Here is a 72,089-nt window from a genome sequence, read left to right as displayed (position 1 = left end):
TATTGATAGCTTCAAGAGTTTATTCATGTATATATTTCATGTTCTTCGATCATTATCTTTCATGGTCATTTTCACACTAATAAATGTTCAATTATATATTAATAGATGTTCATTTCCATGTTGAATTACGTAAATATGTTCATTTGTGTAATGATAGTTGTTCATTTCCATGTTAAATAAATATGTTCATTTTGTTCATTTTCATATCAATAGATGGTCATTTCCACACTAATATACGCTCAATTCATTTATATATTATTATATATGTTCATTATATTGATAAATGTTCATTTCTATATCAATCATGTCAATTGTACGTTATACGTACTCATTTATGTTCATATTCATATGAAATATGGTTCATTCTAATACTTATTCCTGCTCAAATCTAATACAGTAACTTATATGTTTTTGTCTGTTAATTAAACAAAGAATTGTGGATATAGTGAGTTAAACCACACAATAGCATGGAAAAAAGGAAGGCGGCAGAATTAAGAAAATCAAGAAGGCGTGGAGTCGCTAAGCAATACGAAACAATAACATGTGCTTGAATTCTCTTAATTTGAATCGAGAAGCAAGTTTATTTTGTTTGATTATACGTGTAGAATTGCATTATATATTTTAATATCTAATCTTTGAATTTATGGTGATATACAATATTATTTTGATTTTATTAATAACGAAATATACCTTTTTTTTCCTTGACTGGAGTACTAATATAAATCACGTCCTTCAAAAGCAAACAATTAGATAGTATATATATAATGTTCATATTAGAAAAACAAGATGTTCATAAACAAAAAAAAAATACGTAGTAAAAAAAAGAATCATAACAACATGAATTAGGTGGTTTGCAATAACAATTGTCAATTTTGAACCTTCACTATGTAAGATAAATAAACTAAGTTATCCTCCGTATGTCCTAATTTATACAATAGTAGATAATATTGTTTATTGATAATTATTATCAACATAATAAATGTTCATTTACAAAATTATTAATTAATAAATAAAGGAATATCACCATAGCATAAAAATGAATATCTTCATCAACTGATATGTTGGATTCGATAGTGATTTTACCGGAAGATTTTCCAAAAAGTAATATATGTATATTATCAGTTATTACACATCTTACATTTGTACCCATAGAATATGTAAAATGATTATTAACATATATCAAACCCTCACTTTTTACATAAAATACATGTTATATGCTTATTAATTTTCAAATAAAATATTTTTTATTATATAGAAATGTTCATTTTTACATTTGATAAATGCCTATTTTCATTCTTATTCATGACCATTTCATTTTTAATGACCATTTCATTTTTAACAAGTAAATACACTAATTTTAAAATGAACGTAAACATATACTTAAAAGTTCATTTTGATACTAAATCACCCGTTACATCATGAAGAAGTTAGTTTTTATAAATTTCATTCTATAATGTAATATTGAATATTTACACATTCAAAAAAAAAAAAAAAAAAAAAAAAAAAAAAAAAAAAAGAAACATATATAATATTCATTTAAAATTAATGAAACAAAAAATATATAGAAAAAACCTATAAAACATAAAATTTTAATAATATAACTTTTATAAGCAAAAATGAACATTAATGAATACAAAATGAACATTTATTTTTTTTTAAAAAAAAAAACTGAAATATTTTAAAGCTGAATAAGTTAAAAGGATCGGAACTTTGCCTTTTTTTTTTTTTGAAAAGGGATCGGAACCTCTACATAGCTCTTCAATTTGAATAATATTAAATGCACAATACTTCCGGTCAACCATTACTTCAAATTTATCCAATACTTTCACCATATACCAAAGCAATCATCAATCAACAAATTAATATATACAAGCTCGGAAGCGCATGCAATGCGTGCATGATTTTCAAGGTGGAAAATTCATATAATTTACATTTTGTTGGAGTCTAAATCAGTAATTTTCAACATACCAATTGTATTATGCATAAAAAAAAGTAGAAATGTTAAGATTAAGTCGAAAACCGCCTTGGATCATCCTGCCTAATTAAAAGTCACAAATACCAATGAGCAAATTGATGTCATTAATGATCATATAATTTTCACCTGTATCTCATACATTAAGAGATAAGAACACATATTGCATTAGTAATAGATATATAGAAAAACAATAGTTAAAAGTAAGTATATTTAATTATATACATTAAACATTACAACTTTTTTTTTGAAAGGATCGGACCAAAGTATATATATATATATATTACTCCATATTGAAATTATGTACTCATAATCAAATTAAGAAAAAACACTAATAATTAAGCATACCCCATATCAAAGAATGATTGAAAACATACACCACCCATAATCAAATGCAACAAATTTGTCGAAGTTAAGACTTGGTAAAAAACTTATTGCTTGTAATTATTCAATTAAATAAGAGGAAAAAAAAATCATAACCAAACACACCAAAAGAGAGTGGAAAAAAATACAATAAACGTACAACATAAATTCCATATCGATGGAAACTTGAATAAAAATAATCATCAGTAAGCATTTCATTTAATAAGAAATTGAATTGATTTTAGATTTGCATTGTTATTTTTCGGATATATAGAGACAATAAATGTAAAGTTACCTAATATGTATTTGATACTTGATAGAGGAGAAATTGGGTAAGAAATTGAGTTACCCAAATTTGATGAGATTGCGACGGTTTTGATCTTGTATGAGAAAGAATTAAGGTAAAATAAAAGGATATTTTTATCAAACTTCTTGGTAGTTATGCTTATGCAGTGTAATTTGTTTTTGGTAGGTTTTTTTTTCTGTTTTTTTTTTTAAATTTTTTTTAAATCTCACATTAAGATATTCTTGGCAGTTTTTTTCTTTTTTCTATTTTTTTAAAAGATTATAGTTTTGTAGTAAATAAGTATTTTTTTAAAGGGTATTTTTGAAAAGGGAAAATTTCCAACCAAAGAAGGGTGTTCCCTTTAAAGAGTAACATAGATAATAGCAAAAATACAAAATCAAATATTGGGATAAAAAAAGGAATATATATTGTGTTCTCTGTAAAAATTTTAAATTCTCTCAGTTCTCAATACAAAACTAGTTTTATACGAAGTAGTTAAATAATTGATTGAAGTTGCTTTAATAATCTTTGTTGCAGATTATTCTTGCACACTTATAATTGTTGTTGGTAATTAGTATACTGCTATCAATATTGACGAATGAAGCTTGCAGCGGAAGCATTTATGAAATGATCAGTTAGCAATGGCGAGCAAAGAGGAGAGAGGAGAAAGAGAAGGATGATCGAATACAAGGGAGATAATTTGGAGAGGTTAGATTGTTTAATACGACGACGTATATAAGGGGGTGTAGGGAGCAGTACCTAAGTTAAGGTATAGGGTAAAATTTGTAACCGTAGGATGCTTATAATGTGTAGGCGGAACGCACAAGTAATCGACAAAGTGTCAACAAAATTATTAAATTATTCTCCTCCATATTTTATTTTATTTTTTTTTTTTATTTTTTTTTTTATTTTTTTTTTTTTGAAATTTTGCAATGAATCACAATTTGAAGATTTTTACGAATTTAATGATTGCTTTAACAATACTGGTATCAAATTTTAAGAGGTAACACTTAATTATGTACATTAAAGATAACAAAATATGCATTTACGAGTAAGATCCCTACCTTATAAAAAGTGGAAAAAAAAACTCTTATGAACAGTGTTAGGACATATATATCCCTTAAAATGTTAATTTACCAATATACCCATGGCCATTAATGTTAATTAGTATCTGTTAGTCTCTATATGATTTCCCTCGGTGTGAATGCTTTTCGGCTTTTCCTCTTTTCTCCTCCTAAGCGTCCCTTCCTCTCCTTCCTCCTTTGTTAAATAAACTATTAGTTTTCCATTAAATCACCTACCGGCCTTTCTCTCCTCCATTGAAGCAGTCTCTGAGTTGAGGTAATTAAATGATTGAATATCAATTTGACAATTTGGGTATATTGTTAATTTTTTGACTAAATTATTGAATATCAATTTTACAATTTGGGTATATCATTAATTTAAATTGTCACATGATTTGATATATGTATGTATGTGTTTTTGTTTGAAGATTGATTGAGTGGCTTAACAATTTAAGAGGAAGAGGCATGGCTTCAATTTAGTCGTGGTTTGATTATTTATTCCATTAGTTTAAATTTTTATATGATTATCATGGTTATTTTAACAAATTAGAATACACAATTCATCTCAATTCTACGAAAGAGCTGATGGACATATAGAAATATTGCAAGAGAGTGTCAACATTCCCTTTTTATTGGCAAGCTTATTGTTTGTGGTTAGTGACTTAGTGCAATTCTCAATAGCCACGACCAGCGAGCAATCAAGATGGATTTACCATGGGCTCATGTTACTTGCTTGTAAGTCATTTTTTCCTGAACCTTGTGAATAGTCTATGGTTATTACGAGACACAATATATCAACGAGCTCCCCAATTAAGTCTTACACTACCTCCGTTAACATTTATTTGCAACTTTAGGGTATTTTTTTAGAGACATAAAATGTTCCAAAGTTGCAAGTAAATGTTAACGGAGGTAGTATAAATTATGACATGGCTCACTTTTTTTTTAACTTCATTCTTCAATTGAAATCATGAAACCTTATAATTTGTCGGTATATATGTTTTTAAGCTAATTAAACGTTGCACATTAAAAATTTAATTTATGACTTCATTTTTACTTCAATAAATAAATTAATGTTAAAATGCTCCTTCAAAAAAAAAAAAAATGTTAAGATACGTGCAGGGTAAAATATGGGTACAGTTGTATTCGGAAGCTTACTATTGTTCATATTTCATAGGAGGGTTAATGAATGTGGCGAATAATGCAAAACACATGATTTGGTGAATTTATTGTCTTGTTGAGTTCTTTGGGTTTGATTTGGATTAGTTAGATCTACATGGGTATTTTATGTGGGTTTAATTTTGCAATTGTAATTGATTTGGGGTTGATTGTTTTAATGGTTTGTGCTTATATTGTCTACAAATGACCTTTTTATTCGTTCATTTTTTTTTTTAACTTTCTATGCTCTACTTTGCTTGTTTTATAGAGGATTCCTTATTCTGATCTTGATGGTCTCAATGGGTTGTGGAAGAAGAAGGAATTTTCACTTAACTACTTGAGTATGCTCATTTAATTACCCTTTCTTTATGTAATTGAAAGTCTAAGTGATTATGATTTTGTTTAATTTGAGTTAAATTGTCACCAAATTTACATGCCTACTAATATAATGGTGGTGGACTGACGGTTGATTTTCTTGTTTTAAATTGTCTTAATGTTATAATGATTTTTGCTTCATGACAGGATACAATCATGGCCATAGTCTCTATAGTGCTAGAAAATACTTCGTAGAATACCAAATATCCAACTTGTAGCACTTTCTTCACTTTTCTGCATGTCAGTAGCTGAGTAGACAAACACGTTGTGTACCCTATGATGTCAACCTTTCTTGATTTATACTTCAATACTTGTATATTTTTTCATATGCTGAAGAGTAAAGATTGCTAGATATATTAATAATATTATTATTTACTCATATATAATGCAATTTCTACCATTAACCCTTTTTTCTATTTTTTTTTTTAATTTTTTAATTTTTTTAATTTTTTCTAAAGGATCACTACACTGATGTTTAATAGTTTAATGGTACTTAAGATTCCATATATATTTCATGTTCGTAACTATGTACAATGTACAGGACTACAAACTACTAAAATGATTTATACATGTAACTAAATCAAACACATTACACATACCTAAGGTGTAAAGACAATTCAATATAATTTTTAGACATTGCCTAGCCATACAGCGCGCATTGGCTCCCCTAATTAACATAAATATGAGAAGAACTTTTAGGAATAGACTCATAGAGGCAATTCAAACTTTCCAATCACAAAAATTTTATAAATAATACCTCTTTCATCCATTTTTAATTTATTTTTCCGTATTTTCAAATTTGTTTTTTGGTGTTTAGAGAGCCAGTGAGCCACAAAGGCGGCTGATGAGAATCGATTTCAGGATCATCTAGAACCGAAAGGGGAGTTTTAACCACTTGAAGTATCCCTCACTCTCTCTATTTTCAAGTTAATGAAAGCATAATTTCTACCACAATAGCTCTAGTTAATTACTTACAAATACTTGTTTGTTAAAAAAAAATAGTTACCAATTAATAGAATTAGAAATTAAAATTTTTAAATTATAAATTAAATAAATATAATAAGATCCAACATGACTTATTTTTTTTACATATATTTAAATAATAAAATATTAAAATATGATGAAAATTGTGTAAAAATTAAAACGTTATGACTAAAAAAAACAAGAAATTACAAAGTACTATAACAAAAAGGTGGTATAATCCTTTGTAAAAAAAAAAAAAAAAAGGTGGTACAAAAGCATTATTTTATTTTAAATAGTTAAATGTACACCATAAAAATAAGAATAAAAATAAAATGTTGGTTGCAACATTACATGAAATTTAGACAAGATTTGCAAATGTATAATCGACCAAAAAATTGCTTGTGGATGACATAGGAAGATGTACCGTAACAAGCTACAACAAGATCGACAAAAAGAATCCGAATTTGGAAGTGGGAACGACAACTTATTTTGTGAAATATATTTGCTGAGTGACCCACATGATTATTAGTCAAATAAAGGTGTAGCCAAATGAGGGTTATCATCTAAGCTCATCGGATAAGATCAATTAAGGAACTTTTTATTTTCTTTAGGGTTCTAGCTTTAATATGAATGTCAACAAGTTTGACCTGTATTGGCTTTATATTCACATTAGAAAAATCAATTTTATTTCTTAAATCATGAAAGGGAATTTTTATGGTACACGTGCATATTATGTACCCTTGTGACGTTATTTTCTAGTAAATCATTTAACTAAGGTGTAAGGATTCCTTCAAAATAGGATAAGGTAATAAGGTATACTCATTGAAGGTTCCTAAAAAAAAAAAAGTTATGCTCATTGAAGTATGCTTTTTAAATAGGCGTATATAATTAAATCTTCGAGATATCCCAAATACTTCTCTTATTCTTTTCCTCTACTCTTAAAATTAAAATACATAATCTTGTTCAAAAAAAAAAAAAATTAAAATACATAGTCCAATAATTTGGATATATAAGGTTGACTTGTAAAAACAACTGAATTAATAGGGCACTTGTTCTTAGTTCTTACTTATATGCTTCCTCCGTTACATTATAACAATATTCCAACAAAGATGAAATTACGCATCACAAAATACATTTTACATGTTAAATATCTATAACTTTATAAGAGTAGAAATTATAAAAAGTTAATATTATAAGGGGCCGTTTGATTGGGGTTAATCATCAAAGGGAATGGGAATCAACTGCCCTCATTCCCTTTGTTGTTGTTTGTTAGAACATTTTTCCCATTCCCTTTACCCTCTTCATTCCCCCAAATCCCTCTAAGTTCATTCCCCACCTCCCCCCTAGACTTTTCCATTCTCATTCCTTGGCCACCATCTCACCACCATACCACCACCCTTTTACTATACTCACCACCGGGAAATCAGCCACCGCACCGCCGCTCTATTCCCAACCGTTCGCCGAACCTCCTCCGATCGTTCGCTGCACCTCCTCCGACCGTTCGCCGCACCTCCACCGCCCTTACCCTCCCTCGTAAAACTTCCCCCAGCCTCCCGCAAAACCCTAAAAACTCCCCTCCCTCCCTGCAAAACCGTCAGCCGCCTCTCCCACCACCCCCGAATCCCTAGGCGCTAGGGTTTCGAGGGCGGGGGAGGGTTGGGCGATGGGTTTTGCGGGGAGTGAGACTATTTTTCAGGGTTTTTGTTGCCTAAGGGAGGTTTTTCGAGGGAGGGATGAGCCGCGTTGGGGCCAGCGAGTGGTGGGGGAGGGCTGGCGAAGGGCGGCGACTGGTTTGGTGGCTGAAAAAGGTGGAATTAATGAAATATGTGGTGGTTGTGGTGTGGTGGTGGGATTGTTTCCCTTTATTTTAAAAACAAACAACAAAGCAAAAATAAGGTATTTTATTTCATTCCATTCTTTTTGTTCATTCCATATTTCCATTCTGATTACCCCGTGCGAACCAAACGGCCCCTAAAAGTATTTAGCGAGAAGAATCTAACAAGACCCTACATGATTATATCTTTTTTAACATATAGATCAAATCATGGTCAAATAAGAGCAGTAATAAATATTATTACTCAGCTTTTATAGTAATATATAGTAACAATAACAGTGTCATGGGTGGGGTTTGTGGGTTTGCCAACTGGCAATGCACAAAAAGCAATTATGTTATGAATGATCTCAGTCCTAAATAAGGCCAACGTATATGATCCTTTGTCCTCATGCAATTTGATTTATTTAACCAAAACAAGAAAACAAATTCTACACGAGTGATCCATCTTTATCAGACGTGATTAATAACATCAATAATCATAATCATAAAAAGTTGGAAATATATTTAGATTTTAGCTCACCTTTTCTTCTCCTATTGCTATCATTTTAATGTGAATTGAACGCAAGAACCTTCTTCTTGTTGAAGGTTTTTCAAATATCCAGATCGTGTTCACTTTTCGATTTCGCTTATATTTCACTTGTTTTCTTATCACTTTCTTAAGGAGAATTGGTTTTGACAAACGAATCCTTGGATTTAATTTGGTAATCTTTTCAATTATTATGGTTTATTCAAAATGAAAAGAGTCAAAATGATAAGGATTGATCACAAATTAAAATTTATTGTATGCCACATGTTTAATTCTTTTAAAGCAATTACTCCATCTTTCTCCATTTTTTGTCCCATTGTAAATAATTAGGTCAAACTTTGAAAACTTTGACCATAAATATCCATTAATCTATAAGTAATAATATAGTCAAGTGTGGTCTTGTTGAATTCGTCTTATTGTAAAATTTATTAATATATACTTTACTTTTTATAATTTTTACGCGTATGAAATTAGAGTTATATACGTTATAGAGGTGATCAAAATTCGGGTCGGGCCGGGCTTAGCTTTACTAAAGAAACTCATGCTTAAACCCGTTAAAAAGTGTTGGGCTTAAACAGGCTTTTCAAGCAAATCAGGTCAGGCTTGCGGGTCGGGCCATAGTTGATCACTTCTAATACGTTATAAGACACTTTTAGCAGTGGCAGATCCAAAAAATATATATAACAGGGTCAAGATGCATTTTATAAATTTTAATAAGGTTAAGTGAGTAACTTTTATGGAAAAAAACTTAATTTTATAGGAATTTTTTTTTCCTTTATCCATATTCAAGTGCGGTCAAAGGAACCACTAAGTTGTATGTCCATCCGTCTCTATATCTTAAAAATCGTTAAAATTTAAATGAGACAAAAAAAAATAGGGACGAAGGGAGTACATGTGTAATAGAATATTCCATCTATTTTTTTCTCGCATCTCGACTCTTGGCTACACTCTCACTTCAAAGTAGCAGCATTGTAACCCTTAAAATCACTTGTCTTGCCTAGTTGCATCACTGAATACCATGACATGAATACTCTCTCCATCAATTTCTTAAAGTTTGTCTACATTTTTTTTTAAAGATTGCCTCATATTACACATGTATGGCCTCTTGGAGACCTCAAAATAATTTATTATCTGATAATTATAGAAAGAAAAATGCTATATATAACCCTAAATACTATGTATAAGAACCTAAAAGAGAAAAATATTAAAGGGTGTTTGGTTCATCAAATTGAAATGGATTGGTATGGAATTTCATACATACTAGAGAGGTAAGGATTATAAAACCCATACTATATATATCATTAATAGAATGGATTGTGACTCTTAGGGGGAGAGGTGGGTATGAGATTCCATGGGTATGAGGGAGAGTGAAAATCCCTTAGATATGAGATTCAATATATTACTAAAAAAAAACTCAACCAAACAAAAAACTAGATGAAATGAATTCTAATTCCATACCAAATGATTCAACCAAACGACTCTTTAGTGAAATCTCTTCATTAATTACACTAATTTGCATGTGATTTTATCATACATTTCAAATTAATACCAAATAAGGAAAAACATTTATTTTATTGCTTATTTGTTGCCATAAGGACTACATATAGTATTACCCTTATAGAAGAAGGGAAAAAAAATTATAGCCCGTCTTGGCGTCTTGTGTACTGTAAAGAAAAAAATAAATAAATAAATAAAGTAGCCCCTATAACGCTGACCGAGTAACTATTAGCTTGTAACATTGACTGAGTAAACCTATAACACTGACGAAGTAACCTTGTAACTACACTGACCGAGTAACCGCTATAGCACTAACAAAGTAACCCCCATCATGCCTAGTCACACTGTGTGGCCAGCCACATATAAGAATTTGTGCAAAAATAAATATTTTCAGCCTAAACAACGAAGAAAACTATAAGTCTATAACTCTCGAAGAGATCAGAAAATGAAGGAAAGGAGACATAAGATCTGTTCACTTCACCTTACTATTTTTGTTGAAATGAAATTATTTTTATTGAATTGAAATTATTTCTGTTGAATTTAAATTATATTTATTGAACTGAAATTAATTTTACTGACTAAAATTATTTTAAATGAAGTGAAATTATTTTTACTAATTTTTATTATATTTATTCTTTAAAGTCATTAATTTTTACTGAACTATACTATTTTTACTGAACTGAAATTAGTTTTGGGCCTTGAACTATTAGTTGATGTTATACTTATTCTAACAAATGCTCCTCAGTGACTTTTATGTGGATACGATTTCTCACAACTACTAATTTTATACATTTACCCTCATATCTTCACACTCCCAATAATACATTTATGTAGTCCCTCGGTTCCATAATTAGAAGTCTATTTATAATATTTATTACTCACATAATAAAGAAAATTAGGCTTCTAATTATGAAACGAAGGGAATTACTGTCTTATCTACTTCTAATACAACTATTTCTATTTATTAAAATAATTTTTTTGACGGGATTTATCATCAAAATTCTCCATATTAACATACCCCAAATGTAAATATTCTCATTCATCAAAATATTTACTTATTCTATCCCTAAAAAAAAAAAGTATTTGCTTATTCAAAAAAAAAAAAAAAATCTTATTTTACATACTTTCAAAGTAATGCCCGCTTAAAAACCAATGTAACCTTAGAAGAGTGACGGAGTTAATATTTACATAATTATAAACTTAGACCCTCTTCAACGGTGAGACTTAGGGCCTGTTCATATTTACTGAATTGAGCTGAACTGAACTGAACTGAACTGATTGGAACTGAACTGAACTGAACTGAACTGATTGGAACTGAACTGAACTGAACTGAACTGAATTGAGCTGAAATGAATATTTTATGTGAGAGAGAAATTAAGAGCTGAATTGAACTGAACTGAACTGAACTGATTGGAACTGAACTGAACTGATTGGAACTGAACTGAACTGAACTGAACTGATTGGAACTGAACTGAACTGAACTGAACTGAAATTAAGTAAATGTGAACAGGCCCTTAAGTGAGTCGTTTTAGGAGAGAGAGTATTTTTTTTTAGCAAAGGATATCAATAAGTTGGTATCTAAACTTAGCAACTCCGATCCAAAAGAAAGTTGCTAAGTTTAGATACTCAACTTTGAGTCTCATTTGACAAAAAGTGTAGGCCCTTATCAATAATATACAGTAATATGTTTTGTAATTTATTTAAATTAAATTTTTTTTTTCTAAAAAAACCTTAAAATATAATTTGGTAGGCCATAAATTGAAAGTGACATTAGTATATTTTAGAAAGTCTCATCATTGAGAAATTAGACTTCAAAAGAGTTGCTAAATTGAGAAGTAATTTGGGTATTACAATTGGAGGTAAAAAACAACTCATTTTATATTTCAATACTCAAAATTGAGTCTCACTATTAGAGATGGTATTATAATCAAGTCTTAGGAATGCATTTATCAAACACCATGCGCCGAAATATTTAATTTGGTGGGTGATTTGCCGTTTAAATAAATTGCTTAAGAAAAAGCTAACAAAAATGGATATATTTTTCTACCTTAAGTATGATTAATTAGTTCATTATCAATAGTGGGGCCATACAAAAGGTAAGAGAAGAAAGGCAAAATTTAGGAAGGTGGGATCCAACAAGACATGTTTAAGGGCTTGGCGCGTGCCACGTCAGGTCAAAGTCAAAGTTAAAGTGGGGTATCACCCTTCATACGTGGCATTCGATTATGAGATTTAAAATGTTTAATAACACCCTGTGTTTTATCACGTGCATGACACGTGAATGGCAGCAGTCAAACACGGCAATGGCACCTGGTTTTCACATATGTTAGTGTGATGTAAATATTACGCGCTTAAGAAAGGCGCGTTAAATGTGGGAATTGGGAATTACGGGTGTGAGATAACCTCATCCTTCACGTACGCTAATTTGTTACTCTCTCCGTTTTTTTTTTAATTTACATCACTTTTTTTTTTTGGATGTTTTTTTTATTTGCATCACTTTTATATATATATAATATATATATATATATATATATATAGTAATTTTATACCATTTTTTTTCATTTTTCTCTCTTACTTTAAATCCCACTCAAATAATTTATCATTTCTCTCTCTCATGGTCTCCAGTCTCCACTACTCTCTCTCACATTCTTTCACTTTCATGGTCCCCATATTACGTTTACCAAAATAAATTATTCATCCACTCACATTATTATATTATACCAAATTCACTCTCCTAAAACTCCATGCAAACACAAGTAATACAAATAAAAAAAAAAGAAGAGAGTATTTTGTAAATGGTTCATGAGTTGGATTGTTCAAAGTTGTAATTTGAGTAGGATTGGAGAATATTTGATGAAGTGGGGTTATAGTGTTATACTACAAAAAAAAAGTTTTAACAAGTGTAAAGAGTATGAAATTATGTCAATTTTTTTTTTAAATTTTTTATTTTGACAATATGATTGTTATTAAAAGTGTATATGATTGTACTTAGGGTCTGTTCTGATTTATCAAACCTAGCTAAATATGAACTGATTGGAGCTGAATTGAACTGAACTGAACCGAATTGAGCTGAAATAAATTGTATATGAGAGAAGGAAATTAGGAATTGAACATAACCGAATCGATTGGAGTCGAAGTGAACTGAAATGAAATTAAGCTGAATAGAACAAATCCTTATTTTATTTTATCAAATAATTTTAGGAAAATACTTCTTCTGTTCCTAATTAGATATCTCAACTGCTATTTGTCGCTCCCATTTTACCAGGTAACGCTCCCTTTTTGACTTGAATGGACCACTATGCCCTTTATGCAATTTGGCTTATAAAAAGGACCTTGTTCCCCATTTGGACACAATGCATGAAACGGTCCCCTTACTTGACGACATTGTTGTCCCGAGCTTCCCAAAATCGGTCCCCACGACCTTGCAACCAAATCGGTCCCCACGACCACCTAAATTTTCTATTTTCAAAAAACGTTAAATTTGCCGACGGGTCTTGGGTCATGGACGGCGAGTGGAACATACGTACGCCGGAGAATGCGTCGGATCATTCTGTAAGTTTTTTTTTTTTTTTTTTTATTTTCGGTAATTAGGACATCCGCCTAAAATTTTCGGATGTCCTAGGTACATCCGCCTAAAATTTCCGGATGTCCTAGGTACATCCGCCTAAAATTTCCGGATGTACCAAGGAACATCCGGAAATTTCAAGCGGATGTACCTAGGGACATCCGGAAATTTTAGGCGGATGTCCCTATAATATTTTTTTTTTTTTTTTTTAAGTACGTTTATTAAGTTTTTTTTATGTATTTTTTTTTCGTGGTCTTGTGATTATTGTTGTGATTTAGTATTTGATAATTAATGTAATTTTGTTGTATTAATATGATTATTAGTAATATGTTTATTTTTTGTTTCATTATTATTATTATTATTATTATTATTATTATTATTATTATTATTATTATTATTAGTAATATGTTGATATTATTGTTGTTGTTGTAGTTGATATTATTATTGTTGTTGTTGCTGTTATTTTTATTGTTGTTGTTGTTGTTGATATTGTTATTATTAATTAGTAGAAATATAATTTTAATATTAATATTAATATTATTAATATTGTTATTATTAATTAGTAGAAATATAATTTTAATATTAATATTAATATTATTAATATTATTATTATTATTGTTGTTGTTATTGTTATTATTATTATTATTTATTTATTAATTAACGCTATGGTCTTATAAATTGTTTTGTAGTTGTTGTTATAATTTTTTATTATCATTAATATTGTTATTGTTTTGTATTTGTTGTTATTATTATTAGTATTGTTATTATTATTGTTATTATTATTATTATTATTATTATTATTATTATTATTATTATTATTAGTATTGTTTTTATTATTTTAATTATTATTATTATTATTATTATTGTTTTTATTATTATTATTTTGACATAAAGGATGTTTTGTTTAATTTGTATAGGATATGGAATCTGAGGAAGGCGGTGACGGTGTGAATTATAGTGGGAATTTTGTCACCGATACGTTTTTTCCTACATTTGACGATGCTGTTACATGGGCTGAAGGTGTTTCCATAAAATTGGGATTTATATTGGTGAAATCGTCTTATAACAAAACCAGATATGGTCGGCCGTATCGGTATTTGCGATGTGATCGGTCACGAAGGAGCAAGCCGAGAGATTTGGAGAACGCGATACGGAAGGACACCAAAACCAAAGCTAATGGTTGTCCATTCTACATCAAGATATATTATGATGTCAGCACCGAAAGTTGGAAGATCATTGCGAAAAATGATCACACCGAGACACATAACCACCCAATGATTGTGTACCCAGAGGGTCACCGTAAAGTGAGTGGATTGAGTCCGGGTGCAAAACAGGTTGTGCGGGACATGACAAAGTCCAAGGTTGCTCCCCGTAACATCATGTCCACTATTGCCGAGCAATTTCCTGATGATCATCCAAACATCCGACACATTTACAATTGCCGAAATGACTTCAGGATGGAGATGTCCGAAGGAAGAGGAGTTGTTCAGCAATTTCTTCATCTGGCGAGAGAGAGTAAATACATTTACTAGTTCACGAATGATGATCACAACGTTTTGCAACATGCATTTATGGTGCACCCGATCATGGTCAACATACTCCGCACATACCCACATGTCATAGGTATGGATTCTACTTACAAGACCAATCGATATAACATGCCTTTCTTTGAGATAGTAGGCGTGACACCGACAAACCAGAATTTTCTAGTTGGATATGTTTTCATGCGCGACGAGTGCACGGCTAGCTATCGGTGGGTGTTGCAGAGATTAAGGGAGTTGATTGGGTTTGATAAAGAGCCATCTGTATTTATTTCAGACCGCGATCTTGGGCTATGTGCGGCTTTGAGAGAAGTCTTTCCAGGGACGTCACATTTACTCTGTTTATGGCACATCAACAGAGATGTGGAGGCGAAGGTGACGAAGATGTTTGGAAACAAGAAGGTTGGTGTCAGTTTTAGAGCTGGGAGATGGTTCAAAATCGTGAATGCAACAACACAGGCGGAGTATGATCGTGCTCTAACTGCCATGCAAGTGAGGTGGGGAAAATATCCGGAAGTGATTCAGTATGTTCAGAGAACTTGGCTTTGTCATAAGGAGAAATTTGTGAAATTTTGGACGAACCAGGTTCTTCATTTTGGTAACACCACCAACTGCAGAGTTGAGAGCCAACATTCAGCAGTGAAAACTTGATTAGAATCATCCACATGTTAGTTGTATTATTTTATTAGTTGTTCTCGTTGTTACGTAATTGTAATTGTATTAATTGTAATTGTATTTGAATTTACTAATTAGAATCATTGGCAGGTGCTTTGGATACCGTATGGGCCCGAGTCCATAGTCACATCGGTAATCGCATCATACAAATTCGTAATGACTTGGAGGCATCAAGGTCTAAATTTGGTCAGATGTACAAACAGTTGCCACTGTCACGTATAAATGGCAAAGTGTCTCAAGATTTATTTCCTATTGCTACGTGGTTCAACGCAAGGGTGATTTGTCTCGGAGTAGGCCTAGTACCAACTTGCTACTACCCATGCATCACAGTCTTACCGCTTAGGGCACGCAACGGGGTTCGGTCACCGACTCGAGAGTTTGTGATTGCTACAGTTGGTGGATCACATTTTATCCGTCTTGACCTTGTACCTGATTCACCACTCCCGCCGATCGCCGGTTGGTGGACGGAACACCACGAGGATAGTGTCAACGGATGGGATCAAGCATATCAATTGATAAGGGACATGTGGGATGCATTAGTTAGGTAGTTTGTAATGTACATTCACTAACTTTGAACATTTGTACGAAAATTAGATTTATGAAATTAATTTTATATGTATTTGCTTTTAATCTAACATGATATTTGTACAAAACATCAAATATAAAATAAAATAAGTGTCCAGTTTATACATTACATTTTTAAAAATAAAATACAAATAAGTTCATAACATAATTAAAACCATCACTAACAGAACATCTAATCAAAATAATCTAAAGTCCCATTTTTGACTTCCAATCAAATACAAGTTGCTCAGTCATTGTTCGAGTCTCACTCGACATTTCAGGATACTCAGCTAGTGCTCTTTAGTGAATCTCCATGGACCGACCCATCCACTGCAAATAAAACAATAACATATTATAACACAAAAATTAATAGAAGTCATTGTTAATATAATATTAAGCATTAATACTTACGTAATCAGTGTTAGTCCGCTCAGGCAGGTTGCTTGTAACTCCTGGACCTGGAGATACCCGCGGGTGAGAAAACCTGTACAGCCACTGCATGTAACCGGGCGCAACCGAAGGAGCTGCAGCACTAAGCCTGGGTAGGGCACCTAAAACAACACTCTGAGATACCCCAGGGACAAACCTGTTCCACATCACAGCTGTCATCTCCCTAAATGGCATGTGAAAGGTGTTCGTATCTGGCTGCCACCTCTCAACAAAAGCAGAAATCAACGGCCAATCAAGTCTCTTAAACATCAGGCCGGGCAAGTGAGACAACCAACTAGCATCAATCTCCGCAATGGCCTCCACAGATTGACGGCCTCGCCAAGTACACAAGTCAGAACATAACTTTGTCCTACTCAAACAGCGCAAAACACTACGCTCCTGCTCCATCCAGATATACCGTGCCACGTGACCGCCAAAACTAGGGATAACTGACCCATCCTCAGGCCCACCCGGCATCGGTTCCTGCACTAACCATGCCTCTGCAGAGCTGGAAGTAGGCTGACTCGACCCACTACCAACAAATCTCCCAAACTGACCCCTATATACCATATGGAAATCCTGAGGGTCCTGTTCTTCATCCCGGTCACCAGCATGACTACCCGAACATTCGTCTTCCTCGTCAGATATGGGTGCTCCACTTGCAGAGTACAAGGGCCGACTACTACCAGACTGTTGGTCTCTCGACCAACCACTAGTAGACCCGTATTGCTGCTGCTCGGGCTGAACCGGTGAAGATCGAGATGTCTGTCTCCTAACAGACGCATTCAGACGTCGTGATATTGCATGTCGAGCACCAGAACCCTCGATCTACATAAAATTAAAAAATAATCCGATTTTAGTAATAACAATAACCATAATAACCACAATAATAACAACAACAATAATAACAACAACAAAAACAACAACAAATACAAATTAACAACAACAAATATAACCTTAACAACAACAATAACTAACAACAACAACAACAACAAATACAAATTAACAACAACAATAACCATAATAACAATAATAATAACACTAATATCAACAACTATAATACTAATCATAATTAAAAATATTAATAATAGTACTACTAATAACACTAATAATAATATTATTATAACAACAACAACAAAAAAAAAAAAAAAAAAAATTAAACAACAACAATAACCATGAAAACCCTAATATCAAATTAGTTTAATAATAATACTAATCATATTTTTAAAAATAATAACACTAATAATAATTATAATAATAATAATAATGATAATAATAATAATAACAATAATAACAATAATAACAACAACAACAATAATAATAATAATAATAATAATAATAATAATAATAATAATAATAATAATAATAATAACGGGCCAAAAAAAAAAAAAAAAGGAACTTCCGCCCAAAAATTCCGGAAGTTCCATGGAGGATCCGCCTGGAATTTCCGGATCCTCCATGGAACATCCGGAAATTCCAGGCGGATCCTCCATGGAACTTCCGGAATTTTTGGGCGGAAGTTCCTGGATCCGAAAATAAAAAAAAAAAAACAAATACCTCGTCTCCACCATCGCCGCCGCCGCCGCCGCCTACGCCCCTGCCACCAGCGCCGCCGAAGGTCCTCCCTCCGAATCTCAGCCTAATCCGCCTCGAATCACCCATTTTCTTTTGTGTTTATGATGATTGTTGTTTTTTTAAAAATTGAAGAACAATTTTGGAATTTTTTTTTTTTTAAAAAAAATTGTTTTAGAGAGTTAGAGAGTAAGAGAGTTTGAGAGTTTGAGAGTAAGAGAGTTAGAGAGAGAAGTAAAGAAGTGAGAAATGTTGGTCGGGAAGGAAAAACCGTATTTATATATTAGGGGTAAAATTGGAATTTCAAGAAAAAAGGGGAGCGTTACCCGGTAAAATGGGAGCGACAAATAACAACCCCCTTAGATATTTAAACAACACATTTTTACTCTAAAACTATTTACGGAGTATAAACTTTGTTTCAATAAAGCTTATTTTAGTTGGGAGTCGTATAATCCTTATTTTTCCAAAGTAGTATTGTGAATATTTTTTGAACTAGACTTAATTAGATCCCAATTTATACATTAATACCATACTTTCTAATTAACCTGTTTCGATTGCAACCTAAACAACATTTTTAAAAATCTTTGATAGCTATTAGCCATGTTGGAAAAGGATTGTCGGATTTATTAAATTACTTCAATATCTTCACAACTTAATGTGATTTATATAATGTGACTAAAAAATTAACACATCACCAATTCAACTCGAACAAAATCAATCCCCATTCAACTAAATGTAATTAAAACGACCTATTCACCAACTCAAAATCAACACAATAGCTATCAGCCGTACTATGAACAGATTGAAGTACCTAATTTCTCCAAGGAATCAACTTCAACTTATTAAAGTAAAAAAAGAAATATTGACATTGAAATGACCCTTAAAAATTAAAATAACCCCTTACTCACCCAAATTACCACTTGTACAACCCATAAAAAAGCATCATCCCGACCCAACTAAGGCGCGTGATACACAAACACTTCCATTTGTTTTACTACTATAATTTATATTTTTGTAAGTATTTATTTAAATAAAAAAAGGAAAAAGAAAGGAAGGTGCTTGGATATATCTAGTGTAGTCTTAAACTCCCAACAACACTTCAAACTTCAAAACTTCAAACTTGAAACTCCAACGTGTGGTCGGCGGTCACATATTTCCTACCTTTCCTCCTCATATAAATATCCTTATTCTTCCATTTCTTCACATTTTGAATCTTCTTCATTTCCCAACCAATCTTTCAAACTTTTTATTTAATTTTATTCTTAGTCAAATTCTTTCAACATCATTATTTGACCCTTGTATTCCTCCAATCTCAGGTACTACTTTTCTTTAATTTAATCTTTCTAATTTAGTTTTTATAGTTTAATAATGCTATTTGAATTGTTCATGTTAGTTTAATTTTTCTGACCAAGATTGTATAACCTGTATTTTTGTTTAATTTTGTAATCTGGGTGTTGTTTATTTTGTTAATTGCATGGGAATTTCTTGTAAAGATAGAATTTTTTTGATTTTAATTGAGCTTAATTTTTCGAACAGAACATCTTCTGTGAATAAAGGTATTTTTTTTTATTAATTGAAACAGGGGTTAAGGAATCAAATTTTACCAAAAAAGTTTGTTGTGTGATATTTACACTTGTGGGTATTAATTTATTTTCTATATCCGGAATTAATAGTCACGTTAATAATGTAATCCCACGGGTAATGCGAGTATGTGACAATAAAACAGTGTAATTTGAACTAGTAATGTGACAGCTAGATTCGACAAAACAAAGGGAGTTTGTGAATGTGTTATTCTTGGTATGTGTTTTGGGATACAATCCCTTGGCTTCTTGTTTAAAGGAAGAGTTAATTGAATTTTTTATGCTAAAAGTTGGATAAACAATTAGTCTAACATTTGATTTTAAAAAGGTTATTATTCAAATGGATGAAATGTGTTCATACATCTTTTGGTTTTGGAGGGTGGGTGGGTGGGTGCGTTTGGTTAGACTGAAAAAATGAGGATTAATAAAATTAGTTATTGATTTGTAAATTGTTAGTTGTTGTAAATGAGATGAGAGCTTCCTTGTCTTTGGTGGTTCGGGGCGAAAAGAGGGATGATCGGAAAAGAGAAGTTAAGGAGGGAAAGGGAAAAAAAGCATGATGTTCTTTCATGAGTGGTAAGAAATGAATCATTTTTTTTTTTCTTTATAAAAGGTAAGAAATGAATCAAATGATTCATAGTTGGTATCAATTAATGGAAAAAGTGGAAATGTTCAAGTTATGTTAATCATATCTGTTAAGTTTCAAAGAGAGATCTTAGTAGGAATGGTGATAGTTCAAGAATGATTCTCGCTGTTTTCCCCTCAACAAATAGTCCATTACAGCATAACCGTTGGTGAGGATAGTTATAATGTTATGTACTCCGTAGAAGTTAGCTAGCCAACCTATCCTCTTTTCTTCTTTCTATCATAAATGTATCGGGAGAGGTTAAGGTCTAAAACATAAAGTAAGACCATCGACCTAGTCTTTTCATGAGTTTCCCGTCTATGTCAAGGTATGAACTATGGAGTGTAGGGACTTATTGGATGGTAATGAAGAGAATAACTCATATCCTTGTTTAGGAGAGCAATTGATGCTTTCTTATGCTTTCTACTTGGCCTTAGACCTGCCTTAAAAGAAGCAGTTGTTCGGTTAGAATTCTGTGAGTTTCTTTTGTTGCAGTTTCTTGCTTTTGTACGTCTGTGGTTATTAGGCAGCTGTATTAAATTTTCTTTAAAGATTTTATTTCTGATGTTTTAATAAATTTAAGTGAATGAATCTCAAGTGTAACTGCATAAAGCGTCAATTCGTCAATAAATCTGAAGTGTAGCTGACTAAGATATCAATAAGATTCTCTTGCTTGTAATTTAACACACCAAGTTCACGCCGATGTTGTGGTTTTGCTTCTGTGCATTTGTGGAGAGAAAATTATAGTTGTAAAGGTTTTGCATGTATTCCATACCTATCCTCCTTTCTCTTCTTTTATACAATTGTACTGAGTATGAATAATGAGTTAGTATGTGAACCGTAATTGGTGTTAGCTTGATTTGTCTTGTCCTTTTCCTTATTCACAATTTCGCATAACTACTGTATTTGTTGAAGTTATTTTGCAAAATTAACCTGTTTGTTTCATCAGAAAGCTTGACATTTTCTATAATACAGTCTATTATTTCTTTGTTGAATGTTCAGTTTATGAGTTCTCAGTTTGGGTGTTTGCATTGCTTACCAACTGTAATGCCTTGTAGTTACAGATCGGTATTGGAGCTTGCAGGAAAATATTTTACCACAGGATATCAATATTAACTGGTAATATAAACAAGGGCTATAGCTTATGCTATAGCATGGACTCACACAAGATTGTGGGATACAATGTTACTGGTGCTGATTCGTCCTATATATCTTCTCAGCATACTTCTTCACCAATTCCAAACAGAATAATTGGACCGCTGAAGTTTAGTTTTAGAAACTCTCCAAGTTCACCATTCTCCCCCCACTTCGATTGTGATACTGTCACTACATTGAGTGATAGCCGAGAGCAACACAGCTCGAGTGAGAGTCTCTCAGGAAAAAGCCCTTCTTGTAATTCATCCCTTGAAACTACCAGTTACTGTCAAAGGTTGAACTCAAGTCCTTCAGAAGATTCCCATCAGACTGCTGTTCTACGGACTTCTAGCGGGACTTTGTTCTCTCATAAAACAGATTATGAAGTGAAAATCAGACATGCCTTACAGGAGCTAGAGACTGTTCTTATGGGTGATGAAGCAGTCGGAGGAGGAAGCCGACAACCCCAAATCCCAAGTCAGAGATTGGGGTCCTGGAACCGGGAGCCACAGGGTTCACTTGGGGCTCAAGCTCAGTCATCATCTGCTTCTGGGGAAAGAAGATCAGAGGAAGGAGGTCAGAGTGAGAAGCGCCACAAGGCTGTTGAAGAAGAAATCCAGCAACTTAAAATTCCATCTGGCAATCTAAAAGAGTTGCTAATTGAATGTGCAAGGGCATTATCAGAAAACAGAATAGACGATTTTGAAAAATTAGTTGAACAAGCAAGGGGAGAGGTCTCGATCTCAGGACAACCTATACAACGCCTTGGTGCTTATATGATTGAAGGGCTAGTAGCAAGGAGGCAATCATCAGGAAACAATATTTACCAGGCTCTTAGATGTAAAGAGCCTCTTGGAAAGGATCTGCTTTCTTACATGCACATCCTTTATGAAATGTGTCCTTACTTGAAGTTCGGCTACATGGCTGCCAATGGAGCTATAGCGGAAGCATGCAGGAATGAAAATCGCATACATATCGTAGATTTCCAGATAGCTCAAGGAACCCAATGGTTGACTCTCTTGCAAGCTCTTGCTGCAAGACCTGGTGGGGCACCGTATGTGCGAATTACAGGCATTGATGATCCCGTTTCTCAGTATGCTCGAGGTGCTAGCTTGGAGGCAGTGGGGAAACGTTTAGCAGCTCTCTCCGAAAAGTATAATATACCAGTTGAGTTTCATGCTGTACCAGTTTTTCTTCCTGATGTCACAAGGGAAATGCTCGACGTGAGGCCTGGAGAAGCTTTAGCAGTGAATTTCCCTTTACAACTCCACCACACACCTGACGAGAGTGTTGATGTGAACAACCCGAGGGATGGTCTCCTAAGAATGGTGAAATCACTAGCTCCTAAGGTAACCACTTTAGTCGAGCAAGAGTCGAATACCAATACTACACCTTTCCTGACAAGGTTCACAGAAGCACTTAATTACTACTCAGCAATGTTCGAGTCCATTGATGTGACTATGCCTCGAGATAGAAAGGAACGAATCAGCGTGGAACAACACTGCTTGGCCAAGGACATTGTCAATGTCATCGCTTGTGAGGGAAAGGAAAGAGTAGAGCGTCATGAGCTTTTTGGGAAATGGAAGTCCAGATTTACTATGGCCGGGTTCCAGCAATACCCCTTGAGCTCATACGTAAACTCCGTGATAAGAGGACTACTTCGGTGTTACTCAGAACACTATACATTGGTTGAGAAAGACGGCGCTATGCTATTAGGTTGGAAAGACAGGATGTTGATCTCGGCTTCAGCTTGGCATTGATCATACAGATAGGAAGAAACACAGAATCAAGAGACAGAAGTTAAAAGTAACTGATGAAATTTATTCTTTATTCTCTAGAATTCTTTTTGCTTAGCAATGACGACGAATTTCTGTATGAGATAGTATGAACTTCTCACCATTGTTGTTTTATGTAGAGATGTTCAATATTGTATTTACAGTGTGATGCAGGGTATTAATGTTTAGGACTAACATATGTGAGTTAATAGTTTGTTGTATAATACTATAATAGGCTACAGTTTATTTTAATCCCTGCTTTTTTATATTTCAGTTACTTTTTCACATACAGAAGTTTTTTTTTTTAGTAACTTCTGACATATGAAATAAAGCTCCATTTACATGAATGCAACTGCCATCCGAAGCTTTCTAAAGTCTACCCTTGAAATCCTGCATAGCGGAGAGCGCTATGAAAAGTAATGCTCCGTTTGGAATAAGTCCGTATACTATTTTTGAATGTTTAAAAAAAGTTGTCGCATTTTAGAAAATAAGCTATGATCTGTAAGAATTGTAACTACTGTTTTAGACGAAATCCCACATGAAAATTGGATTCTCGAGCCCAAAAAGTATTTGTAACAAATAACAAATAGATCATTGATGACTCTAGTAGGTTTTAGTGTCACATTTTTTTTGGGGAAAAGGCAAATACAATAATAGTGTTATGTAACTATGTAAGTGCTTGCAGAAGCAAAATGGATCTATTGTGCCTTGCTCGTGTCATACGATGGAATTGTAACCAACATGAAGCAAACAACAAAACAGGAGTCTTGTCAAAATAGGACATGATCATTTACCGATTTTCGTGTAAGGTTATGTTCTTTTAGTCCCTAACTCAATCAAAAACCTAAGCAAATATCAAAGACCTAAGGGCACGATTTACTTAACTAATTTGTACTCCGTATTTATGTGAACTTATTGTAACTTATTTAAATTTGTAATTTAAGTTGAATTTAGGTAATATCCGAGCTTATTTTTCTTAAAGTGAACTTATTGAAATTTATCAACCTTTATATAAACTATTTTAAATGAAAGGGCCTACGTTAAATGAAATATTGGGCCTAAAGGGAAATAATTTTAGTTCACAAGCCTTCACAAAATTGGTAAGATTGAATCAATAAATTCAATGTGGTATAAAAGGAAAGAGAGCAAAACATTGTACACATATCCTAATAGATCCACAAAATTAGGGAAAAAAATTCAAATAAAATCATTTATTACATCCACCTATTATTGATATTGAATACTAAGTACTATGAATCTCAACTTCAGCCTAAACATATTGTATTATTGCCCTCAAACACTTATTATGAACTCCAAATAAACCACATTTAAATGAATTAAATCCATCGGATTGACAATAATTCTATTCGTTTAGAAATAAAACTATCCTATAGCATATTTTGCTTCAAATAAGGAAAAAAAAAAAAACCAATTAAACTACTCCCTATGTTTTTATATGATAACAATGTTTCACTCTTGGCACAATTTTAAACTCAATATTTAAGCATAGATATTTTAGAGTACTTATAATTCGAAGCTAATTGTGAGTTAAATTACACAAATCAAACAAGATATTATTTTCATTGGAATTAATAAAGAATTTAAATAAAATTAATAAATTATCAATTAAAAACTTAGAATAAAATCAAAAGAGTATAGGACTCTAGGATCATCTTTAAAATCACGATCTTCCTACGATTATTGAGGGACACCCAGTCAGCTCACAGCATACCCCGTTATCACGTGACACATCCCTTTTCCAAATTATTATTATTATTATTATTATTATTAATTAATTAATTAATTAATTAATTAATTAAAAATAAAATACATAAATCAGATTTTCTGTTTTCCTAAACTCAGTACAAATTTGAGACAAAGGCTCTATAAATAAGTACGAAATATTCACAAAACATAACCCCATAAAAAACCCCATATAATTCAACAATGCCTTCTCAAACCCCCGAGGTACTCGGGGATCTCCAACAGCCGTTGCTTCTCCCGGCCAATGGGAAATCCAACGTCCCAGAGAAGCTCACCATTGACGAGATGCTTCTCAAGTATTGCGGCGAGTTCGGAAGGTGGCAGCTAAGACATTTCGTTCTAACGAGTTTAGCTTGGGCATTAGAGGCCTTTCATACAATGGTTATGATTTTCGCTGACCGCGAGCCGCGGTGGTGGTGCACCGGGCCGGGCTGCAGCCCGGTCCAGGCCCAGGTTTGTGGGCTGCCATCGGGCTCGTGGGATTGGGTCGATGGGCCCGGTAGCTCCACGGTGGCCGAGTGGGGGTTGGTGTGTGGTGAGAAGTATAAGGTTGGATTGGTGCAATCTTTGTTCTTCTTCGGCTGCATGATAGGTACACATCATGTTATTCTCCTTATCTTTCGTTGTTTTAGTTCTATCTTATTTTGATATCAAATTTAAATATTTGGCGATAAAATCAATCCGTTTCTAAATAATTGCAACGCTTATAGTGATAGATTTTCTAGAGTACTTGATTCTTTCTTTAAATTATTGTTACTTCTGTTTTTTCTAGATTCTGCCGACTTGTTATATTTGCTTAGTCAAAATTACATGATTATAGCTGTTTTTTGACGTTAAAGTTTTAAAAAGATATTTGATTTTGTAGAATTCGTTTCATATATGAATTTCAAGGATGTAATTTTTTTCTTAACAAATTTTTAGTAATGGTGCATATGTATTATTGATGATCGTTAAAGATGTTAATTGGAAACGGCTATTCAAATGCACCTGACTACTTGACTAGATCTCATCAAAATAGTAGGAGTAATTTTAAGAACCATTATGAAATAATTCATGTTATTACTGTTAATTAGTTTATTTAATTTCTTGAAATCCTAATTAATAAGTTTTTAAATCATGGTGCGAACTGCGAACAACAGAACAAGTATAACATATTATATTAACATGTTATTTAATTTAAGTACAATTCAAATATATTAGAATTGAAACTTAGGGAATACTTAAGATCAGAAATCAGAAATAAGCACTATCAAATACTCATAATTGTGTCATATCACATTAGAATGTTTGTGTATTGCTTATTTTGAGGGTTACCAAAACAGAATAAGGTTTTTTAAGTAATTGTTGGTCCTAGGGTGATATAAATTAAATATTAATTGTTAATTGCTGTTCACAAAACTACATATATAAATTATAAATAAATTATATTATCGAACATTAATTTGTATAAGAGAATATGATTTGATTAATGATCTTGTTGTTTTTGCCTAGCAGAATCTAGCTAATAAATTTAATTAAGGTAGATTTTAGTCCTAATCGAAAATTTAGAAGGCTTATTGTTTGCACTCTTCTTGTGATCGACCTCACCACGGCCTTTTATAATCAATTTGTAAATTATGTACAACCCATGTGCTAATGTATACTTTAATAGCTTAATCCTTGTTTTAATAGGTCTTTCCGGAATGAATCAATGCTACAAGTAGAGTGGGTTAGGTTAAATTAATTAAAGCAAATGTCAAATTGACTTATTTAGTAATTAAATTAATTAATCCGTGAAATAACATTTTGTTTGTTTGAGCCACCATAAATTATTTGCACTCTAAATTCCGTTTGAAGTTTCATCTCACACGATGTTTTATCCCATTGCACACAACCATCACAAGTACTACAATTACAAATATTACTGGTCAAAACTGTTTCACTCTTTACTCTTCTAGCCCCTAACCTAGAATATTCCATTAGTATGTTTTGTTTTTTAAAGGAAAAAGTATGCTTAGTTTGGATGTCTTTTTACATATGAATAAGTAATCATCCAAAGTTATAAAGATGCTACCAATTAAACTTAAGCATATTCCTTTGTACCTTATAATTCCATTGTTTTGCAAGTTGGACATGTTGGCATGAACACTTTGTTGTGCTTGCTAATTCTATGAAGTCAACTTCAACACGTTCAAAACTATGGGACCGAGTGAAAATGTTTTTGTAGCTCATGATAATTTAACGTGTTAGGTTTTTTGAGTGCTTAACTATAAAATGCATATTTTCTTCCACAAAATTACACTATCATAATGTATGGCATTGTCTAGACATCTATTGTTTGAGTTTGGTGATAAATTAACAATGTCAGAAGATAGATCCACATGATGCACGTTTTACAAAAAGACATGTTCTTTTAGATAAGCTATAATGATAGTCTTGCTAATTGGAATTATGACATATGTCAACTTCTCATTTTATTACCCGTATATGTATTATCCCGTGTGTTTCAAGTTCATTGCAAAAAAAAAAAAAAAAAAAAATTGCAATTTGGTGGACACGTGTAATTTTAATAATTGCGTGAAGACCAAAGAGGCAAACAGACAATCTATGAGATTATAAGTGGTTCAATGTATGACAGTAAAAACTATACAAAAATTAGTACTATGTATAATGTAAGTTAAAGTGATATAAAGTTGTGCAACTTAGATAAATGATAGAGAGGAATAAGAAAATAATACAAGGTTTTCTTTATTTTTTGTTTTGTTTTAGAAAATGTAACAATAATTCTAAAATCAATAATAAAAAAGAGAGAAAATGTAGGGATTGACATGAAACGAAGTGATTCTAAATTTTCTAGATGACGAGAATTAGATAAGTAGCAAACTAGTTGAGTTATGGTGGATTGGTTGTAAAAAACACACGTCAATGTACGCTAATTTGTTATATTGATGGGTGTGACGAAATGAACGTCTTCACTCTTCAGTCATAAAGAGATAGATATTGGTCTTAGGGTCTTAATTCTTTTTGTTTTTTCGTTTTTTATTTTTTTTAAGTGATATTACATAGTAGATTTATTCGAATTAAGGGCTAAATTTTGGATGATTTGATCTCTACTTGTTTGTCACTTGAAGTGATGTTGTTAGAGATATGATATCTCTAACAGATGCTCTTTTTTGAGTCTTATTTTGGCATTTTTTTTAATTGATTTAAATGACGAATCATTTGGTTATTTTTTGTAATAATCACAAGATTTGGAGGTTTTGAACGATTACGGCTGCCTGCTAGTGGTTTATTATTTTTAACTGCATCTAGCTAGCCACTCCTGCTAGTAGTAGGAATTTGTATTTATTAAGGTGGTCACAAGTTGTACCAATTGCATGACTCGTGTCTTGTACTAATGTACTATACCTTAAATAACACCTTATCCTAAACAACATGGAGTACAAAAGTATATTCGAATCAAGATTATTCCATACATTGCCAACATTATTGACTCAATTGTTTTTTTTAGGAAAAAATTCACTTGTGTTGGGTTTAATTTAGTCTAGTTGGTAGGTTTTGATCATTTGGCATCACTCATACTATTCGTCTTCTGAGTAAATTAATGTTCCTTCAAAAATATATGAGACTATGAAGAGAAGTGACAAATACATTAGGCTCGAATTATATTCATTTGCTATGGGTTATGTTTAAGTTTAAGTTAGATCGATCTATTAAACAAGTCAAGACATATTCAATTAAGATATGTATGAAATTTTTGGATTGGTTCAATATAAATTAGAATGTTGTTGTCTTTGTTGATTGGATCTAGATCAGACAATTTCGATAAGGCTAGCCGAATAAGGTTTAAGTTAGCTAGATCTAAAGTTTGATTGTCGTGAATTGAAACTACATTTATAAATTGTAAGCTTGTAAATTATTTTATAAAATACGTACTAGTATAAGTTAGAGGCCAATCCAAGTGGCTTATAGTTTTCCTTGTTCAATAAGCGGTCCATCACATGCTAATTAACTTGTTAGGCTGTTACTTCGTACCATTGATTGATTACCAATTGTTGGTTTGTGCTTCCTTTAATTTGTTGGCCTTCTTTTGTCTGCTTGTTAACTCTTCACTTAAGTGGCTTTGGGTTTGGAAACTAGCTAGTGGCTACATACCAGCCTCGTTTGTGTTAATACTGGAGTCCGAAATTAACACGTTAAATAAATGTAACGTTAATAGTGTAAATTGAACTACTAATTAATAACATGTTACTCGTACCATGTGTTAGACAAACTACTTAATTTGTTACATAGTGGCGTGCATGTTCAATCTTATATTATGAAGTACTCTTCTAATTCTAGGATTTTTAGCTAATTGCAATTTTGATTAATCTACAGGAGCAGGAGTCTTTGGTCATCTATCGGATTCATCTCTAGGAAGAAAAGGCTCACTAACCATAATATGCCTATTTAACGGGATCCTCGGTTGTCTGACCGCGCTCTCTCCAAATTACGTCGTCTACACCCTCCTCCGGTTCTTGAGTGGTCTTAGCACCGGCGGGGTGGGCATGTGTGCATTTGTCCTAGCCACCGAGCCTATAGGACCAAGTAAACGTGGTGTTGCCGGTATGTCCACCTTCTATTTCTTCTCAACCGGTATTGCTCTCCTCTCCGGAGTTGCCTACATGTTCCCATCATGGCGATCCCTCTATGTTGCATCCTCAGTACCTTCCATTGTGTTCATCACAATCGTTATCCCTTTCCTCTCGGAGTCTCCTAGGTGGTACCTTGTACGAGGTAAAACCAAGGAAGCAATGGAAGTCATGCGTCAAATGGCACATTCTAATGGCCGGTTGATCCCAAAAGGCGTAGAGCTTACCTTAGACGATAATGCTAACAAGAACAATGATGTCGAAATTCTTAAAGAGGATTCATTTCTTGAAGAAAATGAGGCAATGAAGGGATCTTTAATAGACGTCCTTAAGTCACCCATCACAAGGGTACGCCTTTACTTGGCCTTTATGATCAATTTTTGTTGTGCGGTTGTGTACTATGGACTTAGCCTAAATGTGGTCAATCTCGACACCAACCTCTACCTCAATGTACTTCTCAACGCGGTTGCTGAAATGCCTGCCTTCACATTAACCGCGATTATGTTGGATAGGTTCGGAAGGAAGCCACTTACGATAGGAACAATGTGGTTTAGTGGGGTGTTCTGCTTGTTAGGGAGTTTGATGAAGAGCTATGGAATATGGAAGAATATACGTATGATAAGTGGTATATTAGGGATTTTTGGTATGGCAGGAACTTATAATTTGTTGTTTATATACACTGTAGAGTTGTTCCCCACGGTTGTACGTAATGCTGCCCTAGGATGTGTTACACAAGCGTCTCATATGGGGGCGATTTTAGCCCCTCTTGTGGTGGTGATGGGTAGTACATATCCCTTCATCGTGTTTTCGGTTTGTGGAATCGTTGGTGGTTTGCTAGGATTTTTTTTGCCTGAGACGTTGAATCGGCCTTTGTATGATACCATGGCTGGTATGGAGGAGGGAGAACTAGAGAAGCCAGATTTTGAGCCATAGATACAATTTTTAGCAACTTAAACTATACCCTGGCCTCCAACTTCTTTTGGTGAATGACTAGCTTAGTATAATATTAGAGGAGTAGATTTATGTAGTATGTAACATCTTTTTGATAGTTTTAAGTATGTCTAAATTTATAATTACCAGTACAATTCAAGGTGTACTCATCAATAGAGGAGTAGATTGGCATCCATTACGCACTTAATGTAAGGCAATGGCTGCCCTGAAAATGATTGGATGAGGTATTGCTAGATGCTATACTCCAATGAGGTGTTTATGCTCATGCACTTGGTAATCTAATCTATGGTACTTCCTTTATAATTTTAACTTTGAAGAATTTATTCTATGTCATTCTATGTCCTAGCATATAAAAATATTCTAACTAATTTAATTATCTAGGTAAGAGTATCTTTGTAATCCATTTTTATTCATACCCTTGATTGGCCTTGATGATAGGGGAAAAATAGAGTTTGTATAATGGAATATTGTAGATGTTTGATGGTAAACTTATACTATTATTATTAAAGCTTTGGTCTCCTAATCTTAAAGAATGTCCATTAGTTACTCCTTTTATATGTCACTTACTATTTTCCTGTTTGCTTTTTTAGAAAAATTTTAATCACGTATTCTCATTGATCTACTTTATATATAATGAAATAAAATTCATTTTAATGCATAAGAAATACCACTGTAATACTTTGTATTTCATTGGGAATTGGTGAGAAATAAGAACTTCTACTTCGTATTTACAGTAATTCTCGAAATAAAAAGGGGGACATTTCGCAGTCTAAGTCTACTCATGTACTTTCACATAATTCACAGGAATCCCCATGTATACTACTTTGTGCATAGCACATACAGTAATGAAGAATCACAGAGAATGACTATATACAAAACATCCACTTCACATCAGCAGCCTGCTGCCATCATTCATCCTACCAATCCTCCCCTGCCAATGACACCGTGAGAAACAAATATCAGAAACAGACTTGCATGGTTAAAATTCAATTTAACATAGATTAGCAGCAGATACTATCATAAACACAACATTAGTTAGTGTATGCTTTCTATACTTTCCAAATACTACATTGTACTAAAGACATCAGAAAACTACATCAATGTTATAGATATCAACAAACAATTCTCTATACACGTGTTTGGATGAGGAATTGTCTGAGTGGATGAGGTAACAAAGTGACTCGTATGAACCTGCAATAAGATAATATAGTCTCAGAAAAACAAGTCAGCAATAACACATACTCTTTTTCACTGTAAATTTGTAATCAAAATTTGGGAGCAAAGTGATTCTATTCAGCTTTTATCTGATGCTCCTATGACATCCTTTGCTTATAGTACCCATGCAGTAATCTACTCAATTTATAAATATTAGATCTTATAAAGAATATCACGTACTAAAATATCTTTTAAGGGAAAATATATTTTCTTAAAATAATATATAGTAAAGAAATTACACATATATTTTTTAAGTATGGTATATATTTTCTTAAAAATATAATTAAAAAAAAATTGTCAAAAAAAAACCCTTTTAAAAGCACCATGCATTTTGTAAAAAATAACCTTTTAAAAGCTTTCTGGTTAAAAAAAATCACCACGTTCATTTTTTTGCAAGACAAAACCTATTTTCCTAATTACCCTCTAATTAAGTTAATTAAACTCTAATTTCTTTTAATTAACCTCTAACCCACCAAATTACTAAATAATTAGATTTAATTAATATATGTAAAAAAAACAACCACCCACTCCTCTTTCCCTTCCCCTTCCTCCTCCTCCCTCCTTTTATGGAATTAACCCCCACCCCCACCGGATCCGTTGTCTGCTGCCCACCCCGCCCTTTCCTCCGAACCACCTGCAGCGGCAGCCGCACACCAAAAATAATTTTTTTATTTATAATTTAAATTAAAACAATTCTTTTGTTAAAATTAAATTTATTTTTATGTGGTCCAATTAATTTCAAAACTAAATCATATTCAATCTTGAAATTAGGGTTCTTCATGAAATTAATCCCCAATTCAATTTAACTCTTAAATTAAATAATTTGATCATGAAAAATTCATAATTTAACATGAAATCAAATAGATTAAAATCATAAATCACATATGATTCGAATTAAATCAAAACCAAAACACAAAAATCACAATTTGGGGTTTAGGGTTTTGAAAATTTCGAATTAGGGTTTGGGGGGGGGGGTTTGAATTTTTGAACATATTAGGGCAAAAAATCGGATCTTTTAGGCTAATTCTTGAGCAAATTAAACAACTTTTAATAATTCTATATGTTAAATCACATTTAAAATAATAATTGACCCATAATTAAATTATTTTCCTCCTAATTGAATTAAAATTGTGGACATTAAGAATTAATATTCAATATATGTACATGCATGGGCTAACTGATACCACTGTAGGACTTTAGATATTATAAGCGGAATTGCATGAATCGTATTCATAAGCATCTAAACACCAAGATCAATGCATAACACATAAAGAACAATTAATAATACCTTTGAAGCGTGAATCCACTAGCAATCGAGCAAGAACAAATGAGAGACAAAGAACCCCAAACGTGATTCCTCTACTTGGTCCACGGGCACAGATTAAACCTCCACTATTGCTAGTTAGTTGTAAATGAACCCTTCAATTGACCTTCTACGGAGAAGAGAGAACAACGAACTAACCACGAACCACCACACGCGCCACCAAGGGTGGCCGGCCGTACGGACGAGGGGAGGAGAGAGAGAGCCGTGAGTGAGAGAGAGAGAATTAGGGTTTTGGGACTTGGTTGCTTGAGTTACAATTAACTGACTTGTCAATTGTTATTTCAATTTAAGTCATGAATCTTATTTATAGATCATATCTCTAAATAAGAGTCCATGTCAAGCCCAAACTCCTAATCCTAGTCAAACTACTCTAACCCAACGCTCTTTATGGTTTGTCATAATCTCATGAGGCCCATTAATGGGCCTCTAACTTGTTTAACCCAATACCCTTATTGTGTGACCTCATAGGAACCATTCTAATAGATTTTAGACTATTTGACTAGTCCAAAGATCATTTATCATATCTAGCAACAGACAATGACGTCCCAAAAGAATGAACTTATTATCTCCATAATAGTGATCCATAATATATTTAGTAATTGCACTTATCGAAGACATAGTTCCTTCAATTGTCTTCCGGTGTGATAAAAAGCTTTAGCCATTATCATAGTAGTGGTAATAATGCTTTAGTAATTTCCATATTTGACTTTGTTAAAGAGTAAAATGGGGATTTCAAAGTAAGGGGTTTTCAAGGTAGGGTGTTACATTCATTGTTAGAATCGAAAAGACATGTGTAGAATGATTTTTTATGGATACTAATAGTGGAAGCTCAATAAGTAAGGAACAAAAGCGAGGTGTCGTAGAAGAAAATGGGAAAACCAAAATCAATGGGGTAATAGGAATTGAAAACAAAACGAATAAAAAGTAATACTTCCTTTGTTCTATTTTACTTTATCTGTTTCTTTTATCACGCTTGCCAATACAAAACTTTAACGATCAATAACTTTAATTCTCCATAAGTAAAAATTATAAAAGTTATATATATTAATCCATCGGAAATTCTATATTTTCCTATGGATTTAAAAGCCGTATGAAATTTCCGAGGGCTTTTTTCATCGGAAAATCCATAGGAAATTTTTGAGGGCTTTATCCATCGGAAATTATATACATTAATCGAAAATTTCCTACGGCCACTAAAATCATCGGAAATTATGTATTTTTCGATGGTTTTATATCGCCATCGGAAACTATCCATCGAAAATGCAGTGTTTTCTTGTAGTGAACCGGTTCCTTTCAATCTTCCCAGCCACCCACATAAAGCAATCAGCAAAGGATGTCATAGGAGACTCAGATAAAAGCTGAACAAAATCACTTTGCTCCCAAATTTTGATTATAAATTTACAGTGAAAAAGAGTATGTGTTATTGCTGACTTGTTTTTCTGAGACTATATTATCTTATTGCAGGTTCATACTAGTCACTTAGTTACCTCATCCACTCAGACAAGATTATATGTACTAATTCAATGTGGAAATGAAATTGTATTCATTGTCAAAGACGACATCTTGGAGGGGGTTAAAGCCCTTGATGTATCGCTGTCAAAATACTACACAACTACGGGAACTCAAGATGTCAAAGTTGCCTTCCTTGTGTTCGATCATCATGAACTCAGAAACCTGTGCACTATATTAAGATTTTATCCTTGTGCAATGTATTTGTCAACATTAAATTGATATATTAAAAAATTTCACATGTAACAACGAATTGGAAAAAATCATCAAATGATGAATAAGTTATTGAGTTAATAATTAATGTAGGAGTGAAATGTGTAATGCATCGGAATTGTATTTGAAATAAAATTAATTAATAAGATATGAAAAGTTCATTACATGAAATAAATTATACTAAAATTATTTGTAAAACAAAGTACATGAAACTATATATTTATTTTATTACCATGTTAACACTGCAATTTCTCATTTCACTTTAGTCGGGTTTTGTCAATGTCATACAAGATTATATGTGTATAGAAAAATGTAGTAGTTTAAGTTGAAATCTGCTAAGAACTTTTTTCAGACCATATTATATTTTGAAGGTTCATCCTAGTCAGCAACGCCACGCAAGAGTTGTGTGCGCTGCTGCTGCTGAGCGTCGCTGCTTGCGGCAGCGTACACCAGCCGGTGTATGGCCACCGTGGCTGGCTTCCGTTGGCCACACCATGGTGGCTGGCGCTTTTCTCAAAAAAAAAATTATTTTATTTTATTTTAATAAAAATCAAATTTTAAAATTAAAAGACAAGTTTTTATTTTAAAAGGATGTTTATCAAAATTAAAGTTGTTAGCTTTGTTAAGTTTGGATAATTATTGAGCAAAAGATTCTATATGGATAATAATCGATTGAATAATGAGATTATCCCATAATTATTTTAGGATAATAATTGATTTAAAATTTTGTGATTGGCTAGGCAATTAGGATAGAATCTCCTAAATTAGTTAGGATAATCATGGGAAATAAATATGATTTATCTTTCATAATTAAAATAAGATTTGATTCTATCTCATACCTAAGATAGAATATATGATATTTTGTGATTGGTAATGAATAATATATGATATTATCTAATTGCAGTAATTTAATAAAATATGAGATATTAAGATGTCATGTCTCCTTAATTATGAACATTCGATGTTGTAGTTTAGGAAAGCATGATGAGTGATTTATTATATGGCTCTTTATAATATATGATATTATTTATTGCTATATATAGACTGGTATGGCCCATAGATTTTAAATACGATCTGCGCATCGTTTCGTATTTTTGTAATCTAAATACGGTCTGCATACCATTAAGTATTTTTGTAATTTATTTTATTTTATTTTATTTAAGTAGTAGATAGAATAGAATAGTATTACAGGTTGCAGTTGATCCAAGAAGCCAATGGAGTAAAGGCCCAAAGGAGCTAGATGGATGAGATCCATGAAGGTTCAAGTGGGAGTTTTACTTTATTAGTTTTTAGGATTAAGGGGTCATACTATGTCATTTTATTTATGCATTAGTAGATTATGCATGTTAGATTTTATTTATGTTGATTTATGATGCGCTCGAGTTCACTAAATAATCACAACATAATAAATCTAGGTCCCGATAATATTGAGATTGCTTTTCCAATTAGATACCCAACACTCCTTCGATCGTGAGTGATGGGTTGGCCTCAGCAGAGTGTCACTTGTTATCTTGGGTAATTTGGGGTAGATCACGTTCTACCCATTTAATTGGTTATACTCAACAAGGTTACCTAAAGCGTTTAGAACCTTGAAGTAAAGGGTAATAATTAAACATGTGATGGTTAATTATTCAACCAAGATTTGCAAGAGTTGTAATCAGTAGGGAGTTTACTCACCTTGAAATGTACTGCTTGATGGTAGGGCCTCAGTCCGGTCAACTACTACACAAATAAAGGGTCTTGGAATCATTTAATTCAATTGGGATCAATTAATATAATAAAATGTTTTAAAGTTACCAGTTTAATTCGCTTATGGTACTTTAATTTTATTAAACATAATTATTGAACTTTGCCTCGTTTTGATTTTGTTTGTAGATGAATAGCTTTAACGACGACACTAACTTGCCAACCAAACTGAAAACAAGGCTTAATCTTAGAAACTTCAGGGAATGGGAAGAAGAGCTAAGAAATGTTCTTAGGAGCCACAGGCTTGAGGCTCGACTCTATATTCCTATTGATAGCAGATTTATAGTAGGTTTCACTCCTGATAGGCACTCGAAAGATGTTTCGAACCCAGAGAAAGTCAGGAATCTCATATTGACATCTATTTCAACTTGTTGGAAGAGAAGGTTCATGGACTATGAGGTAACCAAACTGCACAACTGTCTACGTGCCATCTATCGAGGTGGCATTGTTGCATTAGGAAGTGGAGGCATCAACGATAAGAACGTTAGAGAGGTTGTTAACTCGATCCCTCCGATGTACTACTCCTGGACTGACAGTGTAAGGTTTGAGACTTACAATATTTATTGTAAGATAATGGCTAAGAAACTCATTCCTGGTCTGTCAGTTAAGAACCATGTAAAGGAACTGATTGATTTACTCAATCGGATCGGATGGATATCCTAGGGAGACTGTTTGATGATCACTTTGCACATGACACTATTCTGTTTTCACTCCATGATGGATTTGATCTCGTCAAGTTTATTCATGATGATGAAGGCTCGACAGTGACACTAGTCAATCTTTTGATCAACCATACAGAGGAGTACTTGAAGAAGGAGGGAAGCCAATGCTTCTATTGCGGTGGGTGGTCTTGCCACACACCAGGGTGTCCCCATTACACACCAGTGAAAACGGAAGGTAAGGAGTTACCTAATGTTTTTGTTGTAGAAATTAACCTTACTTCCTCGTCAACATGGGTATTCGATACCGGTTGTGGTGCTCACATTGTTAATCAAATGCAGGGCTTAAGAGTGAGTAGAAGGCTAGCTAAAGGGGAGATGATGCTTCAAGTAGGAAATGGAGCAACTGTTGCTGCACTTGCTATGAACTCAAGCTCCCATCTGGACTCGTTTTGGTGCTTAATAACTGTTATAATATTCCTGCGATTACTAAAACATTATTTCAGTTCATGTTTTAGATACTGAAGGTTTTTCATTTGAAATTAAAGACAAATGTTGTTTTATTTCAAGGAAAAATATGTTATATGCTAGTGCTAAATTGGTTGATGGTTTATATGTATTAGATACGACCCATGTCTACAACATAGATCATAAAAAGCAAATAACATATGGTTCAAACCCAACTTACGTATGGCATTGTAAGCTAGGTCATATTAACCAAACGCGCATCCAGAAATTACATAAGGATGGACTCCTTTCTTCATTTGATTATGAATCATTCGAAAACTGTGAGTCATGCTTGTTGGGTAAAATGACCAAGTCACCCTTTTCGGGAACAGGTGAAAGAGCTAGTGATCTTTTGGGACTCATACATACAGATGTGTGTGGACCAATGAGTTCAAAAGCTAGAGGTGGATTTAGTTACTTCATTACTTTCACTGATGATTTAAGTAGATTTGGTTATATTTACTTAATGAAACAGAAGTCGGAAGCCTTTGAAAAGTTCAAGGAATTCTAGAATGAAGTACAAAATCAACTTGGGAAAACGATTAAAGCATTGCGATATGATCGCGGTGGTGAATATCTAACCCAAGAATTTGATGAACATCTGATTAACTGTGGAATACTTTCACAGTTAACTCCTCCAGGGACGCCACAGTTAAATGGTGTGTCCGAAAGGAGGAATAGGACCTTACTAGATATGGTTCGGTCCATGATGAGCCTTACCGATCTTCACATATCGTTCTAGGGATATGCATTGGAAGCAGCTGCCAAAGTACTGAACAGAAGCTCGTCCAAAACGGTGGAAAAGACTCCATATGAGATGTGGAATGTAAGAGCTCCAAACTTGTCTTTTCTTAAGATTTGGGGATGTGAAGCCTATGTAAAACGTTTACAAGGTGATAAACTAGGCCCTAAATAAGACAAATGTCTCTTTGTGGGTTACCCCAAAGAAATAAGAGGGTATTACTTCTACAATCGCGAAAAGTGTTTGTTGCTCGTGATGGTGTTTTTCTAGAAAAGGAATTCCTCTCTAGAAAGCCAAGTGGGAGTAAAGTGGTTCTCAAAGAAATTTGAGACGAGCAACAAATGGATGTGGATAACACCACATCAGAGGCGAGGGTGCATGAGTCGACTAATTCGACAAACCATGTGTCGGAGCAAGCTAATTCGACTAGCGAGACTCCTATCGTCCCACTTAAATCTAATTCTTGCGAAAATCTTCAAAAAGTTGAAGAGAATATTTTTGTTGTTGCACCTACGTATTTGTTGTTGCTCCTACGCTAAGTAGGTCTGCCAGAAAAAAAAAACAAACAGTTTGTTGAGGTTCTGTTAACTGAGGATTTTGAAATCTTCTTATTGGAGAATGAGGAACCCTCAACCTACAAGAAAGCTTTGGCGAGCCCCAACTCAGATAAATGGCTTGAGGCCATGAAATCCAAAATGTAATCGATGTCTGAAAATTCTGTGTGGACCCTAGTAGACTTGCCTGATGGGGTAAAACCTATTGGTTGCAAATGAGTCTACAAGATTAAAACAGACAAGGATGGAAATGTCTACATCCATAAAGCAAGACTGGTTGCAAAAGGATACAGACAAATTCATGGTATTGACTATGATGAAACCTTTTCCCTAGTAGCTATGCTTAAGTCCATTCGGATTCTTCTAGCGATTGCTGCATTTTTCAACTATGAAATCTAGCAGATGGATGTCAAAACCGCCTTCTTGAATGGGTTCTTGACGAAGGAAGTGTATATGATACAACCTGAGGGTTTTAAAGATCCAAAAAATCCTAGAAAAGTATGCAAGCTTCAGAAATCCATCTATGGATTGAATCTATGGATTGAAGCAAGCATCGAGGAGTTGGAATCTTCGTTTTGATGAGGCAATCAAACAGGTTGATTTTCTCAAGAGCGAAGAGGAACCTTGTGTATACAAGAAATCCAGTGGGAGCAGCGTGGTTTTCTTAGTCTTGTATGTAGATAACATACTACTCATGGGAAATGACATATCAATGCTTGAGTCAGTCAAGGAATGGTTGAAGAGTTGTTTCTCCATGTAAGACTTGGGTGACGCCGAGTACATTTTGGGAATCAAAATCCATCGAGATAGATCTCGAAGGATGATTGGACTAAGTCAAGAGACTTATATTGATAAGGTTCTTGACAGGTTCGAGATGAAGGACTCTAAGAGAGGATTTCTCCCCATGTCTCATGGCATTACGCTCAGTAAATCTCAGTGCCCTCAAACGCTAGATGAGATGAGACGTATGGCTAGTATACCTTATGTTTCTGCAGTAGGGTCTATTATGTATGCCATGATTTGTACAAGGCCAGATGTTTCATATGCTCTTAGCATGTGTAGCAGATTTCAGGCAAATCCAGGTGAAGCACACTAGACAGCTGCCAAGAACATCCTTAAGTACTTGAGAAGGACTAAAGGAATGTATCTAGTATATGGCGGCGAAGATGAGTTGGTTGTCAAGGGCTATACGGATACGAGTTTCCAAACAGACAAAGATGACTTCAAATCCCAGTCAGGGTACATTTTCTGTCTGAATGGAGGAGAAGTGAGCTAGAAGAGTTCGAAGCAAAGCATTGTCGTAGACTCTACGACAGAATCAGAGTATTTGGCTGCAGTTAAAGCAGCAAAGGAGGCGGTTTGGATTAAGAAATTCCTCACAGAGATAGACATTGTACCAAGTACTCAGAAAGGAATTGAGTTGTATTGTGACAACAATGGCACCATTGCTCAATCAAAGGAGCCAAGGTCACACTTCAAATCCAAACATGTAGAGAGGAAATATCACCTCATTCGAGAGATCGTTGGCAGAGGAGATGTCAAGATGTGAAAAGTTCATACGGATGAGAATATCGCTGATCCACTTACTAAACCCCTTCCATTTCCTAAGCATGAGACTCATGCTAGTGCAACTGGATTGAGGCTGATGATGTAATTTAAGTTGTATTTGTTTTGAGAAAACTTATTACATAAGTAATACATTCATTTGCATAATTATGTTTAATCAGAAATTTATTATTTCTCTTATTTAATTATGGTTTTAATGTTAAATAAAATGTCCAAAATAATTATGGATTGATGAGCTCATCAGGTTGATGACCTGGTGAATGAAACCCCACAGCTGAACAAAATCCATATATTATTTAAGTTCCTAGCTCGAAATCATTAAAGTGGACATAAATGATTTCAATACAAGGACTATCATGTAAGATTGATTGGATAGCGTAGTTTATAGGCTATAGGGGCATAGTGATGATGCTCAGTCAATCACATGGATATGCATGAATGATGCATGATCGAACTAAAGACCTACTTTGAAGTTCAAGTATAGAGCTTCTGAATATATTAGTGGATTCCTTTGACATGAGTGGAACATGGATTCCATTCAATGATTGATTTAACTGTGGTACATTCAAACGTCTACCCGTAACTGGAGATTATAAAGGGTGTTTCCTGGTTACTTCAAAAGTTGAGTGAGAGCTTTAGTTCCACAAGATTGGATTGAGTATACCTATTTAATAAGAATGTGGGCTTGGCCCCTTGAAGAGGGAGAATTCAGAAAATGCATGGCCGTGCTCAAATGGATTACACTGTAATCATTTGTTTTGTAATTCTAACTCAAATTTCAAGAAAAGATTTGTAGATTAATATGATCTCGACATGTGATGCAATCATATTATCAAATCGACGTACATTGACTTAAGGAATTTGAATATTGCGCACTTGTCTCAGACAAGTGGGAGATTGAAGGAATTATGTCTTCAATAAGTGCAATTACTATATATATTATGGATCACTATTATGGAGATAATAAGTTCATTCTTTTGAGACGTCATTGTCTGTCGCTAGATATGATAAATGATCTTTGGACTAGTCAAATAGTCTAAAGCCCATTAGAATAGATCCTATAAGGTCACACAATAAGGGTATTGGGTTAAACAAGTTAGAGGCCCATTAATGGGCCTCATGAGATTATGACAAACCATAAAGAGTGTTGGGCTAGAGTAGTTTGACTAGGATTAGGAGTTTGAGCTTGACATGAACTCTTATTTAGAGATATGATCTATAAATAAGATCCATGACTTAGATTGAAATAACAATTGACAAGTCAGTTAATTGTAACTCAAGCAACCAAGTCCCAAAACCCTAATTCTCTCTCTCTCACTCACGACTCTCTCTCTCCTCCCCTCATCCGTACGGCCGGCCACCCTTGGTGGCGCGTGTGGTGGTTCGTGGTTAGTTCGTTGTTCTCTATTCTCCGTAGAAGGTCAATTGAAGGGTTCATTTGCAACTAACTAGCATTAGTGGAGGTTTAATCTGTGCTCGTGGACCAAGTAGAGGAATACGTTTGGGGGTCTTTGTCTCCCGTTTGTTCTTGCTTGATTGCTAGTGGATTTACGCTTCAAAGGTATTATTAATTGTTCTTTATGTGTTATGCATTGATCTTGGTGTTTAGATACTTATGAATATGATTCATGCTATTCCGCTTACAGTATCTAAAGTCCTACAACAATTTCATACCTTGTAAAATTTTTCAATTCAAACTTAAGTCAAAGTCTACTTAGCTTAAAACATAGTCAAAAGTCAAACCAAGTCAAATGAGGTAAATAAACCAAAGTCAAAACAAATCAACCTACAAGTTAGATCCATTATAAGTGTTTCAAAATCAAACCAATATTTAAAACCAATCGTCATTTGTACAGATAATCAATAAGAATAATAATAACAATAAAATTCACATAAACGAGTAGTAATAATTAAAAATTACATTTTTTTGCATTAAACAAAAGACAAGATAATAGTAATCATGCATCCACATGAAATATTTATCTTTATTTTACCCCTACTATTCACCTTCGAAATGATTTATTCAAGACAAAGATACGGCTAACAGTCAATACACACATAGTACGAATCAATAAAACTGAGTACATAAACATATAAAGGAAGCACACACTAACATGATACAACCTAGCAATAGCAATAAACATACCAAGTAGCTAAACAGTACAGACCAACACCCAATACCAAAGACTCATAATTAATTCATTTATATACTTTTGGATTACTCATAGAACGAGTTTTCCAACAGAATAATTGCCCTATTAAAGGGGAGGAAAAATCAACAAAAATAATCCAAACTATTGCCTTTCTTCTCATTTTAATCCCAACTACGATTTAAATCAAAATAATCCAAACTATAAAGGTCTCTTCTCAAATTAGTCTCCCTTACCTACCCTACAACCTGTAATATCGATTATGTTTTTTTTTTTAATTTAATTATTTGATTTATTTATTTTCACCCACCTCCAAAACTTGCGACCACCTAGGCACCAACAACCCCATTCTGGATTCCTGGCCATCCACCACTTCATCATCACCCCACCTCCTTCTCCTTCCCTCCACCTGCTGCAAATCTGGCTTTTTTTTTTAATTTTTAAAGCCTAATAATTAAAATTAAAATCAAAATTAACTAAAAAAAAATCCCCCTTTTTCTTTCTTCTTCCTTACTGCTTCTTTCTCTCTCCTATTCCTTCCATGGAAGCAGCTCTTTTACCTCTTCCATTGCTGCAACTCTCTTCACCTCTAACCTCTTAACACCAACTACCTAGGCCACACCACCTTGTCATTACCATCACCACCCACACCACCCCGTCACCACTCACCATCACGAATCACAAACCACCACCACTACTCGTTCATCACAAACTCTCATCTCACCACGAACCCCACTTCCCACGAATCTCACCACCTCCTTGTTCCTCTTCCCTATCCCAAATCGCCTCTTTCCTCTCTCCTCTACATACTGCAGTCAGCCCGGTCGTTGGTGTGGTTGATTGCAAGAGAAATCGTGGTTGTTGGCTGTAGGCGCTAGTTAATCACGCATTACGGTTAAAGTGGCAGAAAGGGCAGTTTCGGTGGATGGGCTTGGCTGGAATGATACTTTTGGTGGCTGGGGGTGGATGTAAAGGTGGTTTTAGTGGATGGACTTAGTTGGGTAGGTTGTGATTAGGGGTGTCAGTTCGGATGATCGGATCGGGTCTGATAAAGTCGAGTCGGCTCGGGTAAATTTTTAAAGTTGAATTATACTAAATTATTATGTCCACACGAATCTAAATCTAAACGGATATTTTTCGGGTCGGTTTCAGATCAAGTCGGGTCGGATGTGCTTTTGACACCTCTAGTTGTGATAGGGTGGTGCCGTGGTGGTGTGAGTTTGGGTTTAAGAACAGGTGGTGTTTTTTTTTTTTTTTAAAAAAAAAATAGTGTTAACTAATCAAACCAATAATATATTGACACGTTACTCATTTACCTGATTAATAGGTTAACAAAAGTCTAAAACTAATTTGAGAAGGATTCCTAATAGTTAGGATATGATTATTCTTATTTAAACCATAGTTGGGATTAAAATAAGAAGGTAGTCAATAGTTTGGATTATTCTTATTAATTTTAAAGGGGACTAGCAACGGAAGCTAACCGAGCTAGTATCAATAAACTGGCCACTCATAAAGTGACAAACGTTTCTGCATGTACTAATGAAGGAAAGTACGTACAACATCTTGTATCTCTAGTAGAAGTCATGGTTAAATCAAATTTAAATATAACACCCTAACAATTTTCAGCCTTTAAAAACCTTATTTTTCCTTTTAATAAACTCGACTTATTCAAAGAATAACTAAGACATTTCTGCCACCATAACGAAAGAATTTTCAAAGACACATAACAGAAGACTTTTCAAAACAAAGTCAAAGTGCAATATATAAAAACAACCCAAAGTCAAACCAAAGTAAAGCAAAGTCAATGCAACAAGTTGGGACCATTGTAAGCCCTTAAAAACCAAATTTAATCGATCGAATGAATGTTTTGAAACCAATAACACAAGTACCAACAATTAAATAAAAATATACATAAACAATAAAGTTCACATACACAAGTGGTAATAGAAACATGATATCTCCGCTCAATCCCCAACAAACCTACTACTCTGAATATAACCTGGCAATTCGTATCCAGGATCCGCGAAAACTCTATCGTCTAGCTAAGCACCTTCATAGACAATGAAGATTAGCTGTCGGGTTATATCCAAAACACCTATAAACAATTTTTTTAGAATTGTTTTCCCAAAAAATTCAGCAACACAATTATAATGAGTATAATAAGGAACATTGTTTTTTTTTTTTAAGACATGAACATTACGGTTTTTTTTTCAAAGGGAACTAACAAACAAGCTAAAAGCAAAAACAAAGTAAATCACGACGGCGAGTAGCACCTGCTAAAGATTGCGCAGAAAAAACCATCACCCCAGGAACCTTCTTGATCTGACGCACTTGAAATGAAGAAACAACTTCTCAAATCTCCTGAACTAGCCAGATAATAGAGATATCCTAATGAGCCTGTCCAGATAGAAGAGGAGGAATGGAACTACAATCAGTAGCTAACAGAACTCGAGTATTATCCTGTTGCCTAACATGGCGAATCCCAAGGTGGCAAGCCTGTAATTTTGATTAAAGAGCAGAAGTGGCAACAGAAGCCTGAGCACCCCCTCCAATACACTGAGAAGAAACAGCATCCATAAAACACCACCCCAAGCTTGACCTACGAGTATTTTGATCCCAAGCACCGTCAAAAGACAAACAAATATCATAAATCGATCCTGCGTCCCCTTGAAGACAATGAACCACTATGGGACAAGGGAAACCCGGAGGAGCAACTGGCCGCATAGAAGCAAGCAACAAACGAGCATTCTTACTTCGCTCAACCCAAACCTCGGCAATGGCAAAGATAGAATGCAAAGAGTAAACCTTCGATCCAAAGCGAAAATGATTCCAAGTTAACCAAATAGCCCAACATAAGCCAAATATAAAATCTAACCTCGGCCAGTCCGATCCTTAGAAGTAGAAAATCATGAAATAAGATCCGAAAACCAAACATCCAACGATACCGTAAAAGAGGTATCTACCACAAGGCCCCTAGAATTAGAGGACCATAAAAGCTTCGTGAACCGACTATCCCGGAATAAATGCACTACAGTTTCCATAGACTGTTGGCAAAAGATGCAGCCCTGATTAACTGGGATCCCTTTTAAACCCAGAGAAGCAGTTGTATGCAAAGCATTATGCATAAGCTTCCAGGCAAAAATTTTCCACTTTGGCAAAATTGGAAGGCCCCAAAGGCGCTTCCACCAAGCCGAGGAAGGAAACATAGGGGAGGAAGCAAAATTCAACAAATTAGAAACCAACAAACAATAGGCAGACTTAGTGGAGAAGGAGCCATCCCTAGTGAATTTCCAGTAAACAAAGTCATCCATCTATTGCTTGGGCCTTTCTAAATCCAAAATGGTTTGGGCAATAGAATCAGGAAATAAGGCCCAAACTAAGGAAGAATTCAAAGAAACATAATTGGCATCTAACAACTCAGAAACAAAAGTTGGCATATGTGGAACTGAAGCTGAATCTTTAAACACAACCTCAACACCAGGTAGCCAGACATCTTTGAAAGTCGGATGAACATTATGGTTAGTTGTCAACGATTTAACATTATTGGATTATAATAGTGTATTTCAACAAACAGCCTCAAAACCGAACAATATTGAAAATGTGTCAAATTTCAATATGTTAAGAGAATTGTATTACCAAAAACTTTCCCCAAAAATATTTACCTAGCTAAAACATCTATAATCAATGTAAGCTATACAGTATACACTACAGTCATTTCGTGGTTTGGCAGTGGGGGGGGGGGTGATTTCGGTGGTGGGGGAGGGGGGGGGATGGTTTCGATAGTGGGGGTGGGTTGGCCGAGTGGTTTCGGGTGTTGGGGGGGCAGTCGGCCATCTTCGAGGGTTAAGGGGGGGCGGCCAGCGGTTTCTAGTGGGGTTGGGGGTCAGGGCTAGGGTTTAACAGTGGGGTAAGGGTATTTTTTTTAAAAAAAAATTTGGATCAATCATAGGTTAACACGTATCATGATTTTTTGATATAATACGTCGCTGATCAATTGGAATTGTTGGAGGAAAACGGCATATTAAAGTTCGAATTTTTAAGTAATAATTGAAAGTTAGGATTGTTAAAAATAAATCGCCTAAAATTGGAATTATTAAAGTAAAATTTTCCTATTATATACAAAGTACAGCCTTTGTCATTAGAATTATTACTATTATAATACTGCGTGTTGTATTATTATATACATATGGAGTAATATTTTACAGTGTTTTTTTTTTTTTTGAATTAATTTACTAAGTCAATATATTCATATATTGAAAATCAAACCTTTTTATGTCACTTAAATTTTTCATGTCATTCTAATTCTTAGGAGTATATAATTCCATTATTATAATTCTCGTGCAGCACAAGTGTAGATTAATTTTGCCATCTCAAGTAGGTTGTCAAACATTAGGAATAAAAGTCTGCATTCGGCCCATCAGTTTTCACGTGTAAGTGTCCTAGTATACTATAATCACAAATTATTATATATTGGAACATTGCAACTTAGTAGAACGTTATAAGTTATGATTTGAAGATAAATTCAACATTAATATTTTTAGTAATTAGCATAAATTCTCTAAAATAATGCCTACTCAAAACCTCACGGACCTTCGGGATCTTAGACAGCCGTTGATTGTCCCGGCTAATGGCAAATCTAATGGTCCAGAGAAGTTAACCATCGATGACATGCTCTTAAAATATTGCGGCGAGTTTGGTAGGTGGCAACTAAGACATTTTGTGTTAACAAGCTTAGCTTGGGCCTTAGAGGCCTTTCATACTATGGTTATGATCTTTGCTGACCGTGAGCCGCGGTGGTTGTGTACTGGACCCGGTTGTCAAGCACAAGCCCAGCTTTGTGAGCTGCCACCGGGCTCGTGGGATTGGGTTGGTGGGCGTCGCAGCTCTACCGTGGCTGAGTGGGGGTTGGTGTGTGGTGAGAAGTATAAGGTTGGATTGGTGCAAGCTTTGTTCTTCTTTGGTTGCATGACAGGTACACAATATATTCTTTCATATATATCTTTGAGTTCGTTTATTTGATTAATCTTTTTTTATCTTTTCGTTTCCAAATAAAAGTCTCATTTATCTTTTGTTCAAATTTTTAGGTAGGTACGTGAATGAAAAAAACAAAATAAAATTGAGATTTGATTGATTAACATGCGTAATAAAAGGTTAAATTACCATTAATTTATTGAGTGTAAATCTTCTACTAGTATAATTGATATTTTTATTATATGGATGAAAAAATATTTTATTTTATGTTATTTTATTTGTAGTAAATATAATATTTAGTTTTCCAATATACTTTATTTAAATAATAGAAATATTTAAGTGTTGCACGTTAAAAAAAAATAAAAAGAAATATGCACTCAAATTTCCAAAATCTAACTAGATTGTTTTGTACAAGTTAAAAATACAAAAATTTACTTTAATTAATTTTCTGATGTATTTTATATCTCTCGCATACATGTTATAATAGTAACAATTTTATTTAGTCTACACCAATAACTTTGTTTAAATAAAATAAGTTTGAACAAAATAAGTCGAATTATTAATGTTCGGCTTTGAGTGCTTTGATAATGGTTCTAGTTGGGCCCCGATGGAGGGAAATAAAAGCACATTTATTTTGTGGAGTGCTGACTTCCGTAAAATGGGCCGGCCTTTACAAATTTGGGCCTTTACAAATTTAGTAACTACTTCTCCAAGATTTATTTTATAACTACTAATGTACTTATGAAATAACAATAGCAAGCAACTAAGCATACACTTTCATTCTAATGACAACTTTAATCAATTTCAGGAGCAGGAATATTTGGCCATCTCTCAGATTCATCTCTAGGAAGAAAAGGCTCATTAACCATTATATGTCTATTAAATGGAATCCTCGGTTGCTTGACCGCCTTCTCTCCAAGTTACGCCGTCTACACCCTCCTCCGCTTCCTAAGTGGCCTAGGCACGGGTGGTGTAGGCATGTGTGCCTTTGTCCTCGCCACTGAACCCATTGGACCAACTAAACGCGGTGTTGCTGGTATGTCCACCTTCTATTTCTTCTCCGCAGGCATTGCACTTCTCTCAGGAATCGCCTATGTTTTCCAATCTTGGAGATCTCTCTACATTGCATCGTCGATACCTTCAATAGTCTTCATAGCAATCGTTGTTCCTTTCCTCTCGGAATCACCTAGGTGGTACCTTGTACGTGGTAAGACAAAGGATGCAATGAATGTCATGCGACATATGGCATTGTCTAATGGCAGGACAATACCACAAAACGTCGAGCTTATCCTAGACGATGATGCTAATAACAATAGCAACAACGTCGTAACACTAAAAGACTACGACACATTACTTGATGAAGAAGCAAAAGAGGTAATAACAAAGGGCTCTTTACTAGACGTCCTTAAGTTACCAATCACAAGAGTACGCCTTTTATTAGCTATTATGATCAATTTTTGTTGTGCAATTGTATATTATGGACTTAGTCTAAATGTTGTCAATCTAGACACCAACCTCTACATCAACGTACTACTAAACGCAATTTTTGAACTACCTTCTTACACAATAACCGCGATAATGGCTGATAAGTTCGGAAGGAAGCCAGTAACAATAGGTACAATGTGGTTTAGTGGGGTGTTTTGTTTGTTAGGGAGCATAATAAAGAGCTACGGAATATGGAAGAATTTACGAATGTTATGTGGAATATTGGGAATTTTCGGTATGGCCGGAACTTATAATCTAATGTTCGTTTATACGATGGAGATGTTCCCTACGGTGGTTAGGAATACGGCCTTAGGATGTACCACACAAGCGTCTCAAACCGGAGCGATTTTAGCACCACTTGTGGTGATGATGGGAAGTACATTGCCCTTTGCCGTGTTCTCTGTATGTGGAATTGTTGGTGGTTTACTTGTGTTTTATTTGCCTGAAACTTTGAATCGGCCTTTGTATGATACAATGGCTGGTTTGGAGGAAGGTGAAGCTATTTTGAGCTATACATAAAAGAGTTTTAGTCCTTTGTTCCCTCCTCTTTAGTTCAATGTCACCTTTTTAATTTGGGTAATGGTAGATTTATATACTTTATCAATACACTATAACGGTACAATCTTTAACGTTGTATGTAGAAGTATATAATTCAACTCCTATATTGATATTAATTTAGGAATGTATAATAAAATTACATATTAATTAGTGTTTTAACCTTTATTTTATCTTTGAATTATGTCTTTTATCTTCTTATATGCAGTCTTGAGTATCGTATATATCATTTTCCTTATAATTTTTGTGGGACTGATTTGGTGATTTGCCTAAGAGGAGTAGAAATGTAGAATGGAATCCTTAATATATTTTTGTTGACAATGTCAATCATAGCGTTTCAATTTTCAAAATTGCAAGTTGCAATTTGATTAATTTGTATATGTACTCAATTCTAGTTCATACTTGATAATTGTAGATTGCTTCATTCTTGTAATAAATTGATTGACAGAGTACGAGTAGTTCATTGCTTGTTTATTGGATTTTGTTTATGTGCCATTGATTTTCCTTTCATTTTCAAGGTAAATTGAAGGATGAATATTTAAACTCATTAAACGCAATTACGGAGTACTTTATAGAAGTTATCATTCAAATGAAGTTTAATTTGGTGATAAGCCAATATTTTGGGTTTTCTAAAAAAAAGTCAATATTTTGGTCTTAATTGGATCAATTCTCAATTAATTAATATGATTTACTCAAATTTGAGTTATTTTTGGCTTATGCAGTCATTACGTATTTACGTTTATATAACTATGTGTTGTATGCTCCTTCAAAAAAAAAAAAAATGTGTTGTATGACTAGTATCCAAAATTGTCTTCAAAGAGGGAAAAAAAAAAAAAAAAAAACAAAAAACAAAAAAAAAAAAAACACTAGTATCCAAAATTCTTTACAAATTTGATCAAGAATCATGCAATTTGTAAATTTCTAGCCCCATTATTATAATTAAAAGCAACCATCATAATTCCATTAAAGTTGTAGTTTGGGGATTTATAACAAAATAATTATGGGAAAGATGGAATTATGACTACAATCTCCACAAAAGAAATTTATAACTTCACTGTTTACATGGCCCTCCTAAAGATTGGGTTCCAATTATTCACAAGGAGCAAAATCATCACTCTTTTTCTATCGTTTTCAAGCTACTCTTCTATGTTCCAACTATGTCCTTTATATAAAAAAAAAAAGTCTATCACAAGTTTTTTTACCCTAAATCACTCATTAATAAAGTATCACACAAAGAATGGGGAGGCCATATTTTAGTTGAGATTTGTTAGGGTGCAAATTGCCACACCAATCACCCTCAAGTTAGGTTTGAATTTGGGACTAACTTCTTTGGTTTGAATTAGAAAATTTTGTTGATTTACTATTACTATTATTATTTATTGGTGATGAATAATTTAGAGCAATTTCATTTGGAATACAATCATCATTGAAGTAAATTAGTTTTTAGTATACGAAAATAGCTTCTTTTTTTCTAGCTTGTTTGTTCAATTATTTAAATTCAATTACTACAAGTTTACTTGTATTTAGCTGTTATTGGTGAGGTGATAGCAAAAGATTAATTAAGAAAATCGATTCATTTTCAATTTCGTTTTTCATTCCTAAGATATATATAGTCAACTTCCTAAGCAGCAAAATTGCAACATTACTAGACATTTTGAATCTTGGACAAATTATCTTTTTTTTTTTTTTTTACAATAACTTTGTTGGTGTTAATATTACTCTTTTTTCCTTCTACAATATTATACTCGTCTTTACATTTTAAATTTGACAAATGACCAAATTTGTTTGTCCATTTGTGAAAATGAGTAAATTAGGCAACCGATTGTACCTTATAAGATATAACCGGTTGTATGACATATACAGAGTATATAATTTTCAATATAGCGTGGGATAATTAACTTTCCTCAAATAAGCAAAGAAAACTGCTTGACATATTCACAAATGGAAGGAGAACAGTAGCTTCTATTCATCCACCAAATTCACTTAATTACAGATCTCACAAGGTGATTAAAATACAAAGCGGAAGATTACGATCAAAACATGAAAGGAGCTGCAGAGAAAGCTGGGAACACCATCGGAAGAGGTTCTCGGCTGTTAAATATGCAATAAAATGAAATATGTTAGATGAAAATAATATGCACAATGCCAAAATACAAAGTACGGAGTACTATTTAAATCACGTAAATCTATCCATAAAACATCACTAATTAACATTAGCTTGTACTCGCGTTGTTCCTAATGATAGTGAGTAGACAACATTATTATAGTGTAAGTTATTTCAAATTAATATTAGACTCGTTACTTTCAATGGAATTACGTAGCATAATGTATCATATAGTCATATTACATCAAGTGATACCTTTCATCATCGTTTTGAAATAAGAAAACATTAGTATGGGACAAAGTATATAAAATTAGTGCTCGTTATTAGCAGATTAATTAGTAGCATTACTTAATTTTAACCTTCATATATCTGTCTTTATCATTCTAGACATTTTCTTATACATAACAAAGTTAAGGCTGCTAATAATTTATTGGTGCAATTATTTGATTAGATAAGGATAAGAAAAATTACTAAATTCAATTGTTTTGCTACTAAATTCAATTCTTTTGCTAACCTACCTTGTTTGACTAATTAGACATCCCAACTTTCACTTTGTATAGTAGTAAAGCATACATGTCAATGTTTTCAAGGTGTTGCAGTTTTGAGAAAAGACGAACCAAATATTTTCGTTTATCCATTTAACTTAAAAAATATCTACAAGTATGATATAAACTTTAATGGACAACTTGATGGACCTTTCAACAATCTTTATCACTTGTATGTTAAAAAAAATCATCAATCCCATGATGCATGATTTAATCTTTATTATTTATATTTGATGCTGAATCTTGTGTAAATGTTATGTATGAAGTATATGAACTGGCCACAAGAAAAAGTCTACTAAATTAAATTACACATTTTAATCAATAATTAACTCCTTTATGCACATCAAAGACGGATTATGCTTGCAAATATGTCAACATCAAAAGTTTGGTTACGTGAAAAGGAGATTAGAATTACATGAGAAGAAACAAGTCAACAAATCAAAGCGAGGTATTTTTTTATGTCAACAAAATATATTGAATTATTGTTGAATCATATGCAATAGGTGTATATTTATGATTTTAACATGATGACTCAATGCCTTTGATTTATCCTTTATTATATTTCCATCCAATTATTTGGATCATACTCCGTATTAATTAGTGAGTATGAATGATTTTATTCTTGGAGAATTTAAATCATTATTTTGACTAGTTCAAATCACAAAATGACAACAATAATCTATAAATTCTAGTCTAGAGCAAAAGTTTGAAATCAAGAGTAGATTATAGTTTCAAGGGCTTTAATCACACCATAAATCCGTAATATAAGTATTTAAATAATTTTTTATTTTTTTTTAAAAAAGCTACTTATGAAAAGATTTGTTGAAAACATTACATACAACATATGGAGTATTGGTTGAGTAAAAGGGTGAAGGTTTACCAATTGGTTGTTTGTGTAGTGGTGATTGGGACTACACTTGGTAAGGAGGACTTGTGTTCGATCCCCCGCAACAATAATTAAGAGAGGACCGGAACCTAACTACCCAGAACTGATCCTCAAATCCGAATTGGTTCAAAGGATAAATCGGGTGGAACACAAAAAAAAAAAGGTGAAGGTCTAAACCTTAATCACACTGTTCCTTATTTTTATCAACGACCTAATTGTGTATCAAATCATAAATATTATGACATGTCAATGTAATCTGATCCACATATGAATGACAAACTAACTAGAATTTGCATATCCAAACAGCTAATTGAATCCAACTGTCAATACCATATCCAATACAAGGAGATCTACACAAATTTCCATTATTAGTATTAAAAACAAACAAGTATTTGGAATTACCACCCCAAGGTCAAACCTTCTCCACTTCCAAAATGTATCCACCAAAAAGCTAACAAAGGCGCACTATATAAAAGTTGATAGATTCTATTTTCAGGACTATTTTCTTCCACATTTTAATCGTGCTAAAATAAACCTAGTAAGAATACTAGTTTTTGGACATATAAGTGATGTAGCACAAAATTCGAGCTATCTCATTTTGATTCACAATAAAAGAAGATTAAGAATTTAAGAGATTTTTAGTCTTTGATACATGGTTATAGCTTGTGATTTAATAATAGAAATTAATACAATATGTATTATATAAGAAAAGTCTCATACTAATATATATGATAATGCATAAAGCAAGTTTGTGTATAGCAAGTAATCTTTGTGGTTTTCTACAAAATCATATACGGAGTACATATATCCATTATCATTACTCACACTTACGGAGTATTTTTTATTTGCACGAACCAAACATTTTGTAAGAGTACTTCTTAATTTTTTGAAAGAATTTTTTATTCTTCTTAAAAACCTTGAAATAACATAAACATTACAAATAATTTAATTGATTAGTACATCATTGTTTTCATATTTATGTTGCCTTGTGATAAGTGGTTTTCCCATCTTCTCTCACTATAGTAGTTTTCTTAACTTATAGTTCTTGTATTATTAGAAGTTATCGTTTCTTCCAACTTGGCGATAGATGGAGAAATAATTCAATTATGATGTGAGAGGTTCTTAATTTCAACAACAATACGACAAAATGATTAGGTAGTAAGTTTTTACGACAAATATATGTATACATACAAAATTAGGTACTAAATTGAGTAGCTACATACGTTTTTTAAAAAAAAATTAAAAAAATAAAAATAGTTAACACTCACAATCTTTGTTAACCAAAGAACTTCCGCAATTTATGTTGATCATGGATTTATGTATGTGTTCAACACTTTGTGTGTTACCAATATAGGTCACATGTTATATGTAATCCAATTTTTAACTACAATTTGTTGAACTTAGAACTCGTTCTAACCCTTATGACACAAAAATGATGCAACAATTTGAGAACAGAAGACAATTTATTAACTTATAACATGTATATATTTTGTCCGTTAGCATTGACCATATTTGCTAATTCCTGAGATCAGATAAAAGTTCAATTCAAATCAAGTGATTTTCAACGAAATTTAAAAAATTTAATTTAAAATAAAATGAGAACGACCAGTAAAAAAATAGGTTTAAAAAACTCATTCATTTTACTCCAACTAAAGACATACAAATGTAAATGTTGATTACAGTTATTATTTATTTTATTTTTTAAATTTTGACGATGAAAACAAATTTTTTTTGTAAAAAAAAAAATAAAAAATTATAACAATATTACTAATAAAATTATTATTTTTTTTTTTAAAGGAAGGGGTTAATGATCCATACCCAAAATTATCATAGGAGCGGGAACGAGCATTGACCTCGACCGAGGACGAACCACACCGTTTGGCATTCCTCGGAGACGCCGGTTTCCGGTTAACCGGCTTCTGCAAAGTCACCGAGACGGCGTTATCCTCCGATATAGCAAAAAGCGATGGCTTCCAATCGGCCGAGGAGCCCCTAGTGGGGGCTCGTTTACGACGTCGGTTAACAAGGGAGCGTGTCTCCTCCGTCCTCGGGGTCGGAGGAGACGTAGGATCCTCTTCATCATTTGAAGAAGAAGAAGGGTTTATCATGGTGCAACAAGTTACACATTCAAAGAGAAACCTCATCTTCTTTTTTAGTCTTTTTGTGTTTGTTTAGTTGAAGAGGAGGAAAAAAAATGAAGGGGTGGATGAAGTTATATATTGTGAATGTTTAGAGAGGTTTCATTAAATGTTGGTAAATCTTGGTGATCACCTTGATTATGAAATTATGATTGTATGAAAGATTGTGAATTTTTGAGGATTTTTGATTTGCTTTAATAATAGATCAGATTTTTTAAGTGGATATTAATTTTCTTTTCTTTTATTTTTTACAAATAAATGAAATGTAAAGTGTGTGTTGCAGGATTGGTTCGAATTTGCTATCAAGAAAATGACGTGTTATAATATTTAATGATATAGGGCCTGCTTAGAAATATTTTTTTAAAACTAATTTTCTTGATGGAGCAAACTTAATTATTGGGACAAATAATAAAACAAATTTGAAAATTAGGGTTCGTTTAGCATCACTGGGGTTTTCTGTTTTTTGGTTTTTTGTTTTTCAAAATCATTTGATATATGTCTTATAATGAATAAAAAATTAGTCAAACTTATTAAGATAATGATATTTTGGAAAACTGGCAACAAAAAAGTGGAAACACCTTTTTCTTGTTTCCTGTTTTTAGTTTTTTGTTTTCAAAAAACTGAAAACTGAAAACAAAAAACGATGCCAAACAAGCCCTTAAGATTATGATAAATGGTTTACATTAGATACAAAGTTACCTTAAAATAACCAAAAGTTATCGTGATATTTTGTTTAATTAAATTAAAAGTGTCATATTTTTATAAAATAATGTACCATAGTTCTCATGATAAGAATTGTACGTTTTATCCGTTTTTTTATTTAATTAGTTATAACGTTTTAATTCTCACTCTTGTCAGACCATTGCATAGTTCCAACCCTTTGTATTTCTAAAATTATATATAAGTAAAAAGTATAAAAAAATTTACACAAAATTTCATATGTGGCTGGCCGCACCGTACGGTCAGCCACAATATAATTTTTTTTTTTTTAAAATTCTTCTTCTCTCTTCTCTATCTCCTCTTTCTCTCTCCTCTTTTAATTTCTTCTTTTCTAGTTAGCCACCCATGTCACCCCCTTCACCAAGTTATCTCCTCTTTCTCTCTCCTCATTTCTCCAAAAAAGGGCAGCATACTTGCAAACAAACCACCTGCAATTACAAAGAAAGAACGCATGTCCTCCACCAACCCGTCGTCGTACTCCGTGAGCTCCTCGTACTCTGTCGTTGGAAAATAACTTAAAGGTTTTTAAGACCAAATTTGGTCATAAAAACTCTAGATCTAGAGTTTTCATGGTCGAATTTGGCCTTTTTAGCCATATTTGAAGTGAAATTCAAAGTCATTGTTAATTTTAAAGGTATTTGTTCGATTTAATTTTATTTTTTTTAACGATTGGTTGTGGGTTCGGTTGGATCTATGTTTGTTTGTGGGTTTGGTGTATGGTGGTGGTGGTGGCATGGCGTATTGGGGGTGGGGCTAGTGGCGTTTTTGGGGTGGTGGTGGGTCAAGGGTTACTAGGTCGGGGGTTACTTAAGAGGTTACTAGATGAGTAGGTCGGGGGTTACTTAAGGGGTTACTAGATAGGTTATTTAAGTAGGGTTACTTAAGTGGGGTTACTTGAAGGGTTACTAGGGGTTACTTGGGAGGTAATTTAAGTGAGGTTACTTGAGGGGTTACTGGAGGGGTCACTTAAGTGGGGTTGCTTAAGGGATTACTAAGTCGAAGGCCGAAGGGGTTACTAGAGGGGTTACTAAGTCGGAGGGGTTACTTAAGGGGTTACTAGATGGGTTACTTGGTCCGGTCAGGGGTTACTTGGTCCGATCAAGGGTTACTAAGTCCGGTCAGGGGTTACTTGGTTGGAGGGGTTACTAGGTTGGTGGGGTTACTTTGTCATTTGCTGATTTGGCACCCTGCCGCATGGTGCGGCAGAAACGCAATAAAGAATTTAAAAGAAAAAAAAATTGATATTATGAAAATACTTCGTATAAAGTGAGATGAATCTAACAAAATGTCACATGATTATATTTTAAGTAACATGTAATTTTACAAAGGTGGCCAATAGAATAATAATGTGAATAGTTTTAATTTCTATATGAAACTAAGAATGTTTATATAATAAAGGTGATCGTATAATACTCTTTATCATTATTATCCCTTATATATGACCTCTTAGGCTCTTAATTTACAATCTAAAAAAGCATAATGTAACATGGCTAACCTAATTTAATCAAGCTTTAGCCACCCCATATTTGGTTAAAAGTTAGATTAGTTACTTATTTATTTGTTTGTTTTTGCTAAGCCTTTTGACTTGGTTGCTTGCTTAGCGTTGATTCAAGTCAATTTAGTTATTTTAAATCAATTAGTCTCTTAGGATTCAATCGACCCTTAGCTTACTTACCCAACTACATAGTAGTAATTGTTAAGTATCAATCTTTAGTATACCCGGTATAATCAATGCTAAAGTGTTTGTAATATTGGTAAATTTTAAATTCATCATTAAACTTCATTAAGGATTTATCTTACAATTTGAGTATATTACTTGTATGACTAAGTCAAAACATAATCAAAGATAAAATGAAATAGTACGGAGGTAATAGAGTAACTTGGAGGATATGGCAATGCTTTGGAAGAAAGCTGTTTTACTTGGAATTAGTTGTTACTTGTTAGGTGTTGTAGAAATGCGGACAGGATGGAATCATGGAATCTCTGACCTGTTGACAATAATAATTGTGTTATTGGTTGTATGAAGTTAACAACTTCATGCTGTTGTTAGTGCTGTCAAATTTCAAACCGAAACCATTTAACTGTCCGAAACAAACCGACCCAAATGAGAACCGAATCGATTAAAAATCGTTTTTTTAAATCGAAAACCGACCCGAACTGTATGTGAATGAACCCGAAACCGAACCGATCCGAATAACATTACACCGTATAAGAACCGAACCCGTTAATGAACCGAACCAGTTTTAAACCGAATTGAAATCAAACCGAACCGAAAAAGAACCGAACTGTTTCTAACCCGAAACCGTTTGAATCGGGATAAAAACCGTTTACACCGAACCGTTAACAACCCGCGACCCGTTTGCACCGAACTGTATATAAACCGAACCGCTTATAAACCGAACCGCTTGCAAACCGAATCGTTTATGAACCGGACCGCTTATAAACGAATCGGCTACAAACTGCTTACTATAAAGAGAATATTAAAATCAAGTTAAAAGGTGTTTTAAATGAAATTTAATTATCATAGTACAAAAATTCTTCCTGCCAAATTAATATTTATTGAAAATTTATTATCATAGTATAAAATATCTTCCTGCCAAATTATTATCATAGTATAAAATATCTTCCTGCCACTAAAAATCCTCCTGCCATAAAATAAACCAAAAAAGAAGCGAACCAGTTATAAACTGAACCGAAAAAGAACCGAACCAATTATAAACTGAACCGAAAAAGAACCGAACTAGTTATAAACTGAACCAAAAAAGAACCGAACTGTTTCTAACCCGAAACCGTTTCCAACTCGAAACTGTTTGAACCGGGATAAAAACTGTTTACACCGAACCGTTAACAAACGGCAACCCGTCTGCACCGAACCGTTTACTACCCGGACTGTTTACAACCCGAACCGAATTAAAACCGCTCAAGAATAAACCGAAACCGAATTGAACCGATAACTATTTAAACTGAACTGGAACCAACCCGCGAGACACTTAAACCGATTTCAAACCGACCCGATTTAATACCGAACCGATTTCAAACCGAACCAAAACAGAACTGTCAAACCGTTTTGACAGTGCTAGCTGTTGTTGTTATATTACTTCCTCTGTTTTTCTTTTATTGCACCATATGCACTTTTACACTATTCACTTAATCTTCTTTGACCATCTTTTGTGATTTATCCATTAGGAAAAATATAGTCATGTGGGATCTAGCTACATTCGTCTCGAAATCTACTTTTCAAATATCAATTTTCTATAATTTTTACAAAAGTATAATTAAAGATATTAGTAGCCAAAGTAATGCATTAGCAAGCGTAAAACCTCTTATGGTGCAATAAAAAAAGAACGGAGGAAGTATTAAGTTCGTATTTATCTAATAGCGTTACATACTTACATACTTCTTCGTTACAAATTAGGTGACACCTTTTATTTAGACATGTTTTACAACGTCGCACGCTTTTAAATGCAAATTTTTAATTATGTATTAGCAAAAATTATAAACATTTGATGTGATATTTTAAAAATAGATGCTAAGACGAATTGAATCTAATAAGAACTCAGCTCATATATATATATATATATATATATATATATATATATATATATATATATATATATATATATATATATATATATATATATATATATAGCGCTTAATCACAAACTCAAAATGTATCGACTTAAAAGAAACGGAAGAAGTACAAAATAATTTTATCTCATGTAAGTGATCGTTTTATTATACTTCGTAATATAGTATTCGGCTATATTCTAAAGAACACATATAAAAATTATATTTAAATCTTCAAATGGTATACTCTTTAATATATTTAGGATGAAAGACAATATTATGTATTAATTGGTAAGAGACGAAAAATATGTTGAGACTAATCCAGCGGCATATTAAACAAAAATATTTGATTTTATATAATTGTTAAAAAATGATGTCAAAGTTGATTCACCACGTTAATATGACTTAAGGAGTATACGTGAACACAGAGAGTAAGGCCTTAGGATGTGACTTGATTCGTCACGTCGATTTACAAATTGCTAACTCATATAACAAATACTTATTGTTAGAAATATATAATTGAAACCAACATTAAATAGGCGTTGTTAAGTAGATTTATCAGTCACCTAGTAAATAGTTGTAATGCCTTTATAACAAGGGAACAATAACGAATTTTCTTTTGATTTGTTTTTTGGTTGATTGTTGCATTTAACCTTCAAAATTAATAAAAGTAAATGACATTTAATTTATAACATGAACGTGAAATGCTACATGTGAATAGTTCTTTAGTTCCATTTAAGATATTATTTGTGGACAACAAGAATACCATATTCATTAGGTTAAAAATTGGACAAGAAAATGCCGTGTTAAATAGGGAAATAAATGGGTGTAATTACTCTGCAGAACAATAGTATCCAGGTTTTATGTCAACTTAAATTAGCTTGATTCCTATTGTGTTTGTTCTTTTGAAAGTGACTTGAGTGAATTTCTACTAATTAACGAATTAAATTCTTTGTTTTCATGTCCCTCCAGGTGTGGATGATCGATGGAGCATTCACAAACATGTGCGAGCTCAGACATCGCACACATTGCATACTCCTAGATGCTATCGGGTTCACCTACGACTTTTATAGTTCTATGTATGTGCGATTAAATTTATGTGCAACACGTTGTGTCAATTCTTGTCGTTTAGGTTTCCACTTTTCTAGCCTTCTCTTTCTCATATAGTAATTGTATGTAGATAAGTTCACTTCAAGGATTATAAGCTCATGTAGGTTGCGTTTGATTCAACTTGTATTAACATATAAGTTCATAGTATATTTGATAAAATTGAGTTCAGGTGAATAAAAATAAGTTTAGAGTTTAATTCATGTATTAAGTACAAACAAAAATAACTTAAATTAAACGAAGTATAAAGCTAAAGATTATCTAATACTTGTATAAGCTTTGGTATAATTATTATATGCTCGTATTATCTTAAAAGAAATCTTGTTAATTATACAACAATGTGTCTTCGACCTATCTTCTCACTAGATAATAAAGACTTAAGAGTAGATGTTTTTATATTCTAAAAATCATACACATGCCCAATTTGGTTAATACTAAAAATAATACTCCGTCCGTCCCCTTTTGATAGTCGCTTATGCCATTTTTGGTGATCCAAAATGTTAGTCACATTTGTTTTTTTCAAGTACCATTAATATTATTTTTTTACCAAAATTCTCTCCCATTTGCAAAAATATTTGTGCAAATTTAACTTTTTCAAGTAAATTTTGCTTTCTCATGTACTTTAATTACTTTCTCTCTCTACTTTTTTGCATACCCAATGTAAATTTACTTTTTCAATGTATCTTTGCTACTTCTTATTTATGTTTATTAATTCCCGTGATTTTCTACCAAAAGTGACTATGAAAAGGGGATGGAGGGAGTACATGAAGTAACATATTCGTCTACATTTTACATAGTGCATGTTTATTTGTCTTACAAGAATGGAGGGCCAACACAAAGATAGGAGCAACGTGGTACACACTCACCTAAGCCCAACTGTCACTTTAACCTCTCATTCATTTTTTGATAGTTTAGCGTTACATAATTGCCTTCCCGACAAGGCAGCAACAGAAAATAATTAGCTATATAAGCAAGTACCTAAAACTGTTAGATATTTTGGAGGACTAGTCGACAGGACTAATCGACATGGAATACTACCTCCATTTTATATTATGTGTATTGTGTAACAAACGCATTGATACAAACTTCTATATAAAATATGTTTGTGAGTGTTAGATATATATAGAGAGAAATAACAACTTAAATTAAACAGTAAATAGATGTTGCATATAATGTGTAGCTTACTAGCATCCAATCTTTGTAAATATTACATGTTTCTGGAAAACAGAGTTGCTCCTGGGAGTCTTAGAGTATTCCTCGGGGTTACGGTAATAATGTCAAGATGTCTTAAGGCAAAAGTCCTAATAGTGTCCGAATTTCCCTTCTCTATGCCTTGCTGTCCGAGAGCTAGGCCTGCAAAAGAGAGAGAAGGTTAACTGCCCCGGGGGTGTGACCCGGGAAAGCCCCTCCGATGCTTAAGTCAGCGATCGTACTTTAGAGAGAGAAAGTAGAGAGAGAATTAGAGAATTAGGAAAAAGTTCTCATTGCTAATGATTGGAGAGCTATTTATAGATGTACTTTCAGGTGGCAGAAGTTGTACTTAGTTGGATTGATTAGGGGTAAATCCGTACTTGGTGCTGACTAATGATGGGCTGGATAATGGAGGGGTATTTTCGTAATTCCAGGTCAATGGGCTTAGGACAATGGACTTAGCCCAAACATTTAGCCCCACGCGTGATGTAGGAACGAGATCACATGAAGTTCGGATATCATGCGGAATAAAAATAAGAGAGAATGTCTGATATACCGGAGAGAATCCTGAGGTGCACCCGAGGGCTAAAACGAGCCCCAAGCGACTTGCAAGGGTGAAAACCAGCCCCAAGCAATGCATTAAGAGTACTTTAACTCAGATGATTGAGCAGTTTGGGGGGCTAAGCCTGATGAGGGCTTAGGCTCAACTGATAATTTTTCCCTTTTAGAATTTTTCCTCAGCTCCATGTATTTTGCTGAAAGCATGTCTTATCTCCATCTCCCCTACCCTTAGGGCTTTTTGAGATAAGCTGATGATGTTTTAATGCTAATTAAGCTTGTATTTAAGCTTTAATCCTTCAATGGTGATATTCTGGGCTCAAGTATTCTTCAAGGCCCAACTGAACCAGGGTTTTGAGGAGTTGCCATCTCCTTTGCTTGGAACATATGACCTCCCACTGTACCTTCATTTGTTTTTCACTCATCACTTGCCTTAGAGAAAATCTCAAAAATCCTCTCCAATTTTTCCCAAAGAGTTCTTGAGAGTTTGAGTGTTCAAGTCACATCAATCGGTGTTCATCCAAGTTCTTCAAGATCTTTAAGAGGTATGTGAAATTTTCCACTTTTTGATTCATTTTTGTAGATCCGAATGCATGCTGGGTGTTTTTGTACTTGAAAAATCTGAATTTCGAATTTATTTCCGGGGTGTGCATATCTGAAACTTTGAATTCCTTGAATTGACTTAACCCCGGGGTAGAATCGGCTATGCCCAGCCGAAATTGAGGGTTATAATGTGTTATTTCCGAATTTTTGAGGGTATACAAAGCTGAAATTCGGGGTTTTTTGTTGGTAATTTTCGAATTTCGGGGGTTTGTGTCTGAGAATTTTCGTGGGTATGCTTGAAGTTTTTGGTGTGAATGTACTTTTATGTGTTTGAGTTTCGGCTTTGACTTGTCTCGAATTTGTGCTTGGTTTTTCTGAATTTTTGTTTTTAATTTTCGGGTTCCTGGGGTACATTGAGCTGAATATCGGGTTTGAATGTGGTTTTATGTGATTGAATTTCGGATTTGTGTGTGAATTTTTCTGAATTTTCGAGGATATGCTTGGGTGAAAACTTGAGTGTGAGGCAAGAACGCCGGGGAGGAGGTGAGAGGAAGGCACCCCGGGTCGGTTTAGGCCGAGGGAGGTGCGAGCCGAGGGCCCTGCTGCCTTTGCCGAAAGGGTGGCTAGGCGGGGTTGGCTAGGAATGTGAGAAGCTGAGGGGGTATAGCAGCGAGATTAAGGGGGTAGGTGTGCGCGGTAGCCTAGGTGAGGCCGAGAATCTTGAGGGAAAACCGAAGCTTGTGTGAGCTGATTTGAGGGGTGAGGCTGTCACACCTAAGGAACCTGAGGGGGTTGGGTGCTGATGCCGAGGAGAGAGCGGAGAGGGTAGATCCGAAAGGGTGGACGCGTGAGATAAGCCCAGCTCTCGGGACTTTAATTGGTTTAGAATTAGGTGTGGGCCGAGAGAGAAGGTGCGAATGAAGAGAGAGAGATGAGAAGTTTGAGTTTACTCCGTGGTGAGGCAGGAGTGACCAGCCGAGGGGGTCACTTATCATGCCGAGGGGGTAGCATGGCGTGACCCCGGGCTGAGGGAGTTATATGAGCGTGAAGCTTGACGCACCCCTAAGAGAAAATCGAGGGCGTGAGAGAGAAAGATAAGGAGCGATGCGGGTCATAGAGAGATGATTTTCGAGTTTTACTTTGGAATTTTTTACTTGAGTGTTCCCCCGGGGTGAGGGAGGCATACCCGGGGGGTAAGAGAGCTAGAGAGGTAACCCCCAGGGAGGAGTAGGTGAGAGGAAGAGTTATACCCCGGGGTGAGGGAGCCATACCCCGGGGTGAGGGAGTATTGAGTGGGAGTGAGAAAAGGGCATGCTCTCCGGGGTGAGGGAGCTACACCCCGGGTTGAGGGAGCCATACCCCGGGGTGAGGGAGCCATACCCCGGGGTGAAGGAGCATTGAGAAAGAGTGAGAAGAGGGCATGCTCTCCGGGGTGAGGGAGCCATACCCCGGGGTGAAGGGGCATTGAGAAAGAGTGAGAAGAGGGCATGCTCTCCGGGGTGTTGTTACCCTTAGCTATCGGCATTTCCGAAGTACTTTTTTTTTTTTTTTTTTTTTTTTTTTTTAACGAATCATGCTCCTCAGCTAGACTTGTTTTTTGAGAAATTTTTTCTAACACTTGAAATTTTTCGTTGACATTTGCAGGAGTACTTCTCTCCGGGGTGCACTTGATTTTGCTTGAGGGTAGCTTCTCCGGCCTCTCTAACCACTTGGTAAGCACTCTATACTTAGTTTTTTATGCTCTAAGTATAATATCTCCATGCTTAGTAATTGTTTGCTATTTTTCCTTGTATGCTTGCCTGTTCCTCGGCTGCGCTTGTGATGATGTTAGGCTTAGAGGTACGCTTGTTGTATTTTTGTATGTACATTGAAAAATTCTTCGGGGTAATCTTGAGTTGAGCTATGCATGTATTATGAACGACCAAGCGACTCAAGATTACTTAGACTCTCTCCCCGGCCCTTCATCTTATGACTTGTCTAAGGAAATTTGGTCGGGGGGAGTACTTATAACAAATGTAATTGGTAGTAGCATTGATTCATCTATTCCTTTGGGTGTGCCTTTTCCTTGTGTGCCATCCCCGCCCCCTGAGCATGATTTAGGCTTTGATTATTTTTTACCTCCTTCCCCTTGGGAAGTTTCTCTTGCACGTAAACCGACTTTTAGGGGTTCTTTGAACAGATTGCTTGTTGATGGTGTGGTGACTATGTCAAGTGAGGATGATACTTCTACTTCTCTTGGGGCGCCGGTGACTTTTAAACCCCCTATTAGGAGGATTAGCCCCTCTATGTGCCACCCTTCCGCTACTTGGCTTAGATCTTTGTCAGAAGGGACTAGGCATTTGCAGACAAAGTACCATATTAGGGACCCTTTTCTCATTTCTTCTCCTAGGGGTGATAGCACTGTAGATAACCCTCCCCCCGGGTGTATAGCTGTATATAAGCATGATTTAGATAATGGGTTGAGATTTCCGCTTCATCCTTTCATTGAGGAGTTGTTGATCGAGTATAACCTTAGTATAACCCAAATTGTTCCTAACTCTTGGTTGACAATAAATGCGTACATAGCCACTTATAGTTTACTTGGAGCCCCTTGCACCGTAACCGCCTTTAGGAACACTCATAGGCTTCAGGAGGTCCCGGGTAACGTAGATAGCCACGGGTGGTATGCTTTTCATGATAGGGAGTTTTATCTTACCATCAACACAAAACCCACGAGTCAAAAGGGTTTTCGCCACACCTTTCTTTTCATCTACCATGCTGGGGGTTGGAGGATTCCCCGAGATCATAGCGGTGTGCCTAGGATTGGCTTGAACTATAATGTTCCTGCCATGCGGGTGGATGAAGCCGTGACGGCTGTTTGGTTGCAATCTTATAAGGAAAGAGGGTCCAAGGATAAGCTTCCCACCATGTGGATTGTGAAGGATAAGCACTTCAAGAAAGAGCGGTTCTTGAGTGTCGTGGGCCTGAGCCACACCTATGATAGTGGTAGGACTTGTATATTTATTCATGTATGTTTTCTACCTTTTGTGATTTCTCCTGGGCTTTACCATTGACTAACGACCTTGTATGAATGATGATTTCAGGTGTTGCTTACAACCAGTTATCGGAGAGGTTTCAAAACAAGATGTCTCAGATCAACTTTCGAGCTGGAAAACTCAAGCTCTCCTTGAAGAGGGGAAACATGAGCATCCCTCCTCCTCCCCCGGTAAAATTACTTCTCTAAAGTTAATTCCTTCTAACATGTTTTTTTTTTTTTTTCTTGGCTAACTTTACTTGTGATTTTCTTTTTCAGAACCCAAAGAACTCCAAGCTCAGGAGGAAGGCCACCGAGAAAGGGAAAGGGTCATCCCAGGCTACGACAATGGAAGTGGATGACCAGGGATCCCAGCATGCTTCACCGGCGGTCTCTCAGCACATTGATACTCTGGAGGCTGAGGGCTTTGTGGACCGGGGGAAGCAGATCCGGTTTGATGATTCGAGTGAAGATGATGATGAGGAGGAGGATGGTGACACTGAGGTTTCTCCCTACTTTCCTCAGTCTATTCTGGGCCTGACCAAGCGGGGTCGGAAGAAGATGATGAAGAAGACCATGTCCCGCTTCCCCACGGCTAAGGACTTTGAGGTGATGAGGGCAAAACCCTCCATGGCCATTACCTCCGCTTTTGATGGCGTCATGAAGGTATACTTATCTTATAATATCATTATGTTCTTCTATCCTTGAGGTTGTATTAACCCTTTCCTTGTCTTTGGTGTTGGTGTAGGCTGGCATGACCCTGAGTGTTCTTGCAGAGGACTACCGGAAGGGGGCCATGAAGGATGTCAAAGGCCTCAAGATGGAGCTTTCGCAGGCAAGAACCGAGATCCATGATCTCAAGGAGGGGCTTCACTTGGCCCAGGAGGAGGTGAAGAAGGCCAAGAAGGAGCTTTCTGATGCTCAGGAAGCCGGAAAGTCTAGCCTCTCCGCCGCAGAGACCAAGCTGAAGGAGGCCTTGGATGAGAAAGCAAGGATCGCCGCCGAGCTCAAGGAGAAGAAGGCCGAGGTGGAGAGGATGAAGAGTGAGCTGGCCGAGGCCCGGGAGAAGTTGGAGCGGACCCAGGAGGAGGTGATTGCTGAATGGAAGCAGAGTCCTGATTGTGCTGATTATCAGGCCATGATAGGGAGTGAGGCCTTTGAGGCGGGGATCACCGACGCCATTACTCACATGGAGACTGCTTTCACTTCCCTTGGTCTCCAAGATTCATATCCCAGGGTACGGGATAAGGTTAGGGACCTTGTTCGCGCAGCTGAGGAGGAGGAGCACAGGAGGTTGTTAGCCGAGCAGGGTGAGGCTCAGGAGTAGTTTCTCTAGCTTTCAGTTCAGACTTGACTTATCTTTTTATGATGTACTAATTCTCTGGGATGTATAATACTTATGGTTCTTTGCTTTAAATTTCGAACATTAACTTTGTCTTTTTGGATGACTTGTAAACGTATATTCGGTTTCGCCTTTGCTTATATGATGCTGTGGAACTTGTAGGCTTTTCTCCTCACTACTCCTTGCTGTTTATTTGTTTCTTGCTTGATCATTTACCCCTAGGGGCCAAAATAAGTCCCTAGCGTTTGAAGAGTCCTTAGCATATCTATTATTGCTTGCTGAGGGCTAAAACGAGCCTTATGTTATTCTTATAAGAATTGCATGATCACCCGGGGGCTAAACGAGCCCTTAGTTATAAAATTTGTAAAGATAATGTAAATGAGCTTGGGGCTAAAAACGAGCCTCAAGTTTAAGAATTGTATGAGAGCTGGGCTATTCCAACTTATTGTTGATAGCGTAAACAATCCTGGGGCTAAAATTAACCCCAAGTTGCAAATCATAAGAGAGTCGGGCCTTCCAACTCTTTGAGGTAAGCTGAGGGCTAAACGAGCCTCAAGTTATAAGTGATTTTCCGGCCAGGACTCTATCTCAAATATTTGAGTATAGGCTAGCATCTTGCCCCAAACATTGGAACAAATTTTAGCGAAACCAAAATGCCTTATGCTGGGCATATGGTGCTATGCTAACAAGCGATATGAAAATTGAAAAAATAGACTAAGTAAAAGTAAAAACAAAAACAAATAAGGGCAAACATCCCAGCCGAGGGGTTTTTCATTATATTAACATTAATGCAAAAAGACATTACAATGATGCACTATATAGAAAAGTTGATTTCCTCGTATCGGCTCTTATTGCCCCTAGGGCATCATTGTAAGGGAAAGTTCAGACATAAAATCTTCTTAGGTTATCAGCATTCCATGGCCTGGGGAGGTCCTTGCCATTAGGAGTTTGTAAGCGAAAGGTCCCCGGGCGAATTACCTCCTTAATCTTGTAAGGCCCCTCCCAATTTGGGCTTAGTTTTCCCAATGCCGGGGGTTTGCCAGCAGCCTCACACTTTCGGAGTACCCAATCACCCTCATCTAGGGGTCTTGTCTTGACTTTGTTGTTGTAGTAACGAGTTATTCTTTGCTTATATGCTGTAGAGCGAAGCAAAGCATCTCCTCTTATCTCTGGGAGTAAGTCTAAGGCCAAAGGCTTCAGTTGATCATTTTGGGCATAGTCATAGAAGGTTACCCTGGGAGATGGGATTCCAACCTCCACGGGGAGTACAGCATCACTTCCATATACTAAGGCAAAAGGAGTTTGCCCCGTAGCTTCTTTGGTGGTGGTACGAATGGACCACAGAATCCCAGGCAAGTCGTCCACCCAAGAGCCTTTCGTACCCTCCAACATTGTCTTTAACCCCTTCAAGATTGTTTTGTTTGCTGCCTCAGCTTGGCCATTGGTCTGGGGTCGGCACACAGCCGAAAACCTTGTTTTGATTCCAAAACACCCGCAATACTCTATGGTTGGCCCACTATTGAATTGCCGGCCATTATCTGAGATTAAAATGCGGGGTACCCCGAAGCGGGTGATGATATTTCTCCAGATGAACTTTTGGACTTGCTTGTCGGTGATTGTTGCTACGGGCTCGGCCTCAACCCACTTAGTGAAATAATCAACAGCCACTATCAAAAACTTCCTTTGCCCCGAGGCCACAGGAAAAGGTCCTAGGATGTCCATGCCCCACCGGTCGAAAGGCAAGACTGATTGAATGCTTGTGAGGGCGTTGGCTGGGATATGAGGCACATCAGCAAACAATTGACATCTTTCACACTTCTTAACAATTTTCATGGCGTCATGCCTTAGGGTTGGCCAATAGAATCCGGCCCTTAGCGCCTTTCCGGCTATAGTCCTCCCACCCTGATGACTACCACATGCCCCTTCATGAATTTCTCTTAGGACATAGTTCCCCTCCTCCGGGGTAATGCACTTGAGCAACGGGTGAGTGAAAGACTTTTTATAAAGTGTCCCCTCATGAAGCACGAACCATTCAGCCCGTTTCTTAATCATCTTGAAGTCAGGGGTATCCTCAGGTAATTCCCCTTTTAAACATAGAATGATCTGATCCATCCAAGTCTCCCCCCTATCAATTTCCATGATGATGGGCCTTTGGGTACTTGGCTTCTCCAACACTTCCCACATGATGTTCCGGGGGGATACCCCCTCAGCTGAGCTTGCTAAGCGTTCAAGAGCATCAGCTTGTTGATTCTCTGAGCGGGGGATGTGCTTGATCTCAAAGTTTTCAAACGCTTTTGTCAAGCTCTCAGCCTTCTCAAAGTAGGCCTTCATGTTTTCCTCCTTTACTTCAAAATCTTTTGTTAATTGCCCCACAATGAGTTGTGAATCTGAGCATACTTGAACTGATTTGATCTTCATGAATTGGCACAAGTTTAGCCCCAAGATGAGAGCTTCATACTCAGCTTCATTATTTGATGCATGGAAGGCAAACTTAACTGCGTATTCAAATTTTTCCCCCTCTGGGGATGTGATAACTAGCCCAGCTCCACTTCCAGCCTTACTAGACGACCCATCCACATAAAGAGCCCAAGGGGCGGAGGTGTCTATTGGGGTTGGCCTATGAGCGCATTCAGCTATGAAGTCGGCCAAAGCCTGGGCTTTGATGGCCTTGCGGGGCTCAAACTCAATTCCAAAATCAGCCAATTGATCCGACCAATCTGTCATTCGGGATGAGTGGTTCTTGCTCTCTAGCACCTTCTTGATTGGTTGGCTGGTGAGAACCTTGATGGGGTGTGCTTGAAAGTAGGGCTTTAGTTTTCTGCTTGCCATCACTAAAGTATACACCACCTTTTCAATAAGGGTGTACCTTGTCTCAGCCCCTCTTAGAGCATGGCTGACAAAATAGACGGGTACTTGGCCTTCCTCTCTTTCGGCAACAAGAACCGCACTCAAGGCATAGTCTGATATGGCCAAGTACACAAACAATATTTCCCCGGGTAGGGGGCTAACAAGCTTCGGGATGTTGGTAAGATGCTCCTTCAATTGCTGGAAGGCTTTCTCAGCCTCCTCATCCCATAAGAACTTGGGCCTCTTGAGGGCCTTGAAAAATGATAAACTCTTATCAGCTGATCGGGATATGAATCGCCCTAAAGCAGCTAGGCAGCCTGTAAGGCGTTGCACTTCTTTAACATTCCGGGGGGATTCCATATCAAGAATTGCTTGAATCTTCTCCGGGTTGGCATCTATACCCCGCTGATCTACCATAAACCCCAGGCACTTTCCTCCTTGTACCCCGAAGACACACTTGCTAGGATTGAGTTTCATCTTGTATTTTCTAAGGGTAGTGAATGTTTCCCTTAGGTCTGCTATATGGTCTGAGCATTCTTTGCTTTTAACGATCATGTCATCAACATAGGCCTCCACATTCCGGCCTAGCTGTCCTTCAAAGATTTTATTCATCAGGCGCTGATACGTAGCCCCAGCATTCTTCAAACCGAATGGCATCACATTATAATAATAGACCCCTTGACTAGTGATGAAGGCCGTGTGAGCTTGATCTTTTTCAGACATGGGTATCTGATGATACCCCGCATTGGCATCCATGAAGCTTAGGAGGGCGTGACCAGCGGTCGAATCCACCAACCTATCAATCTTAGGCAAAGGATGATCATCCTTGGGGCATGCCTTGTTTAAATCCGTAAAGTCCACACACATACGCCAAGAGCCATTAGGCTTCCTAACAAGCACAACATTAGATAACCACTCAGTGTATTGGCACTCTCGAATGAAACCCGCTTCGAGAAGCTTCTTGACCTCAGCAGCTGCAGCTTTGTTTCTCTCCGGCCCAGCATGACGGAGTTTTTGCTTCACAGGCTTGTAGCCCTCCTTGATATTCAACTCGTGCGTCATCACTTCGGGGTCTATGCCTGGCATTTCATCTGCTGTAAAAGCGAAGATGTCTTTGTACTCTCTAAGTACTTGAATGATACTTTGCCTGAGCTGGGGGTCTAAGTTCTTTCCCACTCTCACAGCCCGAGCTGGGTCATCTCCCAAGGGTATGCTTTCATCCTCTTCGATAGGCTTAGGCCTTCCATAGAGCTTGGGATTTTCAGCCATGTATATGTTCATTATGGGGAGCTGAGGGTCATCTACATCCATTGCCTTTCGCTTAGCCCCCTTGTCTTCCTGATTATCTGAGCCTTCAAGCTGTTTCAGGCTGTCTACATAGCATTTTCGTCCCTCAAACTGATCTCCATATATCTTCCCTACCGAGCCATCGTCGGTCTCAAATTGAAGGAGTAGATGGTAAGTTGAGATTGCAGCCTTAACCTCGTTGAGCAGGGGTCGGCCTATGATCAT

The 72,089-nt window shown here is 35.1% G+C and overlaps 3 protein-coding genes and 1 long non-coding RNA gene across 4 annotated transcripts; 3 read left to right on the top strand and 1 right to left on the bottom strand.

Annotated features, from left to right (window-relative positions):
- Positions 1-19,482: 19,482 nt before the first annotated feature.
- LOC145574900 (chitin-inducible gibberellin-responsive protein 1-like) lies at positions 19,483-23,792 on the top strand. The gene is made up of 2 exons (XM_081632781.1): positions 19,483-19,697; positions 21,645-23,792. Exon 2 carries the CDS (start codon positions 21,741-21,743, stop codon positions 23,478-23,480), a length of 1,740 nt encoding a protein of 579 aa, XP_081488907.1. The 5' UTR covers positions 19,483-19,697; positions 21,645-21,740; the 3' UTR covers positions 23,481-23,792.
- A 1,643-nt stretch (positions 23,793-25,435) lies between these two features.
- On the top strand, positions 25,436-30,815 carry LOC145574901 (organic cation/carnitine transporter 4-like). Its single transcript, XM_081632782.1, has 2 exons — positions 25,436-25,851; positions 29,616-30,815. The coding sequence occupies exons 1-2, from the start codon at positions 25,443-25,445 to the stop codon at positions 30,800-30,802; spliced, it is 1,596 nt and encodes a 531-aa protein (XP_081488908.1). The 5' UTR covers positions 25,436-25,442; the 3' UTR covers positions 30,803-30,815.
- Positions 30,816-47,571: 16,756 nt separating this feature from the next.
- LOC145576827 (organic cation/carnitine transporter 4-like) lies at positions 47,572-49,985 on the top strand. Its single transcript, XM_081634533.1, has 2 exons — positions 47,572-47,977; positions 48,785-49,985. The coding sequence occupies exons 1-2, from the start codon at positions 47,572-47,574 to the stop codon at positions 49,978-49,980; spliced, it is 1,602 nt and encodes a 533-aa protein (XP_081490659.1). The 3' UTR covers positions 49,981-49,985.
- A 1,912-nt stretch (positions 49,986-51,897) lies between these two features.
- Positions 51,898-55,894, bottom strand: LOC145574899 (uncharacterized). The gene is made up of 2 exons (XR_014098214.1): positions 55,370-55,894; positions 51,898-52,107 (listed from the first exon to the last, which is right to left on the bottom strand). It is a non-coding gene; the product is annotated as an uncharacterized LOC145574899 (long non-coding RNA).
- Positions 55,895-72,089: the final 16,195 nt, after the last annotated feature.

Source organism: Chenopodium album, chromosome 13 (assembly GCF_948465745.1).
Source record: "Chenopodium album chromosome 13, dcCheAlbu1.1, whole genome shotgun sequence".
Lineage (NCBI taxonomy): Eukaryota > Viridiplantae > Streptophyta > Magnoliopsida > Caryophyllales > Amaranthaceae > Chenopodium > Chenopodium album.
The sequence above is the reverse complement of the archived record's forward strand: the minus strand, read 5'-3'. Positions and strand labels throughout refer to the sequence as shown.

Bases quoted from the DNA above. Each gene is read 5' to 3' on its own strand.
- LOC145574900 (XM_081632781.1), top strand. From the start codon at position 21,741: ATGGACTCACACAAGATTGTGGGATACAATGTTACTGGTGCTGATTCG.
- LOC145574901 (XM_081632782.1), top strand. From the start codon at position 25,443: ATGCCTTCTCAAACCCCCGAGGTACTCGGGGATCTCCAACAGCCGTTG. The intron at 25,852-29,615 runs GTACACATCATG...ATTAATCTACAG, and splicing joins CTTCTTCGGCTGCATGATAG to GAGCAGGAGTCTTTGGTCAT.
- LOC145576827 (XM_081634533.1), top strand. From the start codon at position 47,572: ATGCCTACTCAAAACCTCACGGACCTTCGGGATCTTAGACAGCCGTTG. The intron at 47,978-48,784 runs GTACACAATATA...AATCAATTTCAG, and splicing joins CTTCTTTGGTTGCATGACAG to GAGCAGGAATATTTGGCCAT.